General features: G+C 40.0%; 3 protein-coding genes across 4 annotated transcripts; 1 reads left to right on the forward strand and 2 right to left on the reverse strand.

Moving 5' to 3' along the window:
- Nucleotides 1-1359: 1359 nt before the first annotated feature.
- Nucleotides 1360-18935, reverse strand: C23H6orf163 (chromosome 23 C6orf163 homolog). The gene is made up of 5 exons (XM_058566665.1): nucleotides 18284-18935; nucleotides 14699-14793; nucleotides 13390-13497; nucleotides 7988-8190; nucleotides 1360-2067 (listed from the first exon to the last, which is right to left on the reverse strand). The coding sequence occupies exons 1-5, from the start codon at nucleotides 18429-18431 to the stop codon at nucleotides 1632-1634; spliced, it is 990 nt and encodes a 329-aa protein (XP_058422648.1). The 5' UTR covers nucleotides 18432-18935; the 3' UTR covers nucleotides 1360-1631.
- A 2380-nt stretch (nucleotides 18936-21315) lies between these two features.
- On the reverse strand, nucleotides 21316-28540 carry SMIM8 (small integral membrane protein 8). Of its 2 annotated transcripts, none has more exons than XM_058566668.1 (3): nucleotides 28495-28540; nucleotides 23499-23656; nucleotides 21316-21768 (listed from the first exon to the last, which is right to left on the reverse strand). In XM_058566668.1, exons 2-3 carry the CDS (start codon nucleotides 23631-23633, stop codon nucleotides 21610-21612), a joined length of 294 nt encoding a protein of 97 aa, XP_058422651.1. In that variant the 5' UTR covers nucleotides 23634-23656; nucleotides 28495-28540; the 3' UTR covers nucleotides 21316-21609. The 2 variants fall into 2 exon arrangements, with proteins under 2 accessions (XP_058422651.1, XP_058422650.1); XM_058566667.1 differs by lacking the exon at nucleotides 28495-28540 and adding an exon at nucleotides 28073-28456.
- A 32646-nt stretch (nucleotides 28541-61186) lies between these two features.
- On the forward strand, nucleotides 61187-61993 carry GJB7 (gap junction protein beta 7). Its single transcript, XM_058566860.1, has one exon. The coding sequence runs from the start codon at nucleotides 61187-61189 to the stop codon at nucleotides 61991-61993; it is 807 nt and encodes a 268-aa protein (XP_058422843.1).
- The last annotated feature ends 10096 nt before the right edge of the window (nucleotides 61994-72089 follow it).

Raw genomic sequence — 72089 nt, forward strand, 5'->3', positions numbered from 1 at the left:
ATGTACGAGACAAAGCAGTGTAAAGAGCTCTAACATGTCATCTCTTCCAGCCCCCAGGCAAGCAGTGAGCGTGGGGCACAGTAGTCCTGCAGCATCAGGAAGCTGAGCCCTGAGGAGAGTGTGGTCTCTTATGTGATCATAAACAGATTGCTGCTGCTACCATCAGGAAATCCCAGACTGCTCAACGTGAACAAATCCACCCAAAACTTGCTCAAGAATAGCACTTTTTAATTTACTGAAAACTGCTTTCTAAGTTTTTAATTTTAAAGCCACCAATATAGGTTGGTGATTAATAATTTAAGGATGCTTCATTAGAGTGGATAGATTTTTGGAGAAGTCTTTTTGGCTTGAGTCTTCTTCCATTTTAATTTAGTACATGTGGACACATGTTGGTCCTGAGCATTGGGGTACTTATCAGTTTTCTGCATTTTGACCCAAAGGAATGGGTTCAAAGCACTCCTGTGCTTGGGGATAAACACAGGACTCCTCATCCCTGAGGCAGGGACGCTGACCTCTAAAGACATACTTTTCTTTCACAACTGGCAAATATGAGTCCTTTTTGAATTATTTTATACAGGGTACCCAGAATTTAAATTTTATCCTATTGAATTTGAGGGAAATTGCTTTTTTTCCTACAATGCTATTGCAGTTCTCCAAATAACAATCTCTACACCAGAAGTTAGCACACCTCTCCACGTTGGGAACAATCTAAGAGCATGTCCCTTTACTTGTTTTCAACCGCTACAAGTACTAAAAGAGTTATATGTCTGATGTAAACGTGAATAAAACCAGATACACGGGCTGGCCCGGTGGCGCAGGTGGTTAGGTGCGTGCGCGTCGCTGCAGCAGGCCAGGGTTCGCCAGTTCGGATCCCAGGCGCACACCAACACACCGCTTGTTAAGCCATGCTGTGGCAGCATCCCATATAAAGTAGAGGAAGATGGGCACAGATGTTAGCCCAGGGCCCGTCTTCCTCAGCAAAAAAGAGGAGGATTGGCATCGGATGTTAGTTCAGGGCTGGTCTTCCTCACACACAAAAAAAATAATAATAATTTCTTTGGGGCTGGCCCCGTGGCTTAGCAGTTAAGTGCGCGCGCTCCGCTACTGGCGGTCCAGGTTCGGATCCCGGGCGCGCACCGACGCACCGCTTCTCCGGCCATGCTGAGGCCACGCCCCACATACAGCAACTAGAAGGATGTGCAACTATGACATACAACTATCTACTGGGGCTTTGGGGAAAAAAAAAAAAGGAGGAGGATTGGCAATAGATGTTAGCTCAGAGCCGGTCTTCCTCAGCAAAAAGAGGAGGATTAGCACGGATGTTAGCTCAGGGCTGATCTTCCTCACACACACACACAAAAAAAAAGATACAAGAGTTCATTTAGGCTTCTTCCAAGAAAGCTTCTTCCCTCCTAATCAGTTTTGATCCCTCTCACTGTTATCTCTCCTCAATTAGACTTGGAACTCACTGTAGCCTGGAATATGCTTTGGATATTTTGGTTTTCCATCAAAATACTCACAGCCCAATAGTACCCTGCACACAACCAGGGATCAATAAATGGTTTTTGAGTGCATTTATTTAGTCTTTGGAACAATGTCTTTTGTAGTGAAATTTCAGTTGAAGACTTCTTCTAATCAAGAGTTGTTTTGTTTTCCTGAATAATAAGATTGGAAGGTGTTTTCTTTCTTTCTGGCAGAATAAAATCTGCGTGTCCTGGTGAAAGCTTAGGAAATGTATAATTGATGTATTTTTGAAATGCCACCCTTGTTTCCTGTAATTCTTCCTCCAGGAAATCTTTCCAATTTGTCATAATTCCCAGTTGTTTCGCTAAGGACAGCAGCTCCCCCTGAGTGTTAACCAGTTCATCCATCACATTTCCAAGCGAGGCCTGATGTGTTTTCTCTGCTTCTTGAAGCACTTCCTGAACCTCCTCCTGCTTCTGCCTCTGAACCATGCAATAGTAGATCTTCATTTCTTGTTCTTTTTCCTTTATCAAGTGGCTCACACTCTTCTTCTGATCCTTAATACCAGTCATACTAGTGTCCACAAGTTCCTCCATGGTCTTTCTACAGAAGATAATATGGGTTTAAAAGTTAGATGGGTTAGTCACTAAAAACAAAAAGATTTTTGTCTTTTACCACATATGTATGAGAAATTATTACATTGTTTAGATGACCCACCAGTCTGAGACAGGCCGGTAGAGATGAGCTTTTGGATTACATTAGTTGTTAACAATCAAAAATCATTTTTCAGTGGAGGGAGGTCGCCCGTGGACTTCCCTACTGTGGGCTAGGGCAAGGCCGATAGTCTAGTATCTGACAGTAACTTTAGGGACCTGAGTCCACCTTGGCCAGAAAAACACAGTGTGCTTAAAAATGAAGAAATAGGGTCAGAGTTCCAAATCCCTAGAGAAAGTATTTCTGCATATCAATCCAGCTACTTACCTTTAGCCAGAGGGGAGAAAATTTTGTACTCACAGGTTAGGTTTAGCTCTAATCTTGATTTTATCTCAGCAATTCTCTATGACAGTGCCTCAAACTCTTTGGTCTCAAGACCTCTTTTTGCTCTTAAAATGACCAAGGAACTCAAGGAACTTTTGTTTATATGGGTTATATCTAGTAACACTATTAGAAATTAAAAGTGAGACATTTAAAAAATATTTATAAATTCATGTAAAGCATCAATAAATCCATTAAATGTTAACATAACTTACATTTATAAAAAATATATTTTCCAAATCAAAAAAACTTTTGCTGAAAAAAGTGGCATCATTTTACATCTTTTGCAAAAATCTTTACTGTCTGACAATAGAAAAAAGCTGGATTTTTGTATTGTGTTAAGAGGTCACTATAAATTTTCTATTAGGAGGGCAACACAATGAAAATACCATTTAGAATTGTTATTCTGGTAACAGTGAGAGACCAATTCATACTATTTTGTAATATTCTGAGTGTGTAAGGATTAGGGTCTGAACTGTGATGAAAGAGAATAATGAGAAAGAGATAGGAAGAGGGAGAGAAAGGGATAAATCCAAGAAATATACAATGGCATAAGGGCCAGAATCTGTGACTACTGGGATGCAGCAAAAAGAGGACTCAAGACCAACTTCCTGATCGCAGCCTGAGTCACAGGAGAAAGGAGGTGCCGTTAATAGAAGTGACGCCGTGGACAGAGACGGAGTGAGCATCTGCTCTATACACACCCTTAGGATGTAGTCTGATGTTTTATAAAATCTTCGGGATGTTGGTGAGATTGTGAAGGTGATGACCAGGGGCCCTGGGACTTAGATCAGAAGGAACTGGAAAGAAGCTTCCTTGAGCCAGCCCCAAATCCCTAAGAAGGAAGTTGCACTCCTCCTCCAGAACCTCAGCTCTGTCACAAGCAGGCGTGAGCTTACTGCCAGGTTGGCCAGGCTTTCCTCTGGCCCACGCAAAGGAGGTGTTCATCTACGGGGTTGACTAGAAGTCTCCACCAAAGCTGATCTCATGTAAAACTGCTCAAATAAAGTTCATCTTGAACGACTCCATCTCTCACCCTTCACCATGGCCCCCTTTAAATTCCTTGCTATCAAGATCTGTTCTAGAAGGATCTGGTATCTTTTGGAATGTCCTTTCCAACTTTTTCCAGCCTGCTTTAGAGCCTGAATTTTTAACCCTTTGGGATTCCCCCCTTTTGGTTTAAGATCAGAGTGTCTCTGACCTTTATTCTGATGATTTACTTGAAGTCATAGAATTGAAGCCAGGAGAAAGGTGGGTGCAGGGCACGGAGGGTATGGTGGCAGACGGCCTGGAGTGCCCATTCATCTTTGTATCTCCCCTGCCTGGCATGGTGCCCAGTGTGCATAAAACAGGCAACCAATGAATGTGCGAGTAAATAAACGAGTAATATAGATGTAGTTCTATCCAAAACGCTATTTTTATGCCAAATAACACCAAATTTTAAAATAGCAAATTAGAGCCTTAAAAAAGCCTAAAAGAATTCATGCTTAAAAAGGATTGTTAGCATAAGCAAAATATTCACTATAAGAAAATAGTCAATTCTTGTGGTATATCTAAAATATCTTTTGATTTCCACAAATTATCCACATTGTTTTGTTCCCAAAAGAGGGCCTAGAAATCATATCATATGAGGAAGGACTGAAGGAATTAGTTCACTAGTACTTTTTGGTTTTTCCTTCCCTTCTCCAAACTAAAGCTTGGACAATGTCTCCTCAAATATCTGAAGGATGACTGTGCACAGGAGAGATGCAGAGCTAGAAGCCAAGGATGGACGTGAGGGTGAGGCCCAACATATTCTGGGTCCACATTAGGAAGCACAGGACAGGTAGAGCTGTTCCGCATTTGAATAACCCACCTCACCCAGCAGTAAAATTCATGTCACAGTTGCCCTCAGGAAGAGGCTCACCAACCCCTGGCGGGCATCCAGAAGAAGAGGTGGCAGGTTCAACTCGATGACCTCTAGTGCCCCTTCCAACGTGAAGTGAAATTGCAAAGTAAATGTGAAGTCTATGTTTCTTTCTGTAAACAGTGAGGTCCATCTGCCGTCTCTAACTTCATGAGGCTATAATCTTGGAATTTAACGTTAGTGCTGGCCAGAAACTGAACTATTTTCAGGATAATTTTAGTGTGTCCACTATCTATAGGAGTCAGTCTGATATTTTATAAAATGGGCTCCCAGAGAATAAAAATAGATTACTAAATAAAAATATAATCTAATATATAATAATCCAACCTCACTAGGCTCTTGGGGAAAAAATAAAGTATGGCAAATCATACTAGCAAATGATTTGTCCTTTGCTCCCTTTAGGGCCTCTCTTAGCTCTCCTTCTCACTATTTTTGGGAGGCTGTTGAAATGGTACAAGATGTATTGCTCACAAGTTTAATGAAAAATATCAGCGGCGCTTCTTTCCCTTCTACCTATTAGGTCAACTTTCCATTTTCCTCATGTATGTTGCTTGCTAAGAGCACACTTTTCAACTTTCTTTCTATGTCCATCAATAAAACTCCTGGATCTTAACACAGTAAGAACTAATACTTCATTTCTCCATAGGCAATTCCTAAATTATGAAGGGATTTGTTCCTAAAATTAATTTATACATCAAGTATTTAGAGCAATGTTGAACTAGCAGATCATTTGCCTGCTGAGCCCACAATAAGCTATTAATCCATTTTCACTTGAACTACAGGACTGTTAGCACTATTTTAATCAGTTATAACCACTGTGTTTATAAGAAAAATACATTCCGATTTTCTACTTAGGAACCTACTGCCCCTTGGTCTGGCAGGAGGATCAGTGATACCCCCAGGCTGGGGCTGCAGGCATTACAGAGGTTGTGGGAGACAGCTCCAGAGGCCAGCCTTCAGCAGCACATTTATATCTCAGGGGTATTAACAGTCTCAACCTTCCCTTGGCTCTGCATCATTATACCTCCCACTTTCCCCCTCCACGTGTTGGCTCATGCTGTTCTCACTCTTCAGTCTTTCACAAATGGGACCTCCTCCCTTCTCTCTAAGGCCCAAACCAAGACTAACTTCCTCCAAGAAAGCTACCTCACCACACAGCCCACACACTCTTTGCTTGATCTTTCCAGAACTTGGAACTCTTCCAGCACCTATGTGGTCTTTGTATAAGTCCATCTAGCCTTGCTCATATGGGGCAGCCACGCTTTAGTTACTTCACATAATGTTGAGGAAAGACCCTTATTTCTTTATGCCAAAGGTGAGGACCACATCTACAGAAGACACTTGATAAGCTCTGGTGAAGTGAGCAGCAAGCGTAATGGAAGGTCACATGCTTTGACATCATCTAGACCAGGGTTCCCATCAGGCCCTGTCACCTCCTCGCCACACGACCTTTGGCAGGTTGCTTAGTCTCTCTTTAAGATTCAGTGTCTTCATCTGAAGATATTGAGAATGACAGAATGCCCCAGGAAGGACTATGAGGATTCAATGAGAAGCATACAAAGGGCCTTGCATGAGCTGGGTGTTGAATCAAGGGTAGCTGTCATTAGGAATTACAGCCATGACCACAAAAATTCCTGAGCAGTCAGTTCATTGAAGCCTTCGCCTTGGGCTAGAAAACATTTAGAACATTTCCAAGCAAAGATGTTTCTTTCTTTCTTTTTTTTTTTTTTAACTTCATGAGAAAGAGTACAGTGTCTCCTAGATAATCTGTTTTGAATCTAATCCCCTCAATCCACAAAAAAGTTTTCTGTGCCTTTAACAAATCTGTCATAATATGTAAGTATTCTGAATCCTTGAGTCTTGAGTGAAAGTTTATAGCCAAATAAAAGATCTACAGTGGAATTTTAAACAGTGGTCCTTCTTCATATATAAGTTTCTGCAAATGCTCCAAAGAACACTGGAATCTAGCAATGCCTAGAAATAAGATCTAGTGTGCTGCAGAGTGGGTTCAGCTGATTGGAACACATTTGAACCTTTGTTTAACAAGTATTTAAAGAATGCTTACCATCTGCGAAGCTCTCCTCCAGGCACTTGGGACACATAATGACAAAAAGGAACATTCTAGCTGGATATACTTCAGCAACACGCATGGCAGTTCCCTAATCTTAGTCAACTGACTTAATAAAAAGTGGCCATTGAGAACCTTCCATTCAAATCTCACAGAGGAAAGGGCTGAAGTGGGTGGAAAGCAATAGAGTGAGGGAGGGAGCAGGAGACTGCAGGTGAGAGAGTGGATCCAGAAGCTCCTACAGGATGGGCCAAGCTCCTGCAGACGGAGGGTGGGGAGCAGAGGGAGAAGAGAGTACCATCTTCCATTGCTTTGGACCACAACTCATTTAGGAGTTACCGCCGTCTCTAATTTTCTCCAGAAATCCTCCTTCACCTTCCTCTTCTTTCTGCCTCAAGAGTGATTTACAGCCTATGCAAGAAGGTAGGTACCACTGACATGGCCTCAGCTGCAGCCCTCATTCTTATTTATCTGCACCTCCTACAGGATTTTACCTTTGGCCCTGTTCTAAACAGTTCTAATGAGGAAGATTTTACCCATTAATTATACACAAATAGATTTGTTTGTTAACTTAAGCAGCAAAGCAAAAGAGACAAGTCCTATACTAGGAGGCCAAACACAGAGGTTTCAGTCTTGGTTCTGCTGCTACAGCTATGTGATCTTGGGCAGGTCACTTAACAACTGGAAACCATAGTTTTCTCTTGATCCTGATAATTACTAGGGCTCCTGACTGCTGTCCTGTTAAAACTGGCCAATTCCATGAAATGTTCATTACATATATAAAAATGGTTACTTTGGTATTCTTCGTATATATATGATTTACGTAAAAAATTATTTGTAATTATGCACATACATAAGGCTGTAAAGACATCAAAGGGCGTGGAAGGATACAGACCCCATTTAAAAATGATTGTCTCTGGGAGACAGGGAGGGGGCAGGGAGCAGTGAATCAAGACTTAGCAATTTTTGCTCTATATATTTCTATAATGTCAACATCATTTACAACACACACTACTTGTGTAATAAGAAAAAGACCAAAAGTAACACATTCACAATAGTGTATGGTACAGGCTAGAGAATGTGAAGATTGACTTTTATGTGTTAGTGGAAAAATATTTCTTGATTCCTCTCCTCACTCTCTTAAAACTGGAGATACAGAATGAAAAGCACAATATTTAGAACAGTAGTTATCTCCCCAGAGGCAGGAGAGGAAGGAAATGTGATTAAGGAAGAGCACGTGGGAGCTTCAGAAGTGTTAGCAATTTTCAGTCCCTTCAGATGGGTGGTAGGTCCTTGAGTATTCATGTTATTATTTTCCTTTAAATCACACACACACACACACACATACATTCTACAACATATTATATATTATTCTCTATGTTTGATATATTCCATAACAAAAATGTAAAAACAAAAACTGGGAAATATCCACCCATGTGCCTCAACCTTATCCCTTTCCCCAGCTTGCTTCTGGCAGAGTACGATCCTGATTTCCAGCGTGTTCCCTGGAATACCTTCTCTGGTCCTGGATTACTTCCTGGGCCATCCGCCTCTCTTCAGCCCTGGCCTTCTCCACAGCCTGGATCTTCTCCCTGTGGCACTCCATCATAAGCCTTTGGATTCTGTGGACCATGCGTTGTTCCGCAGCCAAGTGTTCTCTCTTCAGTTCATCTTCCATGTGTTGATGCATCTCCATCTTGGTTTTAGCTGCCATTTCCTTAAGCAACAGTAAAACTAGATTTAGATGTTACAGCTTTGATGTTTAAAAATGCACACTAAGAGGTTATTCAAATCAGAATTCATCTACCTGATGGAACGTACGCCTGTTAACCCTGATGATTTAAAAGGAGAGTGTGTACGATATGGAAAACTTTCATTTATAATGATGCTCAGTAAAACCAGAAATCTCCAAACTATATAGCATAAGTATGTCGGTAGATAATATCAGACGGGAATATGCAAAAACAAAATAATTGGGTTATAGGCCTTTTTCTTCTTGATTGCCCAAATATTCTATAGCGTCATATTATCTTTATCCACAATTAGAAATACATAATATGATTCTATTTTAGGAAATCAGTCCTGGAAAATGGCAGAAATAATGACTATGCCTCCTGAGGGTCTCCTGGGCAGGAGGGACCTGAGGCTCAGGCAGCGACAGTGGTACATGACTGCAGTCACAGGAACCTGCCTGCCAGTCCCCACTGTCACTCAGGCGTTCCAGTTCACCAGCATTGAGGGGCCCTTTCTCATTCACAGAGGGGACAGGAACAAGCGCTCCCTTGCTCCAGGGTACAAGGACCTGTGAACACCTTGGGCCAAGTAAAGAGAGGAGGCACTAGTCAAACCAGGACTTGAGGAAAATGAGCTCACAAAGAAATCCTCAAAATGTCACCATTCTGAAAATGCCTCCTAACTCCACCGTGAGCCAGGCACTGTGCAAGGCCCAGATGCTACCAACATGTTCTCGTGGCTGGAATCCTTGTCCTTGGGAACTCACCATCTGCTGGAGGAGACCAACAACCTGACTGTGCAGAGAGTGTCTTAACAGAAATATACGCAAGACAGGAGGCGCAATCGATTCTGTCTAGCAGTTTCAAAGCTTGCATTTAAAGGTAAATTTTTATCTCTGTTATAGGGATAACAAGAGAACGTACAGAAATAAGTTATTTCATATAGTGGGTCAGTGGAAGAACTAGGAATAGAAACCAGGAATCTTGATGCCAGTTTCTCGCTTCATTGCTGGCAGTGATGCTAGGGTCTTTCAAGAGATTCAGCAATTTGTTTTCATTCCAGAACCCCTGTACAGTCTTATCAGATAGTACAGTGAGCTTCCTTCCGCCCTCCCTTCCTTTCTTCCACCCTCCCTCCCTCTCTCCCTCCCTCCCTTCCTCCCTCTCTTCCTTCCTTCCTCCTTCCTTCCCTCCTTCCTTCCTTCCTTCCTAGCTTCAGGATCCCTTCTTCAAATGAAATTTTACCCAGAGTAGAAAGAAATGAAACCTACAAGAGTTCCGGCTGGAGGTTGCCCCACCCCCTTTACCAGCCTGTCTGCGGGACCCCTGGCGGGCCCCCTGACGGAGGCAGCTCCATTTACAGCGTTCGCAAAGAATCCTACAGCTGAAGCTGCAAGTCAAGAGAACTCTAAGTTTTAAGGGAAACTGGAACCACTTTAGTTTTGTAGAAAAGCATTTCAACAATTAAAATATTTGTTAGGCAGATTTCAGCTTTTTCAAGAGAAGGAACATTTTCAGCTTCTCACTTGGGCTACTCCAAAGGTGCAAAATATAAAAATGAAAAAGACAACAGAAATCAACTTTAAGAATCTCTCCAGAGTGGCCTCAGTTCATGTAGTTAGAAAATCTTTTTTAGGGAAACATTGGCTGTTTAGAAATGTTAGCTGGGTTTTCCATACTGCAGAAGGCTTTGTCTCTTAAAGCACTAAAACTTTTTGATAATAAAATATTTTGAATGGAAATCTTTCTAAATGTCTTTTAACACTTACCTCACTTCAAAAAAGAGTATAATGAACACATTTAAAGATTTCTTGATGATCCAGGCTAGTACATAAAGACGAATGATTGTATTGGGCTAAGTACTTTATACTGCACTTAAAAATTGTTCAAGTTCTCAGGTCATAAATGACCCCAGACTGCTTTGCTTTTTGAGATCTGATATGTGATTTTTGTAATTTTTCTTGTTCTTCACATGCTATTGGGCCAAGGACTCTGTTCTAACCGCTGTCAGTGAGCTCCATTTTCTCATTTCTTGTTTCCAGGATTTAATCTATTTTGGATTTGCGAAATCAATCAACCAGATCTGTTGGGTTGAGATTGTCAAATAAGTGTAAATAACATTGGAGTGGGGAATAGAGAGGCTCTGCCATGGGTAATAAGCCTGAGTTTTTATCTTGTAATCAGAGGACTTATTTAACTTCTTGGGGGATGTTTTAAATTATTTCTGGGTTTTCAAGTCTATTCTCAGCAGTAGAGATTGTGGAGTGGTTGAGCTTTAGGTAGATGAAGTATTATCATAACACATTTCTATTTGAATCACAGAATTTAAAAATGACATCCCAGCCTTTTATTGTGGCTGGGTTCTGATCTAGGACCCAGGGAATTAAACCCAGTCCCTCTTTTATGTAACGATTTAGTAAAACCAAAATCATTTTACTGCCTCACATAGCATGTGGAATACATATTTAAAGCTACAAAAATAATTCAATGACCTATTGTTTGGCAGTGTTCTTATTCAGTGGAAAGTCTTCCAGTTAAATTAGTTTTACCAAAAGGCATTTTGAGTGAATCAGCCCGTATTTTGAGATATTATAAGAAACAGCCTCAAGAAATCCATCATGTTTACTGTACAGATGTTTGATAGACATTTATTACACAACGTCTCCCTCGGGAGAAGTTTCTCCCTGGTACTGCATGTGGGAATATCTGAGCTTCTCAGAGTACCTGATTTGTATTTACCTTGTGGACATAGTGATTCATGGCATTTTCCTCCTTGCATTGACCGCCAGGAAGCTCAAGGCCCAATTGCACAGGACCTCATGGTGTACATACATTTTTAAGTTTTAAATTCACCCCTGACTTCATTATATTTTCTAGTCTGATTTTCCTTTTCTTATTTTCCCTTAGCTTCCATCTTATCATTTACTTTTTAATATTATTGTATTTGAATGAGATAAACACCTTTTCAAAATACTACTGTCCACTGGATAAGATCTTGAAATTTTACTTAATAGCAAGCATCTGAGACTTATCCCAAATTCCTAACATCATATAAAAGCAATACCTGATGGTCTTTACGTATCAGAATTTAATGATATTTGATTTTAGAAGATCTTGGTTTTCTCGAACTCTAATATGTGTGAGAATCACATAGGCTGCTGGTTAAAAACACTGTCAGGGACTCAGTAGGTCAGGTGGGGCCCAGGAATCCGCATGTCAAGGTCCCAGGTGAGCAGATTCTAAGGCAGGTGGTTCACAGACGCTCCTGAGAAGCAGTGCTAACATCCATGTCTGTGTGCCCTACAGTTGAAATAACAACCCTAGGCACCCCTCTTAGACAAATCACTTCTTTATACATAAAAAACGTCCCTGAGACTGTGGCACAAATGTAAATTCCCAAACTCTAGACAAATATTTTAGGAAGGGCAACCTTCCTCTAACTTTTCCCCTTTAACTTTTCTTAGGACTTCTTCTATTTTAGCACTAAGTGTATCAACTCCACCAATGACAATCAAATTACTTAAAGGAAGACTAGGATGTGGGCTCCTTGAAAGAGGCATCACTTCTAAGTTATCCTGTATCTTCACAACCTAATGCCAGAAGTGATATTCAAATGTGTATCCTTTGGCTGCTGCATTGGAGCAGGGTCCTAGAGCCCCTACCGATTTAAAGGCTTGTCCCTTTAAACTGCTGTGTTGGGGGAGGTCCAGGGGTCTCGGGGGACCAGGTGACCAAGGTGTTAGGGGGTTTAGGGAGTGGCTATTTATCAACCCATAGAGAGGTATTTCAATACTTTAAGAACTGGTATGGCCATACTGGTACATGCCAGCCGAACGGCAGGCCTGTTTAGACGTGCTATAAATGTTCTTCATGTTTTGAACTGAAATAGGGGAAGGGCAGTGGACCCGTGCAGCCAAGCCCTCAGGGACCATGGCCGCTGGAGCCAAGCAGGGAGGGTCCCACTACCCTCCAGGAACCCTGGGCTGGAGCTCCCTTTCCTGCCAGCAGGTTTTCTGAGGACAAGGGCCGTCCATTTGATCTCACCTCATACAGATCTGACTCATGGGAGGTGCGCATTGCTGAAACAATAAAAACATGGGCCTGTGGTCCCTAAATTGTTTATGAGGTATGTTCTTATTAAGTTAGGCCAGACCTGGGGCCAGACTTCCACCACTTTCCCTCCAGCTTCAGCCCATGAATCCTCACATCTGCACCACTTACTGTCCTGTCCCTCCCAAGGCCAACATGTGAAATAGTTCTGTATTCTTTTGCTTTGAGCAGATTTTGTAGCCGAGGTACTGAACTAAATAATGAATCCCTGGGCCTCTGCCTGGAACATTTGCTAATTACCTAGAGACATGTGCTTAAACAAATTAGAGGTTAGAAAGAGTTCCCTTCATTTTATGACCTCTGGTCCTCCAGGGTATACTTGAGAAACAGCTCAGGATCCCTCTTGGCACTATAGTAAATGCAAATTTGGGAAAAAGGATGCAACCAGGGAGCCTGAGAGAAGGAATAGAACAGCATACCTCCTTCATTCAACAACTGTTTGTGTACTGACTAAGTCAAGGCACTGTGCGGGGCACTAGGGTGGTAACGAGGCAGACATGCCCTTATGGGGGCCACAGTCACGGGAGATCAGACATTCAGCAAGTAATCAATCTGTTTAATTACAATGGTGATGGGTGATGACTGCTGTGAACGAGGACAGGGTCTCAAGGAGAGTGTATGGGTGGCAGGGCAGAGCTGGTCATGTCAGGTAAAGCTTCCCTTTACTAGGAATGTTTGAGCTAAATCTGATGAAATGCGGAAAGAATATTCTGGCAAAGACTCCGAGGTGGGAAAGAGCATGCTATGTTCAGGTTTGAGGATGCAAAGAAGGGCAGTGAGCAGAGGAAAGAAAGCAAGAGGCCAGAGATGCGATGGGTCAGACAGGCAGGGGTGGCTCCTTTGGGCCTTGAAACCTCATAAAAGTTTGGGTTCATTATGTATTCTCCTGCACCCATTCACCCCTGCTGCCAAGGAGTTCAGCATCTTTCTGTGAAATCCTGGGCCTCTCAACCAACCTCCATGAAACATTCATTTAGATTTTACATATTATTTTTTTTCTCTTATTCCCTTGGTAGAGCTTTTCAGTAACTTAAGTACTTTAAAAAAGACAACAAATAAGTCACTATAAAAACCTGTAAATCTTTTTGATGTTCCTCTTCCAGAATCTGAATTTTAATTTTGTGTTTGTCATTCGCTTCTTCAAGGGCTTTCTCCACTGCTTGCTTTTGGCGTTCATCAGCCTTTGAAAGAAAAAGTCCATTTATTTATTAATATATCAGGCTTTCATGTTTACTGAAAATTAGCAACCACCATGGGACCCCTAATTGCTTGCTCCATTCCCATCTCAAACCTCCCATAGCAAACTGGCTGGCTCAGCCAGAGATGCTCTAAAACATCCCAACCCATGGCTAGTATGGCTGTTTCAGGAATTGCTCAAGAGAGCTTTACTGTACCCTGCTGGGTTGCCTTTTTTGGGGGGCGGGGGGGAGCACTTTATTTCTTGCTTGATTGACTATCAAAGTAACGTATGCTCATTGCAGAATATATAGAGAAGTGGAAAGATGCACAAAGCTAGAGAGAGCTGAGAAGGAAGGCTGAGTGCCATCCCACATCCCCTGCATCAGGTCTTCAGAAAGAGGGTTTATTACTTTATTTGAAAAGAATGTCCAGAACATTAGATATACTTATATTCAAATTGTAGATTTGAATACACTCTTTGCTATGATGTCTATTTTATAAAGAAACCAAGAAATAATGTTCTAAGCACTGTGGCTTGTCCTGCTCCCAAGGAGCTTTAATTCTCTTTAGGAAGTCATTTACGTCCTTCTATCTATGACTGGAAGAAGTAGGGGACGGAGGATTGAGATTTTGCTTCAGTTAAGTGTCTGGGACTGACTGTAAGCCCCAACACACTCAAATTGCCCCTATGACCCTCAATAGTCATAAGGACAAGGTATCATGGACTTTAGAGAGACGCGGAGCAAGGAGAGTCATCCATGAGGAAGCATTTGGAAAAAAGAAGCACTTAGAGGTATTACAAACTGCACAAAGGGCTGGTCTACATACTAAATATTAAGCAATAATAAACACTTCTCAACAGGGATGTCTTTTTTGACCAGTGAGAATAAAGGGAGCAGGAGTCATCCATACATAGGGGCAATTTAGAAGGAAGGAAGTCCTGATGATGTTTGCTTCTTACTAAGCAGCTACTGTGTGCTGGCCACATTATTTCATTGAAGTCGCTCAACAATCCTATAGAATGAGTATTACTGTTCCTCTTTTACATTTGAAGAAGCCAAGCCTACGGAGTTGAAGAATGTGCCCAAGGTCCCACAGATAGCCAGGATTCAGTCAGTTCTGCCTGACTATATTGTTTCAGACAAATCCAAAAAGTGAAAGAGCTGTAAAGATGCACTTAGGTTGATTTCCAACTTCTTTTACCTGAGCCCATACATTAGCTTCTGCTTTTGCAATAAGTTCTTTGAGTATAGCCTCTTGAAATTTCTCTTCTTTATTCAGAATATCTGCCCCGATACCTGGGTATTTGAAAAGAAAAAATCACAAATATCCACAGACTTTTTCTTGCCTTTCCTTTTCACTATTACCTAGATATTTATTAGAGTTATCTAAGAGATATATCCTTTTAGGAGACATCAATCTTTCATTAAAGATGCCAACAAAAGGGGTAAGTTTTTCCCTAATTGATTAGGAGGGAAGTCAGGCCTGGATACAGTCAGTTGTTCCCTTCATCTCACTCAGTCCACATGGTAGGCAATCGGGGAAGTGCAGTGGCAGAAGGAAGCACATTTTGTACCCCAAAAGTAGAATGGTGAGTGAATATTCAAGACATTAGCACACTATGCTGCTCCTCTCTCCCTGCCCCCATCTGGGTGCTGGTGTTACCTCCATCAGGAAAGTGGCAGCAGAATGCTTTCTTTAGTATCCTACATGCCTTTCTCTAGTGTGTGAGTCTTTGTGGGTTTAGCTGCTTCAGTTGTGGAGTGAGCTAAGGGGTAGCAGTTTATCACTTCTCTGTCAATGATCTCATTTAATTTCCACATATTCCCATAATAATACCCTCCCTACTCAGACAAGGAAATAAATGCCCAAAGAGATTAGAGGACCACACAATATTAGATAGCTAGGGATAGAGCAGGACCTGGGGCCAAGCCCTAAGCTCACTGAGGTGAGCACAGGGCTTTCCCCATCTTCTCTTGTGAGAGTGGGTTTTTACAAGTGGCTCGTGACCTGTATGGGGGTGACAAGCCCTTTGGGTGCTGAAATCACACAGTCATCTTTCTCTCCAATCAAAACTCTTATAGCACTTATTTTTTATTCCATTCACTTCTCACATCTTGGATTTGTTGGATTATTAACTTTTCATGTGATTGGGTTTTGACGATCAACTTCTTCAAATTACAAAGCACACCTTATACTGCCGTGTATGACTCACGGTGCCTACTTTGGCAATAAGCAGATAAGACATTGTGGACATAAAGTGTTTGCCCAACATCTCTCCCTCAGGTAACAGGACCCATTTCTCTCAGGAACTTCCCTCTCTCATTTCAGGTTGTTCTGGTGGGACTGCCGATCATAGCAGCCAACCCGTTTGGCCCATCACATTATCCCCATTCTCCAGGCACATGCTCAAGCCTGGCCAACCAGGCTCTTCTCTAGGGTTTTATATAAGGATGTAAGGAGAATATAGCTCTTTGTCCTCTGATGTTTCTAAGCTGGAGGTCATAGATGCTTAGAGCTGTTTGGGACCACTTCTCCTCCTTTCCCAGCTGCCAGAGTAAGCCTGGCTGCAGTAGTAAATAGGCCAACTCACTAAGAGAGCAAGTGTGGCCTGACTGAAAGCCCTCATGCCAGATCCCCCTTTGGTTTCTCTTAACTGCTAAAAGGGTCAAGAAATTCCCTTTTATGCATAGTCTAGTCTGAGTTTGTGTTTCTGTGACCTCCAACTGAAAATACATGTTTGGTGGCATTGATTAAAGTCTTTGCAACTAAATTATCAGTGAGTCTAAAAACACAGGGCAGTGAATACCAGTAGAGATGGACACACACTGCATAGGCTCAACATTGTGTAGATAAAATTATGAAAGATCTTCTAGAAAGAAATGTGACTAAGCATGGACCATCAACATGTTGAACTTCATAAAAATGTGATACAATTGTGGGCTGTTATTATCTCTTTATGCTTAAATCCCATTACTTTATGTGAGCTGTTCCCAACCCTGACTGTACAACAGGATCCTGCGTAGCTTTTAAAAAATGCCCATGCTTAAAAAGGAACAAACCATTAATACAAATAACTTGGATGGATCTCAAGGGTATTATGCTAAGTGAAAAAAGCCAACTTCAAGGGTTACATACTGTATGATTCCGTTCATATAACATTCTCAAAGGGACAGAGTGACAGTGATGGAAAACACGTTAGTGGGTGCCAGGGGTTCGGGTTAGTGGGTGTTAAGGGTAACACAAGGGAGTTGCTTTGTGGTGATGGAACAGTTCTATGTCGGGACTGTGGTGATGGTTACATGAATCTACACACGTGAGAAACTTCATAGAACTATACACCAAGAAAAACAAGTGCATGTAAGGGCTGTACCTCAGTTAAGAGTATTGTTCCAATGTCAATTTCCTGGTTTTGAGGATGTATTAGCATTACGTAAGATACTGATGAGAGAAGATGGATGAGGCATACATGGGAACTCTGCTCTATTGTTAAAACTTGTGAGTCTTAAACTATTTCCTAATAAAAAGCTATTCAAATATGTAAAACATAAATGAAAAACAACACATGCTAAGGTCTGATTCTGGAGGTTCCAATTTAGCGAGTCTTTGTTGGATTAGTATTAAATCCAATGAGTCTGTGTTTGGATATTTGTAGTAAAAACAGATTTTTTAAAAATTCTGTAGTACACTGCTAGGGTTGAGACTCACTACCCTATGCAATACTCATTAGCATTTAAGTCGACATTTCAACATGCTTTTGAATTTACTTATAAAGAACAGAGAATCTTGACTCTTTTGACTTAAAATAGTCAATGACAAATAGAGGTTATTGAATAGAAAAGATTAATTTCTAACTAGTTAGATTTAATTTATCCACTTAATTTTTGGATACAGATATCCTAGAAGGCATAAGGACTCAATCAATAAAAGCATATTTAAGAGTGGATGTCCACTGTGCTGAGTGTAAAAAGTCAAATCACTTTAGAGACTATAATTAATAAGTCATACTAAACATTTACTAAAAGTTAAAATCAGTTTTGGCATTGATATTTTTAGAGGATGATTCCAGTTTGATCTTGCCCTACATTTTAGTTTTTTTGAAACACCCTCCATTCTCTATATTTTCAAAGATCAGGAGTGAAATTAAATCTAGTTTCCTAGATTTACCAGGCTAAAGGAAGAGAGGATCAGAGAAGTACTTTGAGAATCCTTAGGAAAATACTTCTAACGCTCAAAGTCAGATTGAAAACTCTGATGGGGATAATGAGAGAAGGAAACTTGTTACAATTTGATTCGCTTATTAGAAGTGTATATAAATATTCTCATGTTATATATATGTATCTACTCTTACATCACCAGCTACTAATAAAGGCTATAGTTTCTTTCTCCCATTTATTATGGTGTTACTTAGAGATAGTTCCTCTCCTATGTGTATGGAAGGTGCCCGAGTACGGGCAAGGGCAAAAAGAACTCTTATTCAATATTATGTGCCAGGCTTTATAATAGGTACAACTATTTCATTAAAGCCTCATAACAAACCTGCAAGATAGGTATTAACATCTCTATTCACATATAAGGAAACAGACTGAGCAGCTAAGTATCCTGTCCAAGGCGCACACAACTGATAAGTCTGGAAACTGGATTTCAACCCTTTCTTCTCATGCCCAACAGACACTCCTCTAGGACACCAACTTGGAACAGGGGAGCTGATAAAAGTCTATATAACAGGAAGAATGACATATAACGCTATGAAACATTAGAACAAAGGAAAACAGCAAAGTTACTTACCCAGTATATCTTTGTGAGTGTAAAAGCGTGTCTTAAATGGCTTGTATTCATGGATCCGTTTGAAGGCTTCCCCAAAAGGGGCTGGAGGGATTATTTTATTACAAACAGCACAGCAAACAAAGCTTGTGTAATTTGGATTTCTGATCATAATTAAACTTAAGATGTCTTTTACTATGTACTGCTACAATACTCTTAGGATCAGAAAAAGTAGTTTCAAGAAAAGCTAGAAGTTTTAAGAAAGCTAGAAGAGGTTCAAGGTTTCAGGACGATGCTAGAGGCTGGTAAGAATTAAATGATTCGCCATGACTAGGTAGTGGTAAGGTGCCTAATGTTAAAGAATGGTACTGAAGTTTCTGCCACGTAAGGCATGGGCACTGGATTTGGGAAGATTTAAGCAGTTGCTCCCTCCTATACTCTAGCATTAAATTGTTAACTTACTTAGCAACTGTTGCTAGGTAAGACAAGCTTTGCTCATAAAAGCAACTAGAGATAATGACAAAAGGGATCATGGCGCAGGGTTCATTTCCCAGATACCTTCTGTGTTAGTTTCCTGTTGCTGCTGTAACACATTTCCACACGTGCAGTGGTTTAAAACAATACAAACGTATTCTCTTATAGTTCTGGAGGTCAGAAGTCCAAAATGAGTCTTATGGAGCTTAAATCAGGGGGTCAGCAGGGCTGGTTCCGTCTAGAGGCTTTAGAGAGAATCCGTTTCCTTGCCTTTTCCAACTTTTAGAGGCCACCACATTCCTTGGCTCATGGCCTCACATGATACAGCCTTTTCTCCCCGTTTGCATGGTGACATCGCTTCTTCCTTTGATCTTCTGTTTCCCTCTTATAAGGACCTTTGTGATTATAATAAAAGATCATTTCTCCGTCTCAAAATCTTTAACTTAATCATATCTGAAAAGTCTCTTTTGCAATATAAGGTAACATAGTCACAGGTTCTGGGAATTAGGATCTGAACATCTTTGGGGGTGGGGTGGGGAAAGGGGAGCATTAGTCAGCCTCCCACACTTTCTTTTAAATGGCTTATTTAAAGAACTGATTTCTTTTAGGCCAGCAAACAGGGAGTTTAATTCTTTTTCAGGTTATCTATAAATGTGTTTTGGTGCCATGGCAATAAAACTGGGAAATATGACAGTATCTTAAAGGAAAAATTACTTTCATTAAGTCAGCACTCAAAATTACTAAGCCTGGTTTTTAAAATCACATAGTTAACTAATTTGTCATCTATGTTTTAAAATGTAAAGTTCTGCATCCCAAGAACCCCCCTGGTGCCTGAAAAACTGGGACAGACTGGTCATCCTATGGAAGATGAGGCTATAAACCAATAAATAACTGCACTGTTTGCTTCAGGAAATTCTTGAAAACCAATTTATCAATTGAACAGCTTGCTCCTCCAGGCAAATAGCTCTTCTATCAGAATAGATTACTTCCCTGGGCAAAAGGTTACCTGCAGCTTATCAATAGTTTACCTATCAAGTCTTGCTTCAAGACTTAATCTATTATGCTACAGAGTTTTGCCCAATCTCAACCAGATTCCTGCATTGAAAGACCTTCCTTTAATCACTTGAGCCCAGACTCCAAAATGCTGTAAATATCTTGCCCTTACCATCCCCTAACTAGACACAACTGACTTTGTCAAAGTGGCATTTTCCCTTAGAGAATGAAAACATCAACACACAGCCAAGCAGCCTTTGACACTGCACACACAGACTGTGCTATAACTTGCACCCACTCTGCAAAAGGTATCATAGTTGGGTGACTTCCTCCTCAAATTCAGTGTGACTCCTCTCTGTGCTATTTTTCACAGCTGTGTGCCTCACTGAATCTCCTGCTACCCTGCTTCATAGATGTCACACAGCTCCAGGCTGCTCTCTGGACAGCTCCTGCTGCCCCTCTGTGCTGCAAGAATCTCCTGATAGTGCACCTAACATCTCCCCCACCAAACATCAACTTATTTTGTTGAACAGTAGAAGAATTCTAAAAGAGGATAACATGAAATTAATGCATAAGTTGAAAACAGAAGTATTCTAGTTCTTTAACAACCAAAGTACACAGGGAAACCAAATGCAAAAGATACTTTAAATTAAAAAGCATTTTGTACAACCTAAGTGCATTTTAAACTATATGAAGTGTACTATACAGAGAGGCATACAAAGAAATATTTAGGGCTCGTGGTAAAGATTTAATTTAGTTGCATGGAGATAACTCAATAGCAAAGCTCTTTAATATCTACAAATCAGACATAATTGCATCTTCACGTATCTTACAAAACCACAATAAAGTCCTGGAAATTAAAAACTTACATGATGATGATAAACTTTGCCTGTGCAGTTTATTACTACTTGGTAATAAGAAATGAAACAAAATTTCAAAGATAAGGTTTATTACTGAGCCCCAATCACAATGATTTGGAGAATGGGGTAAATATGTAGAAAAGAAACAGGTCCAGAACCCTTGCCCGAAAGATTTAAATTACATAAGGTAAACCCAGGACAGTAAGGAGACCTTCTTTTCTTATCTATTGAGTAGTTTTAGTTTTCAGATAATTATAAGAACATTTGGTCTTATGTTTATAATATCATTGTAACATTAATTTACAAAAACTAAAATAGCTAACATTTAGTTGTAGTCAAATAAAAACATCATCCCTCAGTATAACATACTTTTTTTTTAAAAGAAAAACTCTAATTACTTCGGGTTATTCTCTCATATAATCTTTATTTTCGTAGTTGAGTGAGAGTATCTTTTCAATTAAAATAAATTCTGGACCAAAAATAGCTGAAATAGAAAACCAAAATATAGGAACCACCTGTGACTCTGTAAAAACTGTTTTTAATGTTGACTACAGGCTTTACAATAATTTACAATTATTTCTTTTCCTTCACAAATATAGGTTCTATGCTAGGTAGAAAATGAACATTGCCTTTGCAGATAGCAAAACAAAACTGAACCCTTGTAATAGTTGCAAATGCACAATTCACCTTAAAATATTAAAAATACCATGCAAATTTAACAGCACTGGGTACTTTTATTAGATAGAATTTAATAATTAACAAAAACGACTTCCATTCTCATGGCTTTTATAAGAGGATTTAATAAAAGAAAAATATTGAGAAGCTCTTTCTGTGAAAAAAGAGAGAGGATGGCTGCGGCTTTGAAAGGACAAAATTTACTACAGTGGCCTGGTCGCAACTGCTATTTTCTTTTCTTATTAACATATTCTTGAACAAGAAACACAATATCGTGCACTCTATAAAGTCTTTCATTAGAAGATTTTGGAGGCCTTAATAAGATTTCATCTGTGGTAACCAGCACTATTAATCCCATTTAGATGTTTTCCTCCTCATATAACTGTGTCCCTCACTATCGATAGCTTCATAGAGGTCCTTTTTATTCTCCTGTGTTGCATGAAGATAACCAATATAAGCCACGCAAAGCGAAAGGGTTATCAATCCGAAGGCCATTACAGGTTTGTTCTGTCAAAGAAAAAAAATTATAAAGCCTCATTAAGACTAGTAATTTGAGGAGACCCAAATATCTGTCATACTTGGTTCTTGACATACCAAGTTTTGATTACCACTCTACCATTCCTATGGTAATTTTTCAATTATAATGATTTACCCAGTTCTTTATTCAATTAATTTAACTCCTGATAATTTAGAGATTATAGAAGACTCTTGCTCCTCCTCTCCAGGTCTGTCTCCTGTCTACAGCCTGGACATGTTAGACCTCCACCTTCAGGAAGGTGATGGTTGGGAGAGGGGTGTGGGAAACGAGAGGCATGGAAATCGGTCTAGTGCTCAGTTTTCAGAGTTATCTGTGTGACAGAAGCTGCTTAACTTCTCTGAGCCCAAGTTTCCCCATCTGCAAACCTTAAACTAGTTAATTTTATTAGGAAGTGAGGAATAAAGAATACATGCTATTCTTCTCGCCTGAGTTCATGGATGACTAGCAAAAAGCCTGTCATATCATGGACTAGGTACGGCAAGAATGACAATGCACACACTCTTTCCTGGGAACTACTCTATTACCTCAAGAAATTTAATGATTGGAACAGATGCTATGCTGTTATAATAACCTTGATTTATTGCTGGAAAATCCAAGACCCTAAGAGGCAAAGCAACATAGCTTTGATTTAAAAAAAAAAAAAGGTTTTAAATATAGGAAAGACGTTCACAACTCCACAGAAGTGTTTTGCCTTGTCAATTACTGTAATTCAGACCCTCCTTTTTGTGTGTTCACGCTCAACAAATTGGCCTTTCTTAGGACAGTGTGAGTACATAGTTGTGATACAAGTTTCAATTCATATTTTCTGCTTCTATCACCATACCTGCTGTATTACTATTTCAAATCTTAATCATCAAAAGAATAAAGGTCAAAGTTTTTCACTTGGATTGACATCTAAGAAAGACCACAAACTCAGAGCAGTTTAAATTTGAAATTCTTGAAATGCATTTGGCAATAAAAGAACACATTAGCTCAAAGTTTTTAAAACATTCTACCTTGATTTAATGATTTGCTTGCTATACTGACTTATTTAACTTTAAAACAGTTCACACTAGCAACCGTTATTAAAATTCTAACCAAATTCAATACATTTAAATATAATTTCATTTCATTTACATTTATTTAAAAATAAAATTTATATTTATTTAAAAATATTTATCAAATCAAATATATTCAATAATTTACAAGGACATAAATGATTAGCTAACTCCCTAATGGTGTACAAATGTACATTATGAAACTTTTCAGAAAATGTTTGCAATATCCCTCAGGTAAAAATATTATTAATAAAGGCTGGAATGATCGTCTATAATGATGATTAGATTTTCATTTTGTTTTCTTTGTCTCAATGGAAGGTCTTATTTACTTAATAGTACCTGATGGCACAATAAAAATTTCCTCCAAGTTAATGCAACTATTAAAATATAAATAGTTTGAGAAATTTGAAAAGTTGATCATTTAAAGTATACCCATTTTCCATTATGATTCTCAAATGCCCTCAAAATAATTAGTTTTATATGTATATTTAGGGAAACAGCATTTAGATTTTCCTTCCACCTCCTTTTATTCACAGAGAAGTCTTAATAATCAACATAAAATTTCCATGATAAAATCAAATGTTACAGGAAAATAAGAACTTTCTATTTCTGGACGCCTAGTTAAGTTAAACATAAAGTCTTATCCTGGATGTGTTTCTTACAGGTTTAATGAAGAGCTCTGGATTCACAGCTCGAAATAAGGTTGTCGTGCGGACCCCTCTGAGCCCTGGGTTTCGAAAGTCTTTCTCTTTGGGAGGTCCCTTTTCAAAGGTTGGAGGCTCAGGTGCTGAAGACATCTTGACTTATGATGATTTATTACCTAAAAATAAAATGAGACTTTTTTTCCTTCATGATTACGTTTCTTTTGATAAAGCTCTTTAAAAATCATTCTATACTCTTTTTTTCCGTGAGGAAGATTAGCCCTAAGCTAAGATCTGTTGCCAATCCTCCTCTTTTTTGCTGAGGAAGATTGGCCCTGGGCTAACATCTGTGCCCATCTTCCTCTACTTTATACGTGGATGCCCGCCATAGCACGGCTTGATAAGCAGTGCATAGGTCTGCACCCGGGATCCCAACTTGTGAACCCTGGGCTGCCGAATCAGAGCTGCGAACTTAATCACTATGCCACTGGGCTGGCCCCTCTATACTCATTCTTTTTTTGAATTCCAGTCCAGATATATATCAAAAGTGATTGTCAATTATTTTATTACTTTCTATAACACATACTTTGTAAATGGTGCTTTAAGTTTTGTTTGGTAAAATGGTTATTTTATTTTTCTGTCTCTTAGAACAACCCAGTAAGTGGACAAAGTTTGTTTTCCCACTGTTACAGAAGACTGGAGAATGGTTTGTTGGTCTGAGTCACATTGTTTCTTGTTACATGAAGGGATACTAAGGGTAAGAGTAGACAGTGAGCTATCCACACGCTTCTCAAATGGTTTGCCTCATTTGATTTTCTCCGTTTTCCCTTCATCATCTAAATGTAGAAAGATTTGTTTCAATAGCAAGCCTTCACTGTGCGAGTTATACCCCAATCCAATGGCTGCAGAATGGCTGTGCAGTTCAAAGGGAGAAACTCAACACATGCAGGATCCAAGCACAGGAGCGTGTTGTGGGCAGAGCAACTGTCGATCAGCGAGAGGATGTTGCGTTTTGCTCCTTTCGTTCTCTTGCCAACCTTTCTCGGCTCTTCATTAAATAAACCTCTCATCCTTTGGGCATGTATATTGGCTTGGTAATCACAGGGGAGCACATGAACATTTCTGAAGCACTGAGGGTTAACTGACTTGCCAGTGATAAGTGGTCTCATCTTTTGTTTAGGATGCACTATAGCAGAGTAGAGTGATCATCAATCTCCGTTTTCCTCCTTCGCAAAGTCTATTTTGGGCATCAAGGATATGAGGTAACTCGTAAAACATCTATTTCATCAGCATTTAAAACATCATTCAAGCTGTAACTAGCAATTTTTTTTTACTTCTCCTGCATGCAAGTTACTAATTTTCTCTACTGGAACAGTGTGTTTTTCACCTCAGACAGCTTCTGAAAACGATTCCATAACATGCCTGAAATTTGTTCAGCCAGCACACACTTGCTTGAAACTCATCATGCCCAAGGTTGGCAAAAAATCTAATGCTTTCTGCTGAACAAGTAGTCCATTTACATGCCCATTTCTTGCACAAACTTCTTGATACCATACAGCTATAAGGGGACCTCGCATTTGCTTCTGCTTTAGTCCCAGAATCCCTTTAAGCTTCTTCTATTTTGGCTCAATGTTTCAAAAATGTCAACAATGTAAGGAGAGTGATGCTAAATTCCTTTGCTACTTCTCCTTTCTTGTGGCAACAATCTACTACTTCTATTGCTTTCACTTTCTTCTATGAAAACTACTGGCATTTCATCTTTCCCTCCTTGCCATGAGAGTAGGGTGGCTGGCATGTACAAATGTATTCAGGATTTAAATAACAAATGTTGGTCACCGGACACCTAAGCTAGGCAGCAGTGATGTTTCTCCTTATGCTAACAGCATGTTTGACTATAATGCAGGGAAAGAGAAAATTCAGAAAGAAGCAATCATTAAAGTGGAAGCAACATTATAGTCTGTAATTAGGCCATGCCTATAAAAAATGTGAGGCAGGAAATAGTGAATACAATAGTCTTGTTGTTAGGACTGAATCACAGAGTACACCACTAACTGAAACTGGGGTATTAGATAAAAAGACTAGGAAGGCCTGAAAAAGCAGATATACAAACGTAAAAGTCATTCTAACCAGAAACTGAAAAAAACAGCATTTTCCTTTAATTATTGAGGAAAAAACTGCACGTAGTTAAAGATATCCGGTAGAATATGGCTTAAATTGTTTACTGGGGGAAAAAACCCCAAGGTAATGGGAGAGGTGGGTATAGAGAGCACATACCGTAGAGCACAGAAGGGGCCTCAGACCGTTTGATGTTGGTTGATGACAGTGTGCCAAGAACAGGGGATGATAAACTCACTCCTCGCCTGAAGTCCAAAATTATATTTATATATATATATATGATTATGTGTCTATATATATAGAGAGAGAGAGAGAGAGAAGACTAGTTACAGCCAACAGAAATTTCACTATTTTAAAATTAAAGGGATGCAGTGATGCTTAATGTCATGAAATTCAATCTATATATCTGTAAAAACTGTGTATTTAAGAGTGTTCTAATATGAATTGTAATGACTTAATTTTAGTTGCAAGATTCCTTGGTCTCCTCTTTTCCTTAGCAGAACCTATATTTCCCTTGTAATGAGTCAAGGAAATAAGCAATTAAGGTATCATCACACTGCAACTTCCAGACATCTACATCCCCTTAATAATGCACTATTATGGTAAACTCTTTACCAGAAATGACAATTAAAGAACAGCTGGACTGGAAACCACTGCAAGCGTTTATTGAAAGAGTTCCCTTATCAACTCATCATAAGAAACTGTTGTTTATAAAATTTTTAAAAATACAAGAGAATAGAATTTTTCACACCTGCCTGTAAAAAAGATCTGAACTCATCTGCATTTACTTCGGATGTCCCTCCCTGGTAAAAGTTCTTCGCCTTTCTCTTCTGCCCATCCTCTTGTGAAGGAAATACACGATGGGAGAAGGAAGCAGCAGAGATAAAGGACTGCCTCTCTGCACAACTCCATGAGGGTCATTCACACCTCCAATTGTGAGTGAGAACAGTGCCCCCCTGGAATTAATAGTGCACAACGTGTGGGCTGCACAAGATGGTCCCAGACAGAATGAGGACTGGTCATCTTTGAATGATTTCCCCCCCTTTAGTAAAATTCTTGCTCAGGGGGATGATCCAGAATGTATTTGGCAACTGACATTTTAAGCAATTCACTGCCATAAAATTGGCATGACTATCTATATTATATTGTACATGAAAATTAGACCGAGGTATAAAGAATATAAGTTACTTTGGGGAAAAACTTAACCTTCAGATATTCATTTTTGAAATAAGGATCTCAACAGATGATAAATCAAAACAAAATTATCAAAATCAGAATGTTAGTGAGACGAGACCTTAGTAATAATCAAAGCCTTTCTTTTAACAGAGTTAGGGAATTATGAAATGCACAAAATATTTTAACGAGATATAAATACACTTGTTATTTGAGTTTCACATACTACACTATCTTAATATTTAAGAAAAGAAATTGAAGTTTGAGGTAGAATACCTTAAAAATCATTTAAATTAAAATAAACAAGTTTGGGATAGAATTAGAGGACTTTATGTCTTGAGGGAATTTAGCATAGTCCCACATTCCAACTTTGCTACTTATAAGCTGCATGTCTTTGAGTAAGTGACAACCTCTCTGAGCCTCAGTTTCCACATTTTTAAAAGGGGTAATATTATCTATTGCATGGAAGTACTGTGTGGATTAAATGAGGTAATACATATATTTTTGCTGAGGGAGATTCACCCTGAGCTAACATCTGTGCCAATCTTCCTCTAGTTTGTATGTGGGCCACTGCCACAGCATGGCTGACAAGTGGTGGAGGTCTGTGCCCAGGATCCAAATCTGCAAACCCGGACTGCCAAAGTGGAGCGTGGTGAACTTCACCACCACACTACCTGGCTGGCCCAAGGTAACATTTTTAAAAGGATATAATAGATGTTCAATAAATGGTAGCTATTGTCATCCTCACCACCTACTCCAATCCTTTTTTTTTTTTTTAATTTTTTTGTGGGGAAGATCAGCCCTGAGCTAACATCTGCCAAGCCTCCTCTTTTTGCTGAGGAAGACTGGCCCTGGGCTAACATCCAATCCCTTTTTTAAACAGAGAAACCTAGAGGCAGAGACTGTGTCTTTGCCGTGGGAGAGGGAGATAATCCAGGTCTCTCAATTCCCAGCCTGCCCCTATTGCACTTCACCCCACCTTACTCCTAAATCGATAAGACTCTGCAGTTATAAGTTATTACAAAATTTAAGAAACATAAAATTGTAATCACTTAAATTTAAAAAATGGATTCTATACTTGTTGTTTTTAATGTAAAAATACTATTAAAAAAGAATCTTTCCGCCTGTTGAATTTACTGTGCCTGGAGAAAGGAGAAAGGTGATGACAACGGCTGTGGCGTTCAATCAGAAGGCTGGAAGGTAGTATTTGGGTCCACTCCCCCCCATATTGGGGTACCTACACGACCGCTGCCCAGTACTCAAGGACAGAGGCATCTGAGGCCTCCAGAAAAAGAAACTGCACTTACCTCGGCTAGTCATTGTGTTGCGGGGGTCACACGACTGTTAACACAGTTACACAAGGAAAGAGGCACCTCGTGTGCAAACAGTGACAAAACCACTTTCCCCTAAATACGAGAGTTTGGTGAGCTGGGCCACCAGGAAACTGTCCAGGAAACCGCAGGGATCCTGGGGTGGAGGTGTCCATGGGCGGGGCACTGACCAGAGGGCCAGGCTCCTGGACTGCGGGGGGCGGGACGCGGCCCCGCGGGTCAGAGGTCTCCGAGACTCGCTCCGGGCGCCCACGGAGGGGCGAGGATCCGGGAACTCGAGAGAGCGCCGCGGAGTCCGCCCACCCGGGAGCGAGGCCAAGGCCTGGGACGAGCGCGCAGCGCGGCGACCACTTTGTCCCCGCCGGCCGGCCCCGGCCCCAGCCCCCGGCGCCGCTCACCTGCCGGGGGTCACGTCCTCTCCGCTCCGCCTCGTCTCCGCCTGCGGGAGAGAGCGGCCCGGCGCGCCCGGCCGGCTCCGCGCCGCAGCGGCCCCTACAGACCGGAGGCTGCGGTGCAGGGGCGCGGGGGCTGCGGGAACCGGTCGCGCGCCGCTCCTCTACCTCCCAGGCCCACGCACCCGACCGCGGGATAGGCTGCCTAGAGTGTGCAAGGGACGTTTTTGGTTTCTTCCTTTCTTACCTTTAGTTTTCAGCCTCCCAGATTTAAATAACCTTCCAGTTTCCTGTGTGTGGGTTTTGTATGCACAAAAGAAGACATCACCTAGAAATATATAAATTTATTTAACGGAAGGGGAAAGCATTCTCATTTGGGAAGAAAGGCTTGGATCTGGTCTCCTCCCACCCCTAACACAGTCATCCAAATGCACAGTTAATGCTCTAGCATTCTGTTAGTGCCTTGAGATTCCAAAATGCAAGATGTGTGTAGCTACGGTCGTGATAAGAATAGGTGAGGATGCCGGTCTGCACATACTTTGCTAGCGTTGAAGTTTGTTGGGATTAAAACAAAACAAAGGTGTATTAAAACAAACAAAATAGTTAGAAGAGCAAGCGCCCAGATTTTGGCATGGATTTATGGAAAGCTTTGGCAAATGGATTTTGAATTTAAAACTTGTTCTCTCAAACCAAATGAACTTTATATTTGATATGAGGTTTAATTTTTAAAATTTCATTGACATCTGGTATTACTAGGCAATCCTCTGACAAAATAAGTTAAATTTTAATTAAAAAGCTGTTTGTGATGTGAAAAGGTGCTCAACATCACTAATTATCAGGGAAATGCAAATCAAAACCACAGTGAGATAATCACCTCACATCTGTTAGAATGGCCATCATCAAAAGACAAGAGATAACAAGTATTGGCAAGCATGCGGAGAAAAGGGAACCCTTGTGCACCATTGGTAGGAATGTAAATTGGCACAGCCACTATGGGAAACAGTATGGAAGTTCCTCAATAAATTAAAAATAGAACTACCTTATGATCCAGCAATTCCTCTTCTGGGTATATAGCCAAAGGAAATGAAATCACTATCTCAAAAAGATATCTTCACTCTATAACGTTCATTGCAGCATTTTTACAATAGCCAAAATGTGGAAACAACCTAAGTGTTTGCCAGTGGATAAACGGATAAAGAAAATGTGGTGTATACATATATATATGTATATATATATACAGTGGAATATTATTCAGCCATGAGAAAGAAGGACATCCTGCCATTTGCAACAACATGGATGGAACTTGAGGGCATTATGCTAAGTGAAGTAAATCAGACAAAGAAAGACAAATACTGTATATCACTTATATGTGGAATCTAAAAAAGCCAAAAGCATAGAAACAGAGACTAGAATGTTGGTTACCAGGGTCTGGGAGAAGAGGGGGTGGAGGGGAAATGTGGAGATGTTGGTCAAAGAATACAAGCTTCCAGTTATAAGACGAGTAAGTTCTGGGGATCTAATGTACAGTACAGTGATTTTAGTTAATAATACTGTATTGTATACTTGAAAGTTGCCAAGAGAGTAGATCTTAAATGTTCTCACCAAAAAAAAAGAGAGATGGTAATTATGTGACGTGATGCAGGTGTTAGGTAACGCTATGGTGGTAATCATTTTGCAATATGAGTGTATTAAATCAACAAATTGTACACCTTAAACTTGCACAATGTTATATGTCAATTCTATCTCAGTAAAGCTGGGAGGTTGGGGAGTTGCCCACAGAATCAGCCAAAAGGCTTACATACCAGACACAATACCAAACTTCCACATTACGTGCAATAGTCTCTCCAAAAACAACCAAAAAGCTGTTTGTGCAGTTCTCGCAGAACAACTGAGAGCTGCAAAACATTATTGTGTAGCCTTGTCAACATACCCATATTTTCTCCTTCTTCTTTAGGGTTCTCCTCACTAATTAGTAAAATGCCAAATATCATCATGGAAACAAAAGTACTTTTACTTTTGATCAATCCAAAGTAATCAGGTGAAAGAATAAATGAAACCTAAGGACATCTAAGAAGAGAGCATAAACTGTAGGTGAAGACAACAGAGAACAGCCTGAAGGCCTTGCCAATTTCATGGATATGAATACAATGCAAATGATATGAATAAACAAGAGTTCTTTTCATTTTATGATGCTTTTAAGAAATTACTTTGAAGAGTGACGCCAGTCTGAATTCAGCTTTTATAATCTTCATTTCAAATGGCACCATCAATATTTAATAATATTTAACAGGAGATTTGGTATTTGCTAGGATTAAGAGATTTTATATTTGATGGGATTAGCTGCATAAAAGAAAGTTTCATGTGTGTGAAAATACATTCAAATTTACAAAAGATATCTGTTTTAATCAGGAGTTCCCAGTGTGGGCTCTAGGGACAATGCTGGTGTCTTCTCAAGGGAATCTCTGACGTGTTGGTACTATTTTTTCAGGCAAGAAATAATAATTGATTTATAATATTTAATAAAAATCATACATTAATTTATTAGTGTTTGGTCAAAGGCAGGGTTTGTTTTGTTGTTATTACTTTTATAAAATACACTGGCTTTTTTTCCATAGCATCAAGCCAAGCCAAAGTAGGTGATATAATTAATGTGTACCAAGGGGATATCTGACTCCACTGAATGAATTATTAGCTGACAAACTGGAAAAAATGAAGCATGTTGTGGTATAATGCAATCTTCACTCCTCCACCCCCACACCCAGCCCTGGGTCCACACCCTTATCCATGACCTCCCACTCTGATTCTGGCATGTGCCTTGTGACTTATTTTTGGTTAATATGATCTTAGCAAACATGACACAAACAGAGGTTGAATGGTGCTTGAACTGGTGAATATGCCCCAACTAGCCTGCTGGAGATGAAAAACACGTAGAGCTAAGCCAAGTCATCCTAGTTATTCCAACTGAGGCCACCTCTGATTGGCCACCAGGCAGCTGGACCCCAGACATGTGAGCGAGCCCAGCCAAGATTGGCAGAGCTACCTGCCAAGATCAGTCAAGCCTGCCTGGATCAGCTAAGCTTAAATATGTGTATTGCTGTTTGCCACACTGAGGTGGTGTTGGTTGCTATGCAGCATTATTGTGGCAATAGATAATTGATACACATATCCTCCCTTGTAAATTCCCTGGAATCAAAGAGCATTTGCCTGGTAGCTTGAGGAATAATCTATTTCCAGTGGGGATTATAAGAAGAACCAATATCTTGCTATTTGTGAAAACTATGTTGTGGTTTAGCATCATTTCCTTCCCATTGTCCACTATGGGAAGGAAATAAAATCTGTCAAATTGTATGAAACATAAATGAGTAAAAAAAAAGGAATGCAGATGTGATATTATTTTGAGGATCACAATTTGTTACTGTTTTTCTTCCATATAACATTTTTAGCAAAACTGTTTTTGATACTTTTCGTGTCAGGTCATTTCCTATTTACTTCTATCACATTTCAAAATACTAGAAATAATAATGATTCATTCTATATTAATTGTTCTAAAATCTCATAATCTCAAAGTACCTTAAAAAAAAGACAAAGTGAAAACATTTTTATTCCAAATGTTCTTTTTTTGAATGAAGGAAGCAGAAGTTCATTAACAGTGCAGTTAGGTTCAGTTTGGTAAAAAGAATTCTAGTGCATTTAGTATGACAGGTACTATTCTGGACACTGGGAGTTCAAAGATTAAGACATGATCTCTGCCCTTGAGGTCTTAAAGATGAGTGAGGGAGACAAATATAAAAATAGATAATTTCGATGAAATATGATGAGTGCTAATACAATGATCTGCACAAGTTTCTATGGAAGCACAGAGAATGTATGTCACTTGGCCTGGAGGTTTGTAGCCTGGAGGAGCTGATGACGAGCTGAGAGTCAGAATCAGGAGCATTAACTAAAGCAAGGAAGTCGGAAAGGATGTTTCAGGGCAGGGGAAACAGAATGAACACAGGCCTCAAAGCATGAAGCTACGTAACATGATGTGGTATGTTTAACATTCGCAAGAGAGTGAATAATGAAATAGAAGATGGGAAGAAAGGAGGTTGGAGGAACAGATGGGGCCAGTCCAGGAGGGCTTTTATCCGTGGTGAGGGACTCAGACATCATTCTGAAGGCCGGGCGGGGGGCGCTGAAGCGATTTAAACCAGAAGCGACATGGTCAAACTTGTGTTTTACGTATATCTCTCTGAGACTAGGATGAGCAAAAGGACACGGAACTAGTTAACAAGCCAATGCAGCATTCCAGGACAGAGAGAATGAAGGCCTAGACTAGGACAGTAATGGGAAATATAGAGAATAGGGGACAGATTTTGGCGATATTAGCTGGTAAAATTGGTTAGACTAGTGACTGGTTTGGATTGGGGTAAGAGGTGAGGAAAAAACGAGACTGGAATGATATAGTGGATCCCATGGTGCTCCATCCAGATCCCCTCTTTGGGGCGATGTGGAAAGATCTGTTGCTGACTGCTCAAAGCTGCTCCTTCCCTGGGCATTCCCTTGGCTTTAGGAAACTGCCTTGCCCAGTCCTTCAGGGGTGGCCTGTGCAATGACGGGCAATGAGGAGGTACAAAGGCCCAGCCCTCTTGTCTCAATTTGGGAGAAATTCGATGGGCCGTCTGAGCTCCAGAGCTCCCAGTAGGATCTGCTGAGGCCTCAATTACAACCACATGTGGGTCAGGTTCTCCCCCTCCCCGATCTTGCCTCCTCACTTCCTTACAGGTGTATCTTCCATGAACACTCCCCAATCAACCTTCTACACACAAGTCTCCATTTCAAACTCTGTTTATAAGGAACTCAGTTTCAGATGGATGACCATCAAGGTTTTGACTTAGGCAATTGGTGGGTGATGGTGCCATTGGATAAGATCTGAACTATAGGAAGAGGAGCAGGTTTGGGAGATGCAGGTAGGGAGGAAAAGAGTCCGATCTGAGCTAACTGTGGAATATCCAGATATAGATACAGATACAGATATATCTGCCAGTTAGTTGGGTATATGCATCAAAATTCAGGGGAAATAAAGATTTAGGAATCACCAACACAAAGATGATAGTTAAAACTGTGAGAGTGGAAGTGAACATGTCAGGAGAGGAGGCAGAGAACGAACAGTGAGTCAACAGTGGGAACGTCAACATTTAAGGAGTGAGTGGAGCAGGAGGAGACCACGAAAGGGTTTGAGAAAGAATGCTTTGCATGGTGTGAGGAAGACCAGGAGAGGAGTGTCTTGAAAGTGAGGGGAGTTGAGATGATTAAGAAGAGAGTAGATTAATGCACAGGCCTCTTTGCCACCAGTCAAACTCCCTTCCAAACTATTGTCTTCCTTCCTAAATTGCAAATCTAATCATGTCACTCTTCTGCTTAGCATTTCCTGCTGGGACACTCTTTCCTTCCCCTGCTCTTTGCCTCACTTCTATTTATCCTCCACAAGGATAATCAAGAGAGACATCACACCCACAGCTCAGCCCTGCTTGGTGTTTAGGAATTATCTTCTCTGGGAGCTGACTCCTGGAAAAGAATCATAGCTATCCAGGAAAAAGATTCTCCTTTTGAATTCTTGGGTAAGACTAAGAAGCTATAGCTATTTTATGAGGAGGGAAGTATAGCAGGATAATCCTGAGCCCCTGCAGAGATTGGGCACATGGGACAGCAAACCCTACCCCCACCCATCCCCAAACTCTGGTGTCTATTTGTAGGAGCTGATATGCAAAGAGGTTCTTTCTTTCTTGGGTTAGCAGGAGGAAAGAGATTTGTGCATCAGCTCATGGACCCAGAAGAAATGGAGAAGAGAAAGATTTCTTGTTCCTTGGCCAACTAAGAAACAAGATATGACCCCCTAGAGAGATGGTGAGCAGGCAGAAGCAGAAGGGAGCATTTTTTGGATATAGAATCTTGGGAGACTCAGCATACAACTATTATTTCAGTTGCAAATGACTGAAACTAATTCAAGTGCAGAAGGATCTGTATTACGTCATGTAACGGTAAGTACAGGGAAGGGACCGGTTTGGGGAATAGTGAGATATGGGACATCCAAATACATTGACAGGGCTCCCTTGTTTCATTTCTCTATTCTGCTTCTCAGATACATTTATTCCATATATTGGGTACATCCCTGCAGGCAGTTCTAGGCTCTACCATGTTAAAGTACACCCAAGTGGAAACAGAGCTTTTCCAATCATCCATATATCAAATCTCATAGAAGGACTATCATTGGCCTTCATGACCTTTGGGTCATGTACCCTTTTTCAGGACAAACTGCTGTGGATAATGAGGAAGGGATACCATGGCTGGCCAGGCCTGGGTCAAATCATATTATCATAGTGTGGAGAAGTAGTTCCCTGGAGATTGGGATGGGATAGAGGTTGAGGGGGAGCAGAACACACCACTCCAAAGTATGCCACTTTGGCATGTGGATTGTTTTGAGCTAAGTGCAACTGAGATCCAGAAAACTCAGAAAAAACTCTTTTACCTCTTCCTTAACTGCCTAAAGGAATTTAGATAGGGGACCTGTACCAGGAAGAAAGTTATTACCAGAGATAACTTTTTATATCACAAAGACTTATCTGCATGGCATGGCAAACATTTGTTTACCAAACACTTGTGAATTACCTTCCTCCTCTTTGAAGCCTCAGACCCCTACCCATTTCTCCTTATCTCAGGATGGTATATAACTCATTTGCCTGACTGCCTTTAAGTCTCATGTCTTTGTGGGGCTCCTGTACATACATAATTAAATTTGTTTTTCTCCTGTTAATTTGTCTATGTCAATTTAGTTATTAGATCAGTCAATAAACCTAGAAGGGAAGAAGGGAAAATGTTTCCTTCCCAACAAGTGCTAGGAAGACAAAATCAGCGAAAGTCCACTCCACAGGTAGACCTGCTTTCCAGTCCAGGTTACTTCCCAGAGCTGGGAAGAGAAGTCTGCTCCTGAAAAGCATCAGCCAGCAGGGACCACAGAACAGCACTTTTCCTCTGAGTGGTGCTGCTGCCATGTTCTCACGTGGTAGTGAAGAGATGCCTTCTTCCAATGGTGGCTAATTAAAAATGAGGTGGCCATAGTGGAAGAAATAAGTGAGCTTGGTGCTGAGTGCACATGAGAGACTCCCAGAGAACTTGGAAAAATAGCTTATCATTACCTGACATCACACAATTTATTTATTATCTTCCTTCTCCATTAGAATGTATATTTTCTGAAGGCATGGATGCCCTGTGAAAGCTCCATGGAGCTCCATGATGTCTCCAGGTTTTGCTCATAGCTATACTCCCAGACACACTGAAGACCTCCAGAAATATTCATTGAAGGAATGTTGAGTGGACAACAGAGATGTTAAGGGGAAGGTACCATGATGAAGTGAAGCCAACTAACGCATTGCACTGGGCCAACGGACCATGAGGGACACTTTCCCAGAATGGGGGTAGGAGAGAGATATTGTCAAAGGGAGCCTAGTGGAGGAGGGTGGAGCAGCCATGATGAGCCTAGAGCCTCTGCTCAGGTCCCAGTCAATTCTGTAACTGCCTCCAAGAGCACCCAGGGCTACAAAAACAGATTGTCTTTAGGTACTGAGACACAGATCTCTCATTCTTTCGTCAAGTTGCGCCCACCACTGAATAAAAACACAAACAAACCCCCAAACCCACCCTTCTTCTTCCTCTTCCACCCTTGCCCAAGCCCACTTCCCAGAAGGAAGAGGAGCCCTCTGAAGTAGAGAGGGGCCCTGTGAGGCTTTGTTGAAGGCCAGTTGTAACTAGCCACACCCTTGGGAGGGGAAGGCCTAGGTCCTGAAGTTTGCAGGTAGGGCAAATAAGTCAGGGAAATTCCAGTGTCAGTGTTTAAGTGACCTGATTTTTATCCAGATACTAGAGAAACATGGTGACATTTGGGTTGTACCAGAAATTGCTGTTTGCTCTACCATGCCTTTGAAATAAAACAACTTTAATGTAGATGTGAAATGCAGCATATTACAAAATTTACCAACATTTAGAGAGGTGTCCCGAGCCTAACAGATGAACTCACATGATGGCGTAGTGTTGCCGAAGGCTTGCTAATTGGTCTGACATTTACGTACCCTCAGCATTATCCTACATGAATGGTTCTCAAACTTCAGTGTGATCAGGCTCACCTGGAGGGCTTGTTCAAACACAGATTACAAGATTCCAACTCCAGAGGGCCTCATAATGTAGGTCTGGGGCGGAGCCTGAGAATTTCCATTTCATGTTCCCAGGTGCTGCTGCTCCTGGACCTCACCCTGAGAACGGCTGACCTAGGTGGTAGGGCACTTTACTTCTTCATTTTCCAAGTAAGACATACTTGCTTTTTATCATATAATTTCTACTTTGTAGAGAGCAAAGTGTGATATTTTAACTCATCTTAAGACATTACTCTGAAGATTTAAATGTCTGACCCAATGAAGGCTCCAGCAAAGCAGACAAAATAACCATTTCAGCTGGTGGGGATTTAAATACAATAAGTTTTTGTCATAGATCTTTATGGACCATGATCGGTGAAAATATAATCAAGTAACTGGGACAATTTTATCTGGATGCAATGACGTTTTTCCTGAGAAGATGGCTCTCAAGACTCAAAAAATACAGAGATTTTAGGAAGATTAGAAACTCTATTCTAATTATTTTTAACTCAATCCTTTTAGGGCATAAAACAAATAATTGAGTTACTTAGACGCATAAAATATAAGAAAGTCCTTCACTGTAATCGTCCTAAAACAATGTCTTGTATTGCCTTAAACAAAAATGAAAAGTCTCTTTAAGTTCAAACAAGTAATAAAGATTCCCTGATTTTCTATTTTCTTTGGTTTTCTCTCTCTCTCTTCTTCTCCTGTTCCTTCTTTCGTTTGAAAACACTCGGAGTTTTTCCTCAAGTCATCTGGAAGTTTTTATACAACAGATGACACACAGGCAGGGTTATTTACAGAGTACAGTAAAAATGAATGTGCTGGATTAAGGTAACTTGACAACAAACTCAGTGCTTCTCTTGATTAATGGTAGCAGTTGTTAAAAAGCCACAGTAAAAAGGCCGAAATTGCCAGAAGAGGACAGTTTCACATGTTGCCAAGACTCTCGGTTGTTTTCTCTAATCTGAGCAAGATGCTCACTCTATTTCTGTTTTAGACTAATAAACCTCTACCACTCGCGCCAAGCAATTGAGAATGTCTTGTCTTTCTTCCAGCCATGTCTCATAAACACATTTTATATGTTGTGGGGTTTTTTTTGCAGAAAGAGGTAGAGCTTTGATCAACACAATTTAAATGGCAGGCAGGGAAAGAATGCTCTGCCATTAGCCCATGAACGCCTGACGAAGGAGTGGCAAAGTGACACAGGTGCAGAATAATAGGAAGTGGGTGAATCGAGACAAATAACAGGATTGTGAAATTATGAGGAATTATTTTCTTTGGTTCAAATTTTCTTTAATATTGTTGTTGTACTTATTTTCAATAACAATTATTTAAGATATAAATGCTAGAATTTAGGCCTTTCCTTCGCCCACTTCGATTTTGAAAGTAATCTTTATGTTTAATTGAAGCATAACATGAACAGAAAAGGATACAAATCCTGAGCGTACAGCTTGGTGGATTTTTCACAAAGTGAACACACTGAAGTAACCACCACCCAAAATGGGAACCAGACTATCACCAGCATCCCAGAATCCCATCAGACTTCCCCTGAGTCACTATCCATCCCCTCCCCTGGTAGCCGCTATTTTGACTTCTACCATATATTAATTTTTTTAACTTTGTGTTTTAAAATTTATTTATATTGCTGCATTTATCAGTCAGTTATTCATTTCCATTGCTATATAGTATTCCATTGTATTGAGAACTGAGATTACCTTCATCAACATAAACTTAACTGAGGGGATTGATTGCTGAGACCACCTGTATCAATATAACAGCTTTTATTCCCCAGGAAATTCTTGCCAAGGAAGATACAGTAATTAAGATACAAATTAATTAAGTACTTTACTGTGCATGAGGAAAATTTTGCAAACCGTTTCTATAAGCAAGCAATTTTCTTATCTGGGTAAACAACTCACTTACTAGGACAAAGTTTGCTGTTCATAAAACTCATCTCCAGACTGTTGCCTTGCTATGACCACCAATCCTAAAATACTGTGTCATGAACTTCACCCAGTCCCAACCAGTTCCTTACTTCGAAAGACCTGCCGTAAACCTCTTGAGTCCAGAATCCCAAGCCCTATAAATACTCTTCCCTAATTTCCTCTTTTAGAGATACCACTATGACTCTGTAAACTTAGCTTGAGCAACAGGTTTTTCTGGTGGTCTTGTGAGAAGGTTGACAATATGAATATATCACAATTTATTTACCCATTCTTATGTTGATGGGCATTTGGGTGTTTTCAGTTGGAGATTATTATTATTAGTGCTGTTATGAACATGATTGTATTTTGATGCACATATGTATACACATAGGATTGAAACTGCTGAGTCATCAGTGGCTGTATGTTCAATTTTAATAGAATTAATAGTTTCCCAATTTATACTCTTACCAGCAACGTATGAGTTTCAGTTGCTACACACGCTCACCGATACTTAATACTGTCAGTCTTTTTAATATTAGCTATTCTGGTAGGTGTGTAGTGGTAGCTCATTGTGATTTAATTTATATTTCCTTGATATTATTTTTGTTTCATATGCCAATTTTTAAACTTAAAAAAAAGATAGAATCACAAGAAGTTGCAAGAATAATACAGAGAGATCCCACATATCCATCACCCAGCTTCCCCTAACAATGATGACATCTGTCAACAAAAATCTCTGGAGTACAAGAATTTAGTTAGGAAAGTTTTATTGCTCATACAGTTTGCAAACTGGGGAGAGGTAGCCTTTGGCAGCAAACCAGAAATACCCTTGGGAGAACAAAGGAAGGAGATTGTCTTAAAAAAAAAACCATTCTGCCCAGGTTCCCACTCAGGTTCACTTATGCAAATGAGGGACGGTAGCCTGCTTAGTCCTGATTGGTTGGCGCAGGTCACAGTTTTATTGGTTAGGTCCAGGTGGCTGTTAGGGACTTTTGTAAATTCAGGAACTTTGGCAGAGTCAGAAGCTTAAGAGGGCATTATGTGGTATTTCCGAGAACAGAGTATGTGACTGCATCCTGTCAAGGCCCTGTGACTCCATTTTGTTCTTTTAGGTCTCCGTTAGCCACACAGAGTTCATCCTGTTGTCAGGGGTCTTTTTGATGTCATTTCATTCCACATGTCTTACATAAGTATAGCGTATTACCCAAACCGGGAAATGATTGGCACAATACAATTAACCAGACTACAGATCTTACTCATATTTCACCAGTTTTTGCATGTATTAATTTTTTTTGTATGTCATTGTGTATAATTCTTTAACATTTTATTATATGTATAGGTTCCTGTAACGACCGCTACAATCAAGATACAAAACTGTTCCGTCGCCACAAAGGAACTCCATTGTGCTTTCCTTTACAGTCACACCCTCCTTCTGCTTCCCTCATCCCTGGCAACCATTTATCTGTTCTCCAGCTCTGTAATTTTGTTATTTCAAGAATGTCATATACGTGGAATCATACAGTATGTAGTCTTTTGAGATTGGCTTTTTTTTTTGCTAAGCATAATGCCCTTAAGATCTACCTACATTGTTACTTTGAGTTTTTGGCTATCACAAATAAAGCTCCTATAAACATTCATGTCCAGGTTTTTGTGTGAACATAAAAGCTGATTTTTTCTAGGATGAATGTCCAGGAGTGTAATTGCTGAGTCATATGGTAAGTGTATGTTTAATTTTTAAAGAAAGTGTCAGACTGATTTTCAGAGTGGCTGTACCATTTTACATTCCCACCACCAAGGTATGAAAGATGCAGTGTCTTCACATGCTCATCAGCATTTGGTATTATCTATATCTTATATTTTAGCCATTCAATAGATCTGTAGTGGTATCTCATTGTGGTTTTAATTTCATTTCCCTAGCAATGTTGAACATTTTTCATGTGTTTATATGTCATCCATATATCTTCTTTGGTGAAGTATCTATTCATGTCTTTTCCCATTTTCTAATTGGATTGTTTTCTTACTGTTTAGAGAGTTCTTTATTTGTTCTGGATACAAGTCCTTTGTCAGATATGCAAATATTTTCTCTCAGTCTGTGGCTTTTGCAAAGCAAAAGTTTTGAATTTTCATGAAGTCCAATTTATCCATTTTTCTTTCTTTTTTGGCTTGTGCTTTTGGTGTCATTTCTAAGAACTCTTTGCCTATCCCTAGTTTGTGAAGAGCTTCTCCTATGTTTTCTTCTAAAATTTTACAGTAATATATTTTACATTTAGCTCTATAATCCATTTTGAGTCAATTTTTGGAGAAAGTGGAAGGTTGAGGTTTTTGTTTTTGGTCTATTGCTGCCCATTCATATGCTCTTTTTTATTTGGATATGCTCTTTTGAAAAAATACCTGTTCTTTTGCTTGTTTTTCTATTGGGTTTTCTAATTTGTTCTTATTAATTTGCATGAGTTCCATAAAGATACTGGATATGAGTCTCTTTTCTAATGCAGTGCAAATATCTTTTCCCAGCCCATGATTATTTTTTCGTTCTCTTAATGGTATCTTCTGATGAATAGAAGTTCTTAATTTTAATGAAATTCAATTTATCAATTCCTTGAAAAATTGAAATTCACTTTACTAATCCTTATGGTTAGTGGTTTTTGTATCATGTTTAAGAAATCTTTTCCTACATCAAGGACATGAAAATATTCTCTTTATGATCTTCTAGAATCCTAGAATCTTTATTGTTTTCTCTTTCTTGGTTGGACCTGTAATCCTTCTAGAGTTATATTTTGTGTATTGTGTGAGATAGGAATTAAGATTCACTTTTTTTCCACATGGATCTCCAATTGACCAGCACTGTTTATTAAAAAGACCATCCTTTCCCCATTGTGCTGTAGTACCACCATTGTAAAAAATTACAGACTGTATATGTGTGAGTCTGTCTCTGGACTTTCAGGGAACTCGCTTATGTAATTGCGGGAGCTGGCGAAGCAGCCTCTGTAAGGCTGTCGTCTCCTCCTCTGGTGCTGGAGATTGAAGTCCACAAGGCAGGCAGTCAGGAAAGAAAAATCATGAAGCAGGCTGGAACTCACAAGCATGAGTTGGAAACCCACAAGGAGGGACTGAAACTTTTGTTCTTGTTGCCTCTGACCTTAATGATGAGGATATCCTGCAGAAGCCTACGCCCTCTGGCATAGAGCGAAACACACACCCGCCCCAGGAAGGTGAAGGAGGATGCTGGAGACGGCAGAGTGGTTGCGGGTCCAGCTGCTGCTTCACAGCAGCAAGGTGAATCAGCGTATGAGCAACAACTGTGTCAGCTACGGTAGCTGCTGCTTCCCTCCTGCCTTCCAAATATCCCAGATACCTCCCTTGTTGCCCACCCTAATCAGAATCACACAAGAAAGGGAATTCTAGGAAATATAGTTCAGTCAAGCCAAATGGACACTTTACAAAGCCGTCTGGAGTTATTTATAATATCTTTGTCTTTTCTTTGAGGAAAAGGAGATGGAGACGTGTTTCTTATAAGATTATTTTCATTGGATGTAGAATTTTATGTTCGTTGTCACTTCTTTCAGCACTTCTGTATGTCACTGTATTGTTTTCTGGAGTCTACCATTAATGTTAATTGATCAGCAATCAGTCTTATGTTCTTTGAAAGTAATGCATCTTTTTATTTGGTTGCTCTTAAGGTCTTCTCTTTGTCTATGGGTTTCAATAGTCTTAGTATAATATGCCTAAGTATGTTTTTCTTTGTATTTAATCTTGCTTGGGATTCATAAAACTTCTTGAATTTGTGTCTTGATAACTTTCATATGGCTTAGAAAATTCTTAGCCAGTAATTAAAATATTATTTCTTCCCATTTTCTCTCTCCTCTCTTTTTGGGACTCTAGTTACTCATATGTTAAAGCTTTTCTTTGCATTCCAAATATCTCGTTTTTTTTCCTTCATATTTTTTATCCTATTTTCTCTCTGCATTTCAATCTGGATATTTTCTACTAATTTATTTTCCAGATTGCTAAGTTTCTCTTCAGCTAATCTGTTCCTAAAGCCACCTATTCCATTCTTAATTTTAGATATTGGATATTAAGTAGAATTTCTAATTGGTTTTTTGATATATTTTAGTTCTCTGATAAATTCTCCATCTTCTCATCTATTTTCTTGATCATGTTAGTTATAGCTATTTTAAAATCTGTATCTCCTAACACCAGTATCTGGATACATATGGGTCTGTTTTTATGTCCTGTTTTTTCTCAGTTGAATCTTTTGGTACGCCTAGTAATTTTTGATGAAATGCCTGAATGCTTGTGTATTGAACAGTGTGTAAGTTCTAGATAATGCTCTTTTCCTCCAGAGATATATATATATATTTTTTTAGCTTCTGAGACACAGAGTAGGATCATATCATCTTCATCTAATATAGAATTAATCCAATTCAGAGTTGAGTTTCAGCCTTTTTAAAGCCTGGTCTATTTCTTGTTTGCTTACTGAAAGTCTGGGGATATATACCAGGACCTCTATATCTTGCAAACTCTGAAGACCAATTTTAACTCCCTAGCACCAGGAGATGCCAATAGCCCTGCTTAGGTTCTCGGTCTGATAGTATCTACTTTCCTCTTGGTTCTCTTCCTCTTGGCCTGTGCTGCTTTCATATCAGTGAATGCCTAAGGGAAACAGAGAAGTCGAATATTGGCTTACCTCAATAAGTTTCCTTTCTTTCACAGATCTTGGCTTCTTAAGTCCTGGCTACATTGGTGGCTGTCTGATGCCTTCAAACAATTTTGTTTTGTTTTGTCTTTGTACTATATTCATCTTTTCTAGCTGTTCTCGGCTAGATGACTGATGGGCTACAAATTAATCTGTCACAGTCAAAAGGAGGAGTCCCCTTCCTTTCCTTTTGATTCTGTCTTTGACTCCAGCCAGCACCTGCTTTCAAGTACCAGAACACTTTCCCTTGCTTTGAATTGATCAGAACCTTTAATTCTGGTGACAAAGTTGTACAGACACCCTTTATCTTCTCCCCTTGCCCATGGCCACCCCTTCTATGGATGATCTTCATAAGAAAAATAAACAGAAAATATGGCCCTGCATTTGAGGGTCAGTTGAACTGTCTTCACAAAATCCTTAAGCCCTCACTCTGCCTGTCTATTAGGAGCAAGGAACACCACTGACTTAGTGCTCGTCTCACTAGAAACCTTGCCTCATTACACTGTAATCATGTGTGCAAGCCTGGAGATGTCTCTATCTCCCACTAGACTGAGTTCTTTAAGGGACTTTATCGTCTGCATGCTCTTCTGTTGCCTCTTCACATGACAATAACTTTGTTATATTTTTCTAGAGAATAAACAAATATAATCCAATCAATTCTCTAGCATAGTTGTTCAAAATTTGCTTTTTTTTTGTTGAGGAAGATTGGCCCTGAGATAACATCCGTGCCAATCTTCCTCTATTTTGTATGTGGGACGCCACCACAGCATGGCTTGATGAGCAGTGCGTAGGTCCACACCTGGGATCTGAACCTGCAAACCACGGGTCGCCGTGTGCAAACTTAACTACTACGCCACCGGGCCAGCGCCGCAAAATTTGCTTTTTATTATTAATAATTTAGAATAATATTTTTCTGATTACATTACTGTAATAGCACATAAATTGGAGATTATTGTCAATTTGGGGAAAGCCCCCATTAAGTTTCTTCATATTTGGAAGAATTTTCCAGACTAAAATCTCCCTATATTTCAAGTTTTATTTCTCCTCTATTACTCACATCCTTCTGGTGCTGGGTTTCACTGGACACATTCAAATTGCCATTAGTCCTCAGTCTCTGCACCTTTTGTTATGGCAATGGGTGAGTGGGCACATGGGAACTATGATGATTCTTGGAAGCCATCTCTACACCAGAACACCTTGCGGTAACATAACTCTAAACAAAAGTGAATGTGAACTGCACAAATATATCGCACTAAACCAAAACTAACCCTAAAACAACTTTCCTTTAGCTGGATCCTCAAAATGCCCACTGCCACTGCAACTCTATGTGACAGGAGGGGAAGTGCCACGGAGGAGAAATTGGAGTGGAAAGAGACAGCAGTCTCAATTGATTATCTTATCAGTTAAAATATCTTATATTTGCAAATTTTATGGAAACATGTGATTATGAGAATACACTGCTTGGGCCCCTTCTAAGGCCTTGGAGTGGGCTGTGCAGATGAGGGGCCTTGAAGCTTAAGGTTCATTAGCTTCCAGGTAAATCCGTCTTGTATTTAAATATTATTAAAGACCCCCCAGAGAGTTAGCGCATTTAGAACACGGGCTCTGGAATAATCATAGACCAAGAAAGGAGAGCTCAGTCCTTGCCCTTTGTATAAATTCACACACATGGTCTTGGAGAGATTCAGAACCACATCAAACCCTACCCCCTGACAGTCTCATTTCATAGGGCTTCCTGAGAGGAGGGGTAAGAGAGCAATAACTGTTCCCCAAATTCCATCTCTCTCTCCAGGTCTCCAGCCACATACACTGGCCCCAGCTCTCTCCTTTCTCACCCTCAAAGTTCTCAGAGGACAAAAAGCGGTGAGGGTATTCTGAAATACATTATCTTTACAGAAGGCTGGAATGAATAAAGTCTTGCCTCCCTCCACTCCCCATTGCCTCCCAAAACCCACTGGAATAGTCTTTAATCCTTTCTCTCAAATGCCTGACAGAAGGCCATTGTACATGCTGGGTTTACTTCTCAGCTATCCCAACAGGCTAAAAATGCTGAACAGTCTCCAGGATTCAGGGTGTGGCTATGAAGCGTTGACTCCGGGTGCCATGGTCTTAATTCTATGTACAACCATATGCAGGCTGTGTGCTAAGTTAACTGTGTTTATTATACCACAGAAGGAAAACGTCAGCATACTTGGGCATCAAAACTTAGAAGAACAAATGGCTATTTTATGTCCGTGTTTACTTTACAGAACACCATCTGCTGAGCTGTTATGGCAACATATGGAGTGGCACAATCCACAGACCTTAAGCCCTGCACTGGATTTGAAGTGTGGGCTTCTCATCTGAACCACAAAATAAGATGTCTGAGGTACTTTTCTATCTGTGTTTTTTTTTTTTTTTTTAGTTTAGTCAAACACTAGAGGAAGTATTGGACCTAATTGTTTTATCTTCTATAAATATGTATGTATTTATTAATATTTTTACCCATCAATCCTATTGGAATAATCAATGGTCTGAAGAAATAATGCTCCTACTTTTAATATATTGAGATCCCCTTTCATATGGGAATCTCAAATTGCTTCATCAACTACTATTCATTACTTGGCTTTTTCAATCTTAAATCAAACTAACATTTATGCCAGACACTGTAACCTAATGCTTTCACATTACTGCCAGATACTTAGAGCTAATAATTCCCAAGCACATAATAAAGTTATAGTTGCAATGAGTCTATTCCAACCACCCTGGTGTGGGAGAGCCTTACTCATGTATGTATTTATTTATGTTTCATATTATTAATCACTAGGTTACATTTACAGATTTATATAAATTTTCTATACAACATGGGATTTTGTTGCCTGTGTTTATGTCTCCATCTGAAATTTAAGGACAAATACCAAAATAATATTCTTTTGGGGGGCATGCAAGTGATTAAACTAAGAACTGTTTACAGTATTTGGCAAAAGTTGGTGGAGAAGCAATAAATTTGTTGTTTGTTCTCCAATATCTGTGTTACCATCTATATGCACACAAAGCCACTCCTATTATTGCTTATATTTTTCTTTTAGCAAATTCAAATCACAAGAGAAGAGACATAAAAATCCAGGCTTATCTATCACACAAGTGTAATAACTGCTGCACTGTATATGCTGTGAACATAACAGTTGGATCTAAATGTTTTCTGATACTGCGCATTTGTTTTCTTAAGTTACAGTGCACAAAATGCTGACGAGTAAAATATGGCCTTTTATTTGTTGACTCAACAAGAAAAACTAGCACTAGAGGAAAGTGCATCTACCAACTCAGAGCCCTGTCAAACCCTGAAAGGTTTGAAAGAGTGGTGGCTAAACTGATGCTAAGCAATATGTGAGTTCCTTTTTCTTAGGCAAAACAATATCGCAAACATGTATTGGACATGGAAAATGCTTAGAAAATATTTGATGCTTTAAGTGCAAATATTGAAAATTTGAGCCCTTTCAATCACCTCGGAGGGGACATGTTGTCTGTATGGGGCTGGGAGCTGTGGCTCTACGGACAACAGCTGTGGGGTGGGGCGAGCCCTGTCACACCACTGGGTCCAGAAAGGGCTGATTTAAAGAGTAGTTAGAATCAAAAAGACAATGTTCACATTTTCATTTGAAAAATGTTGAAAATTCATTTTATATCTCAAGATGGTGCTAAAATGTGACCATTCCTACACTCCTCAGATATTCTGTACTCACGGAGCATTTTTCCTCAATGCTTTCCTACATCAGTCAGAAGACGGATGAATCACCTATGACACCAGAATAAGAGGCAACAGCTCAAGGCACAGAGACCCTCAACCCGTTCTTAACAGAACGTGAAGCCTCAGAAGCACTTGATGTCACAAACATCAATGATTATTAAGTAATATTTATTGTGTTCCCGGAGTTGTTCTAGATGCTGCAAATTTCCTCCAAGCTCCTGGGGTCACTGAGAATTTCTGTGTTAGAGTTAGAAAGAGGTGAGTACTTCTTCATGTAGGTATCTTGTGTTCACAGACTGTACCGAAAAGCAATTGTTTTGAGACGTGGAGGCAAATCTCCTTGTATGTGCTTTGCTGCCCAGCACAAAAGGTAATTTTTCTGTTTTTCAAGTCTATGCATACTTCTTTCATTTCTGCTGCCTTTTTTTGACAGGCTGTCTCACAACTCAGAAAAGACTCCTGACCTCCCCTGGAAGAGACATTATGCTGAGAAATAATAAAGGTCAAGTTGGGAGCACAGTGCTCTGTGTGTGATGGTTCCCAATACTAAGTGACGCTTATACTTACATCACGACAGGCAGCTGGGATGTTAACTCAGAACCTTGGTCATGTGCTTCTCATATGGCATCTGCATTCAACACAACTCTGCGGTCTTTCTTAACAGAGTGATCACCATGATGGGTCTTCCTGCAGCCCCTACCCTTGGCAGTTCAGCCAGGGGGACACACTGGACGTTTGTAGGCTCTGGCCTACACTGCCTGCACCTGCTCTGGGCTCTGCTCTTGCTGACATTCTGCAGGGCCACATTCTCACACAGAAGCGAAAACTATCAAAATCCAAATCTTAAAGAATCAGAGGAGAACAAGGTTTACAGTAGTCATTCCTTTCTTTTTCTAGTTCTGTCTTCTCTTATTTCTCCCCACCCTTTGCTTTCTAACTTCAAGATGATGCTATTTCTACTACAATATGCCACTCTTTTTGCAGTCTTTATTATGTTTGCTTCTTCCAAATGAAAAATGGAGGCGGAAGAATTAAATTTGTTTGTCAAAAGCATAGAAAGAGTCATGAGTGTAACTGAAAAGGTGTAGAGTTCAGCAGAGGCACTGTGTCCAGAACACACTCACGTTCCTACCTCTCGGTCCAGAAAAATCCAATCCGTATCCCACCTCTTCTCTAGAGCCTCTCCTAATTGCCCCCTGCCCTTGGCAATTCCTCCCTCCCCCAGCTTCCGTGCAAGGTGCTGACAGATCCTTGAGGATGGGACCTTCGTCTAGAAAATTATGCCTCTGCCATCCTGGATCATCAAATCCAGCTACCTTTGTTTGGGTTAGTGCTGACATTACCGGAAGGCTGGGATCCTCTGAATCATCAGCGCCCCGGGATTTGGCAAGGCCACCTTGAAGGCTGCATCAGGTTGCCCTAACAACCACCTATCTCAGTCCCACTGTTCCTGGCAGAGGGTGTCTCAATACAAACAGGTAATGTTTTAAGACCACGGATAAAGTGTGGTACATGCTCATTATAAACAAAGGAGTGGAAACTGAAAGGGATCTTATTGTTCGCCTTTGGGAACTGAGTCAACATTCTGGGATCCTAGGATCTCTGTAAAAACAAAACCAAACAAAACAAGATTTGTTTTATTGGATATGGAGAAGGTTTATCCAGTAATATAATTAATAATGTAAATATGATGATTTTTCAAAATAAACTGCACTCTTCTTCAAATTTTGGATTGAATACAGGAATATACAGAATAATTTTGAAGGTCTTGAATGTTGAGAGGGGTAAGTGAGAACCTGCACTGAAATTCACCTGGTCTGCAGGTGTGGCCATCCCAGTGCGAAGGAAAGAGCTCTGAGCCTTGGCTTTTGTCCCCTGCTCTCTTCTGCACTTTCTATACCAGCTCTGGGACATGTGGCAGGCCACTCTCTGCAGTTCTGTTTTCTCATCTCTAAAATGAATGCATTATATTTCATGACATCTAATATTATTTTCAACTGTAAAATTCTGTTTCTAATCTATTCTTATTCCAAGAGAGAAATGATTTCATTTTCATTTCTCCAGTCTTTAATTTTAGCCGAACTCATGCCTAGAAACGGTTTCATAAAAAGATAAAGTACTTTATCTCTTTCTCTCATCTGTTTGCCATACACATAAAAAGCGCTTGTTATCAACGCTTCCTGGGTTTGGGAAAGCGATTTTTACCATACCTTTTTACTTTCTGGATTTTTAAGAATAGGCCATATGAAGTGAAGTTAAAATAAGCCCATCAAAGATAGATTGACTTAAACCGCTTTTTGCCCATTGTCCTTTTTGTAGACAGGTTTTAATACATAACCTTGGAAAGTCATTTAAAGAGATGAAACACTCTCTCTCATTGTTCCAGTTTCATTGTGTAGATGGTGACAAGGTTTTATAAAAAGGGCTGTTCAATGAACTGTGTGTACATGAGTGGCTTTGAATTCGTTTTTACAGTTTCAGTTCTCTTTTAACATACATTGTAAGCAGCAGAGACACAGGAATTCTCATCTAAGTTATGAGCCAAAACAAACGATCAGGTTACACCTGTTTGGCTTACACTACCTTGGAAACCACTAGGCTCCATTTTCCTGTGCTTAAAGCACTAGTTCCCTTCCAGGGAAATAATATAATCAACTATTTTTTAATCGAATGAGCAACCGACTGGATTTCTTCTTAATCTCCAGATCTGTGTCAAGAGGTAAGTTTAGCTTATTTCTCTTTCAATAAGATTTGTTTATTCAATGGGAAAATTACATTTTTTATGATTGGGTAGTCATTACCTTTCTCTAAAAAGTTTCCATGGGAGAAGTAATCCTTACAAGGATTATAAGCTTAGATGTACTGCTATTTGGTTTTGTGCTGCATCAGAGATGCCCTTTCTGGATAAGCCTCCTCCAAGGAAATTTGCCCATTTGGAATGTGTGATTGACTTGAGGGCTTCTGGAGGCGGTGGCCAAGACAGAACGCCTGGTCCTGAGCACAGAGGTGGGCTGATGAGAATGAGTGGGACAATGAGGGCACAGAGGAACAGCCCAGGACCTTTCAGTGGCCCTTTCTGTGTGGCTGGAGGACAACCTTTGCACTGTTCCTATGAGGGGATCCTCTAAAACTGAGAAAGCCTTTATTCATGCAGGAAATTGAAATGCCAGGCAAGTGGTGTCTATGTACATGTGTCACCTGTGTGGGTGCTGTTCTAATCAGCATTGCTCACGGATCCTCAGTGTTGACTATTTTTTTAATATACTGTTATTTATATCTATAAAACAGAAAATTAGATGTAAAATAATTCTACATCTACAAGGTAATCCTTAGACTTTAGCTCTTATGCAACTATGCTTACCAAAAAAAAGTCAAACATCACAAAACCAATAAAATTAAAATTAACTAAAGCTTAGTGGACAGAAGATGTTGTTCTGCTGAAATAAAATCACTACTCATTAAGAGAATAAGATACTGACTGCAGAAGCCCAGATTCTTGGAAGTTGGACCTGCCTGTCCCACTGTGGGCCAGATGAGAGCTTGCTCTTCCGTTGAGACCTCTAGCAGGCTTCATTCATGCTGCACTCTTAACATGCCTTCACTTGGCTTTCTCTTGAGCATAACCCATCGTGTGTTGTTTCTCATAGGCCTAGATAACTAAAGTGCTGCGAGTTGGTTCCAATGTGATTTCAAATACAATGTAAATAGAGGTCAGCAAACGTTTTCTTCAAAGGGCCAGAGAGTAAATATTTTAGGCTTTGAGGGCCATACTATCTCTGTTGCAACTACCCAACTCTGCTGTTTTAGCAGGAAAGAAGCCATAGGCAATCACAAACAAATGGGCATGGCTGTGTCCCCCAAAACTTTATTTACAAAACAGGTGGTGGACTGGATTTCGCCTGAAGGCTGTATAGTTTGCCAAACCTTGCTAAACAGAGCTGAAATCCTGTGTCAGCCTTTGGTTATGAGCTAGTCATCCTAAAAACACACAAACATAAACTTCTCATAGACCCTTGAGAACATAACAACAGACTCTCAGGGGCCACGGATCCTGGCTTGAGAAACACTCAGCTTTGGGGATTTTCCTAATAGGAAATAAGATAGGCCATCTTTAGAAATGAAAATGCCCTGTATTCAAACAAGGGGTTGAAGAGACTGCTAGTGTCACAGACACAGTGTGCCTCAGAGGTGGAAAAAGGCCCACGAGAGGAAATTCTTTTCTTCAGGGGTTAAATGATTTGTGTGCAAGGTAGGGCAGAGTAATTAATGAACCAGAAAACCCAGCACTCCGGGGGGAGCTGGGGACCAGTCATGCAAGACCTGAGTTATGCTGCTGGGTTTTCTACTGGTTATTGGGAGTCTTGGACCAGCGCCTTCCCTCTCTGAGTTTCTGGTTCTTCATCACTACTTTGGGGGTCATACCATACACCTGGCCTGCTACAGAGGATGGAGGTGAGGATTAGAGGAGATGATGTGAAACACATTGGAAATGGTCAAGCACTATCCAAGGAGAGGTATTATTACTAAGAAGTGAAAGGAGCTGGGTATGGAGACTGACGGCTTTTTCAAGCCTTGTCACTGGTGGTCTGCAAGCAATTGGAAATCCAGTGCTCCTCAAACACAAGTTTCAAAACTGCACTCTTTGGTAATTACAGAGCAGGCCTCTGGCTCCTGGCAGTGCCGGGGCTTCTTGCATAGTGTTTGTGCCCATTCAGAGCACGGAGCAGCACTTGCCGATGCTGAACCCCACAAGAAGTGGAGCCTCCTGTGTGAGGAGAAGTTGCTGGCATGGTAAAGGCTCATCCTGGAATAAGAGAAGGAAGGGTGGGTGGGGGTTCAGTCCCGAAGGTTCAGAAGCTCAGGTGTATAGCTCACCCCGAGTTGAGTTGGCTCTAAAGGACTCAGCCATATTAACCTAGCCCAGGGGAGCCTGATTCATAAAGCGCCTCTCCTGGGGCTGGAACTCTTGTATCTAATCTCAGGAGAACTTCCTTGCACAGCTAAAGGAATCTCGGCAAGAAAATTATTACTCAGAAGGTTGCCTGGTAAATTGGAGCAACGAGAATCGAATGATTGTAACAGACATTTAATCTAGGATGTAGAGAAGCCAGATGCATTAACTATCTTGCCCCCAGTCCATGGTTAGTGTGACTCATTTTCTGAACCTAAAGACTTGCACACGTTCTCACTAGCTCTGACACAGCTTAGCATGTTTGCAGTAGGGGCTGTCCCAGAAAATCCAAGCTCCTTGGTTGCAGAAGGAGTGATGGTGTGTTTTATATCTGCACATTACAGTGTTTTCCCTATGTCTAGAACTACGGAGGCCCTGAGAAGGTCTGTGTAGTTTCTGGTTACTAATCTTTCATAAGGAGCTCTACTCTTTTGTTGACCTTGCTGCCATGTCGTTATGCCAGTAACAGGACCACACGGTTGATTAGCTTCTACCTGTTTCTTCACTTGCTATCCACTTTGCTCAGGTACCCTCTGGTTGCTGTGATTGGAAAATAAGTTTCCAGTTCTCACCTTGATGTTCAAGGTCTTGCATAGTCTTACACCCTTATATCCACCAACATTCTAGTAATTTCTGGGTTATCCCAGGAATACAGGACAGATGATCTCTTTGGGATAGGTTTCTTCTACAAATGGCTAATCCTTCCCCTTGATAGTTTTTACTCATTTCATACTCAATTGAGGCATTTGTCTCCAAATTCTGAGTTACTTAATTTAGCCTGACTGTACTCTCATTCCAGGATGTCATATTTTTATGGAGGCCTGTGATCGTATTCTTAATTTCTCTTGATCAGTTAGTAGAACCTTAGAATAGCTAGCTGGTGGAGGATTATTGGCTGAGTTTTGGGGGTCCTTCAAATTTTACTGGTTTGATGATAATGATGATATTTAAATTGGTATTTATTATGCACTAGGTGCTACCCTAAGAGCTTCAAATGAACTTCCTCATTTATATCTATTTACTCATGGCTTTACCAAGGTAAGTTCCTTCTAAGAGAGTAGAGTTTGACATGTACAGATCTATTTCTTCTAGGTATTCATTTGGCTGTGACCCCTGGATATGCAGGACACGGGGAATAGTTATTTTAAATCTTACATTTAGGGCCAGCCCAGTGGCGTAGCAGTTAAGTTCACGCGTTCCACTTTGGCGGCCCAGGGTTGACTGGTTCAGATCTTGGGTGTGGACCTACTCACTGCTCATCAAGCCATGCTGAGGAGGCGTCCCACATAGAAGAGCTACAACTCTACAACTATGACACACAACTATGTACTGGGGCTTTGGGGAGAAAAAAGAGAAAGAGAAAGATTGGCAACAGACATTAGCACAGGGCCAATCTTCCTCAAAAAAAAAAAATCTTACATTTACACAATTCTCTGAAGTCCCCATTTTGAGGATTAGATAGGTATCTGCTGTGAAGAGGAGGATTAAAACAATTAGCCAGTCATTACTACTAGAGGATCCTAACTCCTCATCCCCATCATGCACGTGCACACGTGCACCCACACACTGTCTGTCTCCATTTCCCAGAGACATTCCATCTGGTATTTTTAATAAAATTATGAAATATTTGAATCAACATTGATGCCAGTAATGAAAACTACCCTTGCTATAAGTTCAATATTTGAATTATTTGAGTAAATATAGAAAACATGGTCTTCGACTCCAAACAACATATAAGGTTCTTTGGGGAGAAACAATCTATAGGAGACTAGCTAAGGTGTTGTATCATCAAGTGCTAAAATATGTGCTAAGTCTTAGGGGTTACAGAATCTGAAGAGAGAAAAGTCAGAACTTCGAAGGCTATGAGGAGGAAGTAGGGCAGAGAGAAGGGTGGAGCGGCGTGAGCAAATGGGTGCAGATCAAAGGATGTGTGGGTTAAATGGGGAGACACAGGTAGGCAGGGTGGGGAGGATGAACCATCTGACCAAGGTGAGTGTTGGTGAATTGTTGGTAGTAGACACAAGAGTGCAAGATTATGCAGGATCTTAAATGTGAAGGTAAGAATTGGGAACTTATTCCAAAAGTGTTCTGGAAGCAATAGTGCATTCCCGAGCAGACGAATAACATGATGAAAACAGCATTTTAATCGAGCAGCTGAATGCAGAATGGATTGTAGGAGGGATTCTGGGGACATCTCCCACTTGCTTTTCTTGCAGACATGAGGCAGGATTTTCTGGATTTCAGGTCCAGCCAGGAGTTAGAGCAAGTGGGGACCTCAGAAGAGGGATGCTGAGTTTAATGGAGAGTGGAGTGACACTTAATTCAGGTGGAGATAGAGAGACTAGGTATTAAGGGGAAGAATGGTTGAGATTTCCAAGAGTTTCTGGGGGAAGTTTCTAAGATCTAGAGAGGCAGTGGTCCATTTGTTACTGAATTTTGCACTCTTATTCAGGCACTGAGTGTGCAACAGTGGACAATCAACATACTTGCTCAGGTTGGCAGATAAAATATAGACCGCCCAGTTAAATTTGAATTTCAGATAAACATTGAATACTTTTTTAGTATAAGTAATCCCAAATATTCAATGGCACGCTTGTACTCGAAAATTATTCATTCTTTATCTGAAATTCAAATTTAACTGGGTGTTCTACATTTTTATTTGCTCACTCTGGCAACCCTAGTCCCTTCTCTTATGGAATACATGGTCTATACAGATATTAATCATACAAGTAAGTATGTGATTATAAGTGGTATGAAGGAAAAGAGGCCAATATTATGACTAAGAATACCCAGGAAGACCTAGTTTAGATTGGTGGGTCGGGGAAATCCTTTCTGGTCCAGTGAAGACAAGAGCATCGCAGTAGGAGGAACAAAACATATGTGGGGCCTGAGGGAGGAGGTGGAAGAAGAAGAGCCAGCCTGGAAATGCAGTGCACCCGGAGATGCGTAAGATGAGGTTGGACAGACAGGCCAGCGCACCACTAAGCAAGGCTTTGCTGTCCAGGAAAGTATTTGGCCTTTCATTTCTACCCTAACTGCAATGGAAAGCCACTTTAGGGTTTTAAGCAGAGAAATAAGACCACACAATCTTCATTTTAAACGTTATTCTGGTTAGGGAATGGAGAATGGATTGGACGCGGCAAACGATGAGACAAGGGAGACAGAGAAGAAGCTGTTAGGTGTACCAGGCAGACGCGAGTGGCTTGGGTTAGGACGGCGGCAGTGCAAATGAAAAGAGTGAAAAATTCGGGGATGTATTTCAAAGGTAGAAACTTTGGACTTGAATATAGATTGGATGTGGGGTTTGGGGCAGAGAGAAGGTGAAGAACAACTTCCAAGTTCCTGCTTCAACACTGAGGTAGCTAGTAGAGAACCCCGGGGGAGGAGCAGTGCTTTGAGGGAGGTGGAGAGTGGAGGGAGCAATGGCAAGAGTCCACTTGCGGATGTTGAAGTTTATGAAGCGATGTCCTAGCGGAGATGACAAGGAGGCAGCCAGAGCTCAGAGACGAGCGGTCTGGACTGGAGATACGTAATTTGGGGAGTCATTGTCCCCTTCACCTGAACCAGAGAGGCTTTCCCTGACCCCATCGACCTAAATGAGGTCTTACGTAGAGGCGAGAAAGATTGAGAGGGATTCACCACATGCTTTTCCTACATGGTAACCTTTCAGGTGTGTATTGATAGGCTTGATTTGTAAACATTAGTTCTATAAATAGCCTTCTTCAACTGTCACAACAACATACACACACGAAACAGTGATAGCTCCCTGATTTCTTAGTGTTTCTTTTTTATCAGGTTTATCTTTTTCAGATTTAATTTTGTACACTCTTGTAAAAAATATGGGCAATACAGGAAATCATGAAAAAATAAAATCAATATAAGAACTTTTTCATTGATAAAAATTATGAATATTTTGTTATTCTTTCTTTTGTCCCTATTTCTGCTCCCCATGTAAACAGTTCTCCTTAAATGTTCAGGTTATTTGGACCTCTATTGTTCTCTTATATTCTAAATAGGCTTTCTTCCACCCACCTTTTTGGGTAACTGTTTTCATTGTGGTAAAATATATGTAACATGAAATTTGCCATTTTAACCTTTTTTTTCTGGTGAGGAGGACCAGCCCTGAGCTAACATCTGATGCCAATCCTCCTCTTTTTTCTTGAGGAAGATTGGCCCTGACCTAACATCCGTGCACATCTTCCTCTACTTTATATGGGACGCCACCGCAGCATGGCTTAACAAGCGGTGCATTGGTGCACGCCCGGGATCCGAACCTGCGAACCCCGGGCCACCACAGCGGAGTGCACGCACTTAACCGCTTGTGCCACCAGGCCAGCCCCGCCATTTTAATCATTTTTAAGTGTACAATTCAGTGGCATTAATTATGTTATCAGTATTGAACAACCAGCACCACTATCTGTTTCCAGAACTTTTTCAACCCCCAACAGAAGCTCTGTAACCATTAAGCAGTAACTCCCCATTCTCTCTTCCTTCCAGTCCCTAGTAACTTCTAATCTACTTTCTGTCTCTAGGAATTTGCCTGTTCTAGGCACGTCATATAAGTGGAATCATACAGTATTTGTCCTTTTGTGTGTTACTTATTTTACTTATCATAACGTCTTCAAGGTTCATCCTTGCTGTAGCGTATATCAGAACTTCATTTCTTTTTATGACTGACTAATATTCCATTGTAGGTATATACCACATTTTGTTTATGCATTCATCTGTTGATATAACTTGGGTTGTTTCCACCTGTTGGCTATTGAGAATAGCTGCAATGAGCACTGACATAACAAGTATCTCTTTGAGTCCCTGTTTTCAATTTTTTGGGGTATATACTCAGAGGTGATAATTCTATGTTTAGTTTTTTGAGGACCCACCAAATGTTATCCACAGCAGCGGCACCATCTTACATTCCTACCAGCTTTGTACCAGAGTTCCAATTCTCCACTTCCTTGCCAACGCTTGTTAAATTTTTAAAATTATACTCATCCTAGTAAGAATGAAGTGGTATCTCCTTGTGATTTTGATTTGCATTTCCCTCTAATGACTAATGATGTTGAGCATCTTTTCATGTGTGGATTGGCCATCATCTTCTTTGGGGAAATGTCTATTCAAGTCTTTTGCCCATTTTTTAATTGTCTTTTGTTGTTAAATTTTAGGAACTCTTTATATATTCTGGATATTAAACTCTTACTAGATATGTGACTTACAAATTTTTTTTCTCATTTTTGTAGGTTGTCTTTTCACTTTCCTAATAATGTCCTTTGATGAAAAAAAGGTTTTAATTTTGACGAAGTCCAATTTATCTATTTTTTCTTTTGTTGCTTATGCTTTTGGTGTCATATCTAAGAATCCATTACCAAATCCAAGATCATGAAGATTTACCCTTATGTGTTCTTTCAAGAGTTTTATGGTTTTAGCTCTTATATTTATGTCATTGATCCATTTTGAGTTAATTTTTTAAAATGGTATGAAGCAGGGAGCCAACTTCATTCTTTTGCTTGTGGAAATTTGGTTTTCCCAGCACCTTCTTCTCACTTTTAATTTAGATCAAATGTTTGGGGGAAATTTGCAACTTTCCAAAATTATTCATGATATTGGAAATATTGAATATTTTACTTTATGAAAATATTTGATTAATTGGATTTTTCAAACTAAATCCCTACGTAGTTAACTTCTACTTCTTAAGAGAAAGGAGAAAGTCATAGCAGAAGTACATAGAAAATCTTTAAAAACTGGGAGTAATTCTTGGTGACTTAAGAAAAGGGATAAATTAAAGATCCTTATTAAAAATAAGGAAACAATCCAAATTATTGTTAAGAGATAAAAATGTTGAGCTAATGACTTCACTGCTTTCAAATGCTTAAAGGGCTTTTATATGGAGATTCCTAACTATTACCCGCCCTCACAGGAACACAGCTAGAAAAAAATATATATTTAGCTTGCAATTGAAGAGCTTTCACTTTGACACCAAGAAAAGGTTTTTAATGGAAAAATAAGAAAATAATAATGATAATGCTTATTGAGCACCTACCACGTGTCAGCCTCTGATTTGAGCCCCACGAGGTAGGTACTGTTGTCATCATAGATGATCTTGAACCCAAGGAGTCCAACACTGTGCTGAGGCTTGTATCCACTGTGCTAAACCACCTTTGTTAAGAGTGAGCTAACATTTGAACACCCCTCCCTCCTATGCCTTTCCATCAGTACGGAGATTTATTAGTCCAATGAAATTCATAATCGTGACACATTTGGTGGCATCAGTCTTCTGATTCTATTCAAACATCAATCGCTTTCTTATTGCTTTTCTTTCAGCAAAACAGTCTGGATACACTCTTACCTACCTCTCTTCTCTAAAATGCCCAACAGGGTACTTTCAAACGTTTTGTAACATTATATAAAAATCCTCTTGAGTAATATAGACAAATGCCCAATGACACACATCATAGAGAAACATAATACCTTTTTTCTCCTTTTTAATCTTTGGGGCTTTGTTTTAATAATTCATGGAGTCACTAACCTTTCAGGTGGATTTGAGAATCCTTTTTATTTAATACAATTTTGTTGGTGTTCTGAAAACCAAGGACATTGAAGTATTTATTCCCTGCTGAATAGGGCATTGTGCACATGTATCTTTGTTTTCTCTGAAAACACCTCTTAACCTTCAGACATCTCCTCGGGGCTCTAGCACGTGGGCTTGCGACATATTGTTCCCTCTGTAAGAGAGAATGTGATGTGTTACAGCAGGTGTGCTGTTATAACAATATCCCAATTTTCTTAACCCTCTGGTTCCCATCACACTATCATTTCCATGACACTCTTTTGGCTGAGTCTATGGAGAAAGGAAGACATAATTATTTTTCTTTTGTAATAGGAAACAAGACCTGAAATGGCAAGGTCTTCACTCAAGAAATTGCAAAATATCTGAGTGGCAGACATGGAGCTCCAGCACACATCTTCTGATTATAGTAGAAAGTTAAGAGCGGTGGTTTTCAACTAGAGATTTTGCCTCATCTCCCCAGGGTACATTTGGAAATGTCTGGAGACATTTTTGGTTGTCACAAATCGGGGTGGGAGGTGACGTTACTGGCATCTAGCTGGTAGAGGCCAGGGATGCTGCTAAACATCCTACAATGCACAGGACAGCTGCTGCAACAAAGCATTATCCAGCCCACTATCTCCATGGTGCCACTGTTGAGAAACTCTGTCTTAGAGTAATGGAAATCAGACTTGAACCTGGCTCTGCATCTTACTTTAAGAGCTTAGGAAAGTGGCTTCATTTTTCAGAGATTGCTTTCTCATCTGAAAGAACAAAACAACCACCACCATAAACAAACAAACAAAAACCCACTTTCCAGGGTGACTGTAAGAGACCAACTCAAAAGCACTGAATGGAGGGTGCTGAGCATATGATGAGCCCAACAAACAAAAATGAGGGCCCAGCCCATGGAGCTCAATTATAACACAAGATGGAAGCAGAGAGTGCCAGAAAGACAATGTTATTGAAGTGAAAAAGAAGGTCCCCTAGCTTCTTATCAGCTTTTATGGGCAAAAGAGCAAAAGAGATAGAGAGAGGTGCAAGAGAATTAAGCAGCATTGAGGATATACTAGGAGGGAAGGGGCAGAGATAACGAAACTGTGAATAGAAAGCAGTGGGAGAACTGTAATATATGAGGGAGATTTCAGCAGTGACTTGGAGATGAATTTGAGAGATATTTAGGAGGAATCAGAAGAACTTGGTGAACAATTAAAAAAAAAGGTCATGGGAGAGGAGTCCAGGATAAATATGAGATTTCTGACTTGGGTGGTTGGTTGTTGGTGATGCCATTCAACAAGATAAGGAAATCAAAGGGCAGGGCAGATAATAAATTCAAGTGTAGACATATCAAGCTGGAGACGCCTGTGAGATATTTAGATGATAATCAGGAGGCAGTGAGATCTGGAAGTCTGGGGAAGAGCCAAAGATTTGAGAGTCAAGAACCTGAAAGCAGTACCTGACTCCGTGGGAGTGAATGACATTTTCCAGGGAGAGTATATGGAGGGAGAAAAGAGCAGAGGACAGAGCTTTTAAGATCTGGACAAAGAAAACTAAGATGGCACAATGAAGAGGATCAGAACTACAGAAAGAGAAGGTAGAGTAGTGTGGATATCAAGGCTGAAAGGGTTTCAAGAACGCAAGTGCAGGCAACAGTATCAAATGTCACAGAAAAATTAAATGAGATTGAAGTGTCCAGATTTGGTAGTTGAGTGGTCTTGCTAACTTTAGCATGAAAAATTAAGTGCAATGGTGAGCAGAAAAAACAGACTCAGAAAGTTGACGAGTAAATAATAGCTGAGAAAGCAGAAATAAGAGATTAAGGAAGATAGAGAGGTTGTCAGAAAGATAAGCTATGAAGATTTCCCCCACTAAAAATGAACAACACTTAAGCACATTTATATGCTAAGAAGAAAGGGACAGTGGAGGTTGAAGATACAGAGTATAGAACAGGGAAAATGGATAGATCAAGAATGGGATGTAGAGCTGGAATGATCACTTTGAAGCAAGAGGAGACCGATCTCTCCCTCCAAACTGGGTAAAGAAAGTAATTTGGGCATGGATGAGGGATGGGTGTCTGGAGGGATGAGGGATCATGAGTTTGAGGAAGTTCAAGTTCTCTCATATTGGAGAGCCTCTCTTTTCACTTCCAACTGTAGGCAAGCTCCGCTGCTGGTATGGGATATGGGACATATCAGGAGGTAGGGGCAAGGAATAACCTTTAAGGATTGGGGAGGGGCATTGACAAACTAGAGAAAATGAGTAGAGACTACAATTTAAGAAGCTGGCATGTGAAGGATATCTCAATGTACCAAGGTCACCTTGGGATTCATGTTTAATTCATTCTAGATGAGCAACAGAAGCAATTCATCCTTAGAGAGAAGCAGTAACTAGAAGGATTTGTTTGAGAATGGGGTAGTGTGTGTGGGATGACCAACTAAATTCCAAATTAAAGTGGGCATGGGATCAATTACGTCTGTGGATCAGTTGTGTCATTTCCTTGTATGAAAGTGAGTGTATCCTATGGGATTCTTAGCCCTCCACATCCAGAGTTGTAATAATGCAAAAATCTGAGTTTATCTTCCATAATTCCATAATCAAGTAAGACAGTAGAAATGGTCAATGGACTAGAAATAAATGAATCATGAGGACATTGTTTTCTTTTGCAGAACCTTGCCTTCTTTTGAGCCTAAGTCATGAGTTGGATGTTCCTCAGAGACCTCTTAAGTGGAGTAAATAAATACTCCACTGGGATTGGGCAGATTTGGCTGGCTGTTGTGTTCATCTTCCGGTTGCTGGTCTACATGGTGGCAGCAGAGCATGTGTGGAAAGATGAGCAGAAAGAGTTTGAGTGCAACATTAGACAGCCTGGTTGTGAAAATGTGTGTTTTGACTACTTCTTCCCCATCTCCCAGATCAGACTTTGGGCCTTACAACTGATCATGGTCTCTACGCCTTCACTTCTGGTGGTTCTACATGTAGCCTATCGCGAGGGTAGAGAGAAAAGGCACAGAAAGAAACTCTATGTCAGCCCAGGTACAATGGATGGGGGCCTGTGGTACACTTACCTTATCAACCTCATTGTTAAAACTGGTTTTGAAATTGGCTTCCTGGTTTTATTTTATAAGCTGTATGACGGCTTTAGTGTTCCCTATCTTATGAAGTGTGATTTGAAGCCTTGTCCCAACACTGTGGATTGCTTCATCTCCAAACCCACAGAGAAAACTATCTTCATCCTCTTCTTGGTCATGACCTCGTGCCTGTGCATTGTATTGAACGTCATTGAACTGAGCTTTTTGGTTCTCAAGTGTTTTATTAAGTGCTGTCTCCAAAAATACCCTAAAAGACTCAAGTGCTGGGTGTGTGAGTGCCACAACCTCAGATATATTGAATGTGGTGAGATAGGGGCCCCTCCCCTAGCCCAGAATCACCATTCAGACACGGCCCTAAGCACATCCCAGCGAGGTGAAACAAAGCTACTTTGTGACACACAAGAGAGTTAAACAAAGAAAACCTACATCCCTCCTAAGCAAGACCTAGGCTGGGTTTAAACAAAGGGTGTCAGCCTTAACGTCATCTCGGAGGAATTTTTAAATTTTTCAATATGCGCTCGTTTGTGTCCACTAGACAGAGGTCTCATTGTTTTGTTGTAGGGTTTGTGTGGGTACATGGGTTGTGTTTAAATAATTAACTGCAAATTAGTCTGAAGAAATCCAACTAGCAGCACGAGACCTGTCAACTGGAAAATATAAAAAGTGCCACTATGACAAAGGTAATGGCCTCTAAGCTGCCACTGGGGCACCGGCAATCTCTCCAAAGTGGCAGCCAAGGCTCCACTCACTCAGCCCTACTCTGGTGGTGGGGCGGGGGGTGGGGGGGAGCAGCTAATATTTGGTGAGGAGGCCCAGCCTGGGGAGAGGTGTCCCTGGGTGTCAGGAGACTAGGGGGGAGGGAAGAAAGCCCTCATTTAGTGGTCCCCAAGTTAAACACAAATATCACTGGGAGACATCCCACTTAAGCCTGAACTGGCAGACATCTGAAAAGGCTACTCTCGAGTCATGAGGGAAGGCAGGTCCCACAGAAAGCAGCACATTGATAGGGAGCTGGGGAGGACCCAGACAAAGAAAATGCCACTTGATAATTACTTAACAATTCTCTTTTATCATAGAACACTGAAATACTTTGTAAATTTCCACATTATTGGACCTTTTTATAATCAAGAATTCACAATCTATTATATAATGTGTCACAGTTTGCCTACAATTTACTGGTCTATCTCCCTCTAGGATAGATAATAAAATGTGTACTATGTTGTTACGTTGGTGCAAAGAATGTAAAAAAATAATAAAGATATGTTATTATCACCTGATTTGAAGACTATAGCTTTCTTTTACTTTCCTATTAAAAAAAATCACAGATATATTCTTTTTGGATTTAATACTCTAACACATTTGCGTTTCTCCAGAATAAAAATGAAATAGTTTTGTGGTGTTATTTGGCTGTCATTGATATCATTACTTGGCTGCACTGGGTAGATTATTCAGTGAAATAAAACTTGTCTGACAATTTTAGGACAGGATTTGCAACCCTGCTTGGTAAACACAGCTCAGAAATCATTCTTCTCCGCTGGGAATTTGTTAACAGAAAGTCAGTGCATAAAAATGTAATTTTAACTAAAACCAATTATGCCACGTCTTCCATGGCCTGCCCTCTTTAGCATATAATGTCTCATTACAACTCATGCATAATGAAGATTATTTGCATCATTATGCAGTCGACAGACCACGTCACCCACAGTGGTCATAATCTGTCTTAAAGCAGAGAGGAAGGGGAGCTTTGTGGTTTTCCCCTTCCTTCAGTTTGTACCACAGACCACCACCGGACTCAGGAGCTTACATCCAGGTTCTTTACATCACACGACATCTAGCCTCACAAATGCAGCTGACTACTGAAAGACTTAAAGGAATAATTTTTTTTTTGGATAGTGATAGGTGGTTAAAGAAGTTTAAGGTTTTTGAGGCCTTGATCCTGGCATAGAATCTAGAAAACAGGGTTTAGTGCGTGGAACTGGAACGGAGACGAGGGAATTTTTCAGTCTGGGGATGTTTGCTGCCAAAAATGTTTTGTCAGCCTCTTCTCCTCAGTTATGACAACAAGCTCTGCTCAAACCAAAAGGATCGCTTGGATATGTACATTCTTTGCTTTTCTCCTTCGTGTAGAGGGGATATTGGAAAGCAATGGGAGCAAGTGCTGTGAAAATCAAGTTGTTTAAATAGGAAGGTGAATGGTTTTTTTCCTCTTCTAATCTTAATTTACAAAATGAGTTTCCTATAAGAACACTCTGGAGGCTGTCTTGGTGTCAGTGAAGACCTAAAGCATTTGTCTGAGAGAAATTGGAAGTTAAATTTTGCCATCTTTATTCTGTTTCTCTTATCAGTAAACCAATATTTATTGACCAATGATCAATAGAAGCAAGACACTGTGCTATGCACCTTTGGAGATACAATTCCTGCCTCCAGAGAATGGCCACTTTCATTAAGGAGCATGGAGGTGAAGATGGGGCAGAGTATCTTACACCTGTCTCCTCCATTTACGTGGTCCCTTGCCTTGACCTCCCTACATACAACCTACTGGTGCTCAGAAAGCAGACAGTAACCTTAGAGATGAAGAAAGTGAGACCCAAAAAGGCAGTCACTTTTTTCAGAGACACACATCGAGTAAAAGTCGAGGTTACAATCAACCACAGGTCTTCCTTAAACCATTTGCTCATCACATCAGGCTTCTCAGAGCACTAGCCAGATGTCTTCCTAGTTTCATTCAAGCCATTCCTGACTTGCAGTTATCTGAAATTTCCCAAGCGCTTGTAGGAAAGAACGCCTAGGGTTGCGAGTGGCTACGGTTCCAGTCTTCCCAAGGAAACTACGCCAATTTCCTTTCGACAGACAGACTGCAAAGATGAGAGGGGAGGGGAAAAAGGCAAAGATCTGAGGATGTCTGAATTCTTCAATCCCGCTGTCCCCGACACTGGCTCCACCCCTACCCTTTCTGCTGTTTAGTTACATGAAGGATAAATTCCCCATTTTTGCTTAAGCTGGTTTAAACAGGGTTTCTGTGTCTTGCAATGGAAAGAGTCCTAATAAAATCATGTTTTTCATAAATTTCTTTCCTGTGTAATAGAAAAAAGAGGTAGGACATTTCTCTTCCACTTAGCCTTTCCTTTCTAGGGATGGAGCATCTTAACTTTTACGTGTGTGCATACAGAATGTTTGTGTAAATCGAGGGAAAAATGTGGAAGGAAGTCAACATGGGTTACAATGAGAGGAAGAGGTGAACTTTTTCTTTATAAATTTTCTGTTTCATGTTACATTTGTTCTTAAAATTTTAATAAATAAAGCAATTACAAAGCCCAAAGTGGCCCATCTCTCCTTTTTCTAGCTCACATCCCAACACATGCATGTAACGCTTTCCTTAAATATTGACGCCGATTGACTCCTAGTTTACATTTTGTTTCTATATTTAATACTGCACAGAGCACAAAAGAGGGGATTTCACAGCTTTGTAAAAAAATTGATGAGGAAAGAAAGCAGCAGTGGAGCAGCACCTGGAGGCAAAAAATGTTAGCATTCAACTGAACTTTTATGACAAAAGCCCAAAGGAGGTGTCCTGGGAGAGGCCTACCAGCAGCTGTTTCTTTAATAAAAAATTGGGGAGTTCTGAGAATTTTCCACAGACCTATATTGTTTCCACTGTGTCACAGAGTTTAATAAACAATTCCCCTATTCTGAGAAGATGATTATCTCTCAAAACACTAAAATGTACTCATATAGTCTGTTTGAAAGCAAAGTGAAATGAGTTCCGGATGTTACCCACACAGGTCAACGTTCCCATCTATTTAAAGGTGAAGTATCAGATCCTTCCCCAACTATGAAGATGTACTTTTCTACTAAAAGGGAAAAGAAAAAATGTTGTTCAGAAAAAAGTAATATATGTAATTTGTTAATTTTTTTATCTTAAATTTTTTTCAGACATTAATGCCTTCTGTTAGAGTAGAGACGGACAGACTGGCGGTGATATAGAATTGGGGATGAATCTACTTGTCTGTACAGAATAGGAAGTTGGAAAAATGGACTCAGATTCTGATCCTTTAGGAAAAGGTCACTGGTCAAGTGTGTGCACTAGATTAGGGCCAGAGGAGACAAATATTGAGCAATACAATTTCCACATTCTTGCTATAAAAATGTCATTAGCTAAAATGATGATCATCAATCCCATTACTAAAAAGTATTAATCACTAGGTTAGCCAAGTGCTTTCATTTATAAAGCATTTATCTCAAAGGAGAGTAAGTGCAGTAACTTGAGATTTGCCTTTCTGTGGAAGATTAGCAAATCTGATAAACCCATCTTCTCAGAGAAGATTGCTCCTAATAACATTAATTTGATGATGACATAAAAAAACCATTCATTGTGGCTGAGGTCAAGGATCTTGTCTTATTCATCTCTTCATATCCTCGTATCCCCACAGCGTAGCTCCCCAGTACTTAGGAGCGCAATATTTCTTGGAAAAAAATCTTTGTGTTGTTCTTGCCTCTTCCATCTTTCATCTAGCAATATTTATTCCTGTTCACCTAAAAGAATTCTGATTTTGTTGGGCGTGGCAATGTGCCCAGCTACAAGAAGCAAATTTCCAAGTCTCCTTTGCATGTAGAGTTAACAGTGTGACTATCTTCCTGTCATATTTTTTGACGAGTGCTTTGGGGCGAATTGAAAAATGGGGCTGGCCTAGTTTGCATGCATCTTTTTGCTCTCCCCTCTTCTTGCCTGAGACATAATACCCAGAGCTGCAGTGAACATCTTTCTACAATGAAGTGATTTTGAGGATGGAAGCAAGATGTTATGGAAGAAAGAGCAGCAAGATAGCTCCCGGGACACTGATGCCATCATGGAATTGCCATATCAGCCTTGACCCGCCTATCTCCAAGCTTTTGTTTCTGTTGTTATGTGACACAACTTAACTCCTACCTGATTTAAGTCACTGCCTTGTTAAGCCTCTTTTACTAAGAGCGAAAAACAGTTCCTGGCTACATTCATGTTAGTGATTAGGATGAAGACACAGAAGGCATGCTCACATCTACTGAAGACAAAAGAAATGACCAGTATGTTGAATGTCAGAAATGAAACATGATTAAAAATCTCAGTCAAACTTCGTTCAGAACAAGTCAGGTGAAATGGAACAAGTAATCATTCTGCATTAAGACTTAAAATTTTAATATGATCTCAGGATTGATATCAGTTCACAATATAAAGTCCTTGGAGTTTTACCTGTCCATCACCTTACCATGAGCAAAGCATAGTGTGAGACTATCAGAAAAAAAGTTAATTTAATCCTGTATGAGCAGAAGTTTGTGTCCAGACTATAGGGAATGATTTTCCCGAAGCATGAAAGGCAAATAGCTTATTTCGTGTTTCAAGGTTTTAGAACCAGGACCAATGGGTGAAAATCAAAGACATAAAGATTTTTACCTATTACAGAAATGCTCTATTAATTTGAATTGCCTCACAATGAAATGATTGCCTGACAAAGTAGTGAGATCCCTAACACTGAAAGAAATGATCAAGAATATTCCTGGATTGTATGGGAGGTACAGCTAGATGACCTCCAAATTTCCTTTTGACTCACCAAGTGCCTATGGTTTTCATACCTAGAATATATATATATGGTATTGGCAAAATGACACTTTGTACTGGCTCTATCACTTTATAAACGTGATACCACAGAAAGACCTGATAGAGAACCATCTTTAAAAAACAAATTTCATGTACAATATCAAGACACCTCATTACAATGAACAATTTAGGCAGTTTCACAGAACTGCTTATAGAAGGATTTATCTTCTTTAAAATCACGCCATTATAGTGACATGTAAGGTACTTAATACTTTGTATGATTCCATTCTTCTTTTCTCCATCTTGAAAAATTCTGATTTCATTTCAAGGCTTGGATCAAATATTTCTACCAGAGAGCACATTTTTGATGTAAAATGGGGATAAATAATACCCATCTCATAGAGTTGTTGAACAGATTAAATGAGATGATCCATGCAAAGCACTGGCACATAGAGGTTATTTTTTAAAAGTTAGCTATTGTAATTGACAATAGATGGCTTTGTTATATCACTTATTTGTATATTATTTGCATGTACATTTGTATTCCCCTCTAAATTACGAGCATCTCGAATGCAGGCAAGAGGCATGTTTTTCCTCATCGTACCTTCAGGGCTTAACCCACAGTAGTGGCTTGGCAACAATGAAAATATTTATGAAATATGTTCATAAGTGTTACATTTATGAATATGTTCATAAATAGGTTACAGCATATCTATGTTGTATAAACTTAAAAAATGATAGTATTCTGGAATCGGAAGAAATTTTAAAAATACTTACAAATGAGACTACAATTCAGAATGATAAAGTGACTTGACTAATGAGCAAAAATTCAGTTTTCTAAAACTCCAAATCTAGTCTTCCAGAAATTTCCTGTACAAAATTGTTTCAAAGATTTTTGGAATATCGGTAATCCATGTAAAGACCAACTATATTACACCATCATTATTATTTTTTTACCTTATTACACAACTAAATTCTGATTTTGTTGGAGGTGGCAATGTGCCCAGCTAAAAAAAGCACATTTCCAAGTAGAGGTAGCAGTGAGACTTCCTTCTTGTCAAAACAAGATTTTTGACTAGTGCTTTGGGGAAAGCTAAAAATACGTATAATCCAGGCAAAGCGGCTCTAGCCTGTTTCCATTATAAACAGTGAGTGGTCTATTCATACTAAAATGGACCAACAGCTAATACATCATAGTCATCTCCCAATCTTTAAAACTGCACTTCATAACTATTCAACTTATTGTAAGTTTTCAAAAATACAAATAACTACCACATATTAGCCTATGTCCATGATATAGTATAAAAAATAATGGAAAGGTAATTTCTCGTTCAATTTCCATACACACATTTCCAGTGTTAGCTTGCCATCTTGTGGCCTCTTGCTCCTGTGCAACTCAGTATCTGACCGCCACATATGGTAAGGCCTATGAAACTGATAAGCTTTATACACACACACACCCATCCACTTTTAAACTTATGTTATATGCAGCATGTAATTAATCAAACCTCCAATTTCACTCCCAGACCAACTTCATTTCAGCAAAGGCTGACCAACCTTAAGTCAGAGATACAGATGCTGGCAGCTACAAGTGAAGCAAACCACCTAATTAAGAAAATATGCTCTGAGACACAAGTACTCAAAAAACTTCTGAATATTTGATTAGAACATACATACATGTTCACTGAAAAGGAGTGTATGTAACTTTTTTGGTGAAGCCAACATGAACCCGGCCTCTGATAAAGACGGGGAAGCAAGTTAATAACAAGATTTAAATGTAGATTTTACCAAATCCAAATGATGAGTCTTTCTTGCCACTCTGAGAGGATTATAAAATCTACAATGTCTGCTCTCTCTGCTGAAGGTATACATAATGTATGTGTGTGTGTACACGCTCATATATACTATTGTGACTACAATAGAAATTTTCCTTCAAGCAGTATTCTAGGATTGTTAACCTGACTCAATAAGAAAACATGAGTCTCTTGGAATAGAGGTGGTGACACGAATAAAAATTCTGTGACAATTACCCCCGATGCCAGCTACTTCCTTCCTATGGTTGATTGAGTTGACATGTAAGGAGCACAGAGCAGTGTCCGACACACAACTGTTTATTAAATATTACCTATTGTTCTACTAGTTAGAGCCAGACTTCAGTCTTGGGCTTCTGCAGAATCCCTTCCAGGACCCTTGAGCCCAGCACTTCGTGACCGCTGCTCCACTGAGTGCCCAGTTCAGCGTATCCAAGAACTGAAGGCTCTGCTGGAGCATGACTGCCCATCCCTTCAATGTTGTGCTTCTGAGGAAAGCTGCATACACAGATCTTATAACTTGGTCGGTGAAAAGGAAAAGAAAAAAAATGTAGCCAGGCCATATGAATGCTATCAGCCTATAGTCTTAAAATCAAAATTCAGATTTTCTCTCATTGTCAGGGATATCAACTTAGAGAAACCAATAATACACAGCTAAATGCTCCAAGACTGCACACAACCAACCACTACTTTGTGTTGGAAAGGCCCACATCTATATTATGTAAAACATTCTGGATGTTTCTGGTCTTTTCACTTCTGGCAGAGCAGCTGTTGCCTTTCATATTTCTGGCTCCTCTACTTTGGGGAGGTGGTGTGGGATCAAGATTTAGTTATAAAAAATTAGAATTGCTTCAGTTTCTCATTTTATACTGGTAACATGTAGACTACATTTTTTAAAAAAACTATTTTTAAAGTGTAAGACATCAATGTATGCCATGACATGTGACAGAACTTAAAATTTTGCCTTATTTACTGAAATAAGTATATTGCACTGCTTCCCATATTTGCATGAAAACTTCCCCTGTATAATCCTGACACTCCACCTTCATCCTTCTTGAAGCGGCAACACCTTCAGCCAGCAGGACAGCAGACAAAGCATTCTGAACCGGGGTCAGACCTGTTTTGTAGTTTTTCTGTTACAAGTTATTAAATCTTCCCCATATGTCACTGCCTTCATCGATAAAACAGGGTTGCTAATTTTCCTATTCTTCTTATGGGGTAGGGGTTGTATGAGAGTGACATTTTAAACTGCATAAATAGGGCTGGCCCTGTGGCTCAGCGGTTAAGTGCGTGCACTCCGCTGATGGCGGCCCGGGTTCGGATCCCGGGCGCGCACCGACGCACCGCTTCTCCAGCCATGCTGAGGCCGTGTCCCACATACAGCAACTAGAAGGATGTGCAGCTATGACATACAACTATCTACTGGGGCTTTGGGGGGGGTGGAATAAATAAATAAAATCTTTAAACTGCATAAATAAGGTCTGAAGCACATCCAACTGCCTTCACGGGATTAGAAAATTTCCTTTGAGGGCATACATACTTGAGGGAAAATTTTGTAATGCTCCAGTTTTAAGTAGGCTTAGTAAATACATTAAAGATGGTTTTGAAGTTTTCAAATAGGTAAATGTAATGAGTTTACCAGCTAATTGTTTTTAGGGTTGGAGGTAGCAAACAAGGATTACCAAAATGACTTTAGTTGTTTGAACACATGGATTGTACTGACTGCAAAAGTGTATTGGAAATACATAAGACTGATTCTCTGTGTAACCCATCCCCCCAGAGCTTGACACATGGTACTATGGTTATGATCCTGATGCCCCTTTCCTCTTCTCTAACCTACCCTGGGGGACAGTGGTATTTAAAGGCTCTAAGGGTGGTAGCACTAAGCCCTGTGTAGGTGCAGCTTCATAGTGAACATTCTTTTGCCATGCCCATAGGTATTTTGGGGAACACAAGAACCAGGTAGCTAAGATGGCAGCAACCAAAACCTCTCACTACAAGTTTCAATTACAGGGCTCCCAATACACATTGCCTAGAGGGAGTGGAGAGCTGGTCAGAATCCATTCAACCTCTCCACAGTTGTTTCTCATTTCCTTCTCTCTCTCGGCTTCTTCAGTTTAAGAGCACAACCAACTGCAGTGAAGATCTCTAGTCGTGAACCCTTTCTTCTTCTGTGCTTCCTACCTTCAACACAGCCACATCCTTCAAGGCTCCAGAAGTTCAATTTTTTTTCCCTTTGGAATCAATATTAATTAAACCGTCAACAAAAAATACGAAATAAATGTAGGCCTTAAAAAAAACAGCATCTAAATAATCATCTCCTAATACTGTTTCCTAATCACCTGGGGAGAATTCTCTTCAGCTACTAGGACAACTTTTACAGCATCATTCCAGCTGAGGGCACTGAGCAAGTGTCAGCTCATTTGGCTGCCTATGTTCTCCAAATCACGGCTGTGCAAGCTCTGGAGTCAGTTTGCCTGGTTTCAACTCTCAGCGCTGCCACATATTAGCTGTGTAACCCTTAGGTAAGACACCTAGTTTTTCCTCATCTTACTTAATTTCTTCATCTTAAAATGAGGATAAGAGCACCTAACTCTTAGAGTTGGTGTAAGAATAATTGGAAATACACAGAAAGTTCTTAGCAGTGCCTAGCACACAGTATCAGCCAATAAATATGAACTGTTACTATCATTAGCAGACTTACTACATGGAACCTAGGCCTGGGAAAACTAGATACAGCAGATTCCAGTTAGACTGTAGCCTTGGTCTTGAAGAAAGAGCTTATCTTTCGTCCTGCACACTAAAGATGCCCATCTACTACCTACACTTTTATTCTTACTATTCTAAGTCCTCTACCCAACTGACTCTACTTAAGCCTTCCAATCCAATCCTGTTCATTTGGCTCCTTAAAAAGGGTTCCCTCTAGAACTGTTGTTCTTTACTGCTTCACAAAGTTACATTCTGCGACTTTATCTTAACTGACCTGAATCTAAGACTTTTGGGACAAGAGGATACTCTGAAGAAGCTACTTTCCCAAACTCCTTACATGTACCACATAGCCTAGAAGCACTCTCCCTGCCAAACCTCTTAATTTAGGACTTCAGCATTCGACTCATTCTTAAAC

The sequence above is a fragment of the Diceros bicornis genome, chromosome 23, assembly GCF_020826845.1.
Source record: "Diceros bicornis minor isolate mBicDic1 chromosome 23, mDicBic1.mat.cur, whole genome shotgun sequence".
Classification (NCBI taxonomy): domain Eukaryota; kingdom Metazoa; phylum Chordata; class Mammalia; order Perissodactyla; family Rhinocerotidae; genus Diceros; species Diceros bicornis.

Bases quoted from the DNA above. Each gene is read 5' to 3' on its own strand.
- C23H6orf163 (XM_058566665.1), bottom strand. From the start codon at position 18,431: ATGATCAGAAATCCAAATTACACAAGCTTTGTTTGCTGTGCTGTTTGT. The intron at 13,498-14,698 runs GTAAAAGAAGTT...TTTCTTTCAAAG, and splicing joins AAGCTAATGTATGGGCTCAG to GCTGATGAACGCCAAAAGCA. The intron at 8,191-13,389 runs GTTTTTATAGTG...CTGTTGCTTAAG, and splicing joins AACATCAAAAAGATTTACAG to GAAATGGCAGCTAAAACCAA.
- SMIM8 (XM_058566668.1), bottom strand. From the start codon at position 23,633: ATGTCTTCAGCACCTGAGCCTCCAACCTTTGAAAAGGGACCTCCCAAA. The intron at 21,769-23,498 runs GTAAGAAACACA...TTTCTTTGACAG, and splicing joins CAGAGCTCTTCATTAAACCT to AACAAACCTGTAATGGCCTT.
- GJB7 (XM_058566860.1), top strand. From the start codon at position 61,187: ATGAGTTGGATGTTCCTCAGAGACCTCTTAAGTGGAGTAAATAAATAC.